General features: G+C 41.0%; 9 protein-coding genes across 14 annotated transcripts in view; 5 read left to right on the top strand and 4 right to left on the bottom strand.

Moving 5' to 3' along the window:
- Positions 1–4,829, bottom strand: part of LOC133971469 (somatostatin receptor type 5-like) — a 5,039-nt gene extending 210 nt beyond the window's left edge. The window contains exons 1-4 of the mRNA XM_062408830.1: positions 4,517–4,829; positions 2,521–3,247; positions 2,051–2,395; positions 1–1,553 (exon numbers count right to left, since the gene is read on the bottom strand). The exon at positions 1–1,553 is cut by the window's left edge and continues 210 nt beyond it. Of these exons, the coding sequence (XP_062264814.1) occupies positions 1,488–1,553; positions 2,051–2,395; positions 2,521–3,201 (1,092 nt within the window). The 5' untranslated portion in view covers positions 3,202–3,247; positions 4,517–4,829 and the 3' untranslated portion in view covers positions 1–1,487. The remainder of the gene's footprint in view (positions 1,554–2,050; positions 2,396–2,520; positions 3,248–4,516) is intronic.
- A 7,462-nt stretch (positions 4,830–12,291) lies between these two features.
- LOC133971264 (myeloid-associated differentiation marker homolog) lies at positions 12,292–13,550 on the bottom strand. Its single transcript, XM_062408550.1, has one exon. The coding sequence runs from the start codon at positions 13,399–13,401 to the stop codon at positions 12,553–12,555; it is 849 nt and encodes a 282-aa protein (XP_062264534.1). The 5' UTR covers positions 13,402–13,550; the 3' UTR covers positions 12,292–12,552.
- An 884-nt stretch (positions 13,551–14,434) lies between these two features.
- On the bottom strand, positions 14,435–16,314 carry LOC133971232 (myeloid-associated differentiation marker homolog). Its single transcript, XM_062408509.1, has 2 exons — positions 15,896–16,314; positions 14,435–15,546 (listed from the first exon to the last, which is right to left on the bottom strand). Exons 1-2 carry the CDS (start codon positions 16,160–16,162, stop codon positions 14,956–14,958), a joined length of 858 nt encoding a protein of 285 aa, XP_062264493.1. The 5' UTR covers positions 16,163–16,314; the 3' UTR covers positions 14,435–14,955.
- Positions 16,315–17,393: 1,079 nt separating this feature from the next.
- Positions 17,394–23,364, top strand: LOC133971486 (LITAF domain-containing protein-like). 4 transcript variants are annotated; one of them, XM_062408855.1, is made up of 5 exons: positions 17,394–17,471; positions 18,145–18,232; positions 20,077–20,233; positions 21,328–21,472; positions 21,694–23,364. In XM_062408855.1, exons 3-5 carry the CDS (start codon positions 20,092–20,094, stop codon positions 21,797–21,799), a joined length of 393 nt encoding a protein of 130 aa, XP_062264839.1. In that variant the 5' UTR covers positions 17,394–17,471; positions 18,145–18,232; positions 20,077–20,091; the 3' UTR covers positions 21,800–23,364. The 4 variants fall into 4 exon arrangements, with proteins under 4 accessions (XP_062264839.1, XP_062264840.1, XP_062264838.1 ...); XM_062408856.1 differs by having other exon boundaries at positions 17,406–17,471; positions 18,189–18,232; XM_062408854.1 differs by lacking the exon at positions 17,394–17,471 and adding an exon at positions 17,480–17,573.
- A 1,959-nt stretch (positions 23,365–25,323) lies between these two features.
- Positions 25,324–29,442, top strand: LOC133971532 (interferon-induced protein 44-like). The gene is made up of 7 exons (XM_062408933.1): positions 25,324–25,453; positions 26,128–26,209; positions 26,413–26,611; positions 27,080–27,229; positions 27,603–27,774; positions 27,890–27,990; positions 28,096–29,442. The coding sequence occupies exons 4-7, from the start codon at positions 27,143–27,145 to the stop codon at positions 28,255–28,257; spliced, it is 522 nt and encodes a 173-aa protein (XP_062264917.1). The 5' UTR covers positions 25,324–25,453; positions 26,128–26,209; positions 26,413–26,611; positions 27,080–27,142; the 3' UTR covers positions 28,258–29,442.
- A 135-nt stretch (positions 29,443–29,577) lies between these two features.
- On the top strand, positions 29,578–37,053 carry LOC133971533 (LITAF domain-containing protein-like). Its single transcript, XM_062408934.1, has 4 exons — positions 29,578–29,857; positions 35,421–35,580; positions 35,804–35,948; positions 36,165–37,053. Exons 2-4 carry the CDS (start codon positions 35,436–35,438, stop codon positions 36,262–36,264), a joined length of 390 nt encoding a protein of 129 aa, XP_062264918.1. The 5' UTR covers positions 29,578–29,857; positions 35,421–35,435; the 3' UTR covers positions 36,265–37,053.
- LOC133970959 (histone H3-like) lies at positions 30,948–32,006 on the bottom strand. Its single transcript, XM_062408123.1, has 2 exons — positions 31,967–32,006; positions 30,948–31,351 (listed from the first exon to the last, which is right to left on the bottom strand). Exons 1-2 carry the CDS (start codon positions 32,004–32,006, stop codon positions 30,948–30,950), a joined length of 444 nt encoding a protein of 147 aa, XP_062264107.1.
- Positions 37,054–37,554: 501 nt separating the features above from the next.
- On the top strand, positions 37,555–41,736 carry LOC133971529 (interferon-induced protein 44-like). 3 transcript variants are annotated; one of them, XM_062408929.1, is made up of 8 exons: positions 37,555–37,616; positions 38,162–38,192; positions 38,927–38,993; positions 39,144–39,342; positions 39,761–39,910; positions 40,274–40,445; positions 40,561–40,661; positions 40,766–41,736. In XM_062408929.1, the coding sequence occupies exons 3-8, from the start codon at positions 38,929–38,931 to the stop codon at positions 40,940–40,942; spliced, it is 864 nt and encodes a 287-aa protein (XP_062264913.1). In that variant the 5' UTR covers positions 37,555–37,616; positions 38,162–38,192; positions 38,927–38,928; the 3' UTR covers positions 40,943–41,736. The 3 variants fall into 3 exon arrangements, with proteins under 3 accessions (XP_062264913.1, XP_062264915.1, XP_062264912.1); XM_062408931.1 differs by having other exon boundaries at positions 37,555–37,633; positions 39,184–39,342; XM_062408928.1 differs by having other exon boundaries at positions 37,561–37,633.
- Positions 41,737–50,002: 8,266 nt separating this feature from the next.
- Positions 50,003–54,227, top strand: LOC133971526 (interferon-induced protein 44-like). Its single transcript, XM_062408923.1, has 9 exons — positions 50,003–50,073; positions 50,526–50,556; positions 51,281–51,292; positions 51,403–51,490; positions 51,688–51,886; positions 52,308–52,457; positions 52,789–52,960; positions 53,073–53,173; positions 53,282–54,227. Exons 3-9 carry the CDS (start codon positions 51,283–51,285, stop codon positions 53,441–53,443), a joined length of 882 nt encoding a protein of 293 aa, XP_062264907.1. The 5' UTR covers positions 50,003–50,073; positions 50,526–50,556; positions 51,281–51,282; the 3' UTR covers positions 53,444–54,227.
- Positions 54,228–69,128: the final 14,901 nt, after the last annotated feature.

The raw sequence follows: 69,128 nt of genomic DNA, 5'->3' as shown, positions 1-69,128 counted from the left end.
AAATCTGAAAAACAAGACAGAGACAACGGCAAGTGTAAAGCTGCCAACGTTCTGATTCTATTTGAAATATTGATAAAGTGGCTCAATCTGAAACATAAACCTGATATAATGTTCATAAATCACAGCAACGATACAAGATGAATGCACAATAAATGATCTGTGTTTCATGTCAGCAGCCTGACATTTTTCTGCGTTGGATTAAAGCAACATGAGCAGATGTTTATTATTCATAATTGCATAACTATGTTAAGAGCATCATGAGTCCGCAGTCTGTTCAAAATGATATACACAGTGGTTCAGATAGAAACACCTCGTATCTCTATTTTCAGCTTTTCGAATGACCTCAAATGTTGTCTTTTCTTGGCTCAAGTTACAACTATGGAGACGCAACAGTGTTGTCCAGCACATTCTCAATGATAAGAGTATGAAACGTCAGCCTTAACAGTCCAGTCAGGCCCAGATAACTGGTGAGTGAGGACAAGACATGTTGCACAAGATGGAAAAACAATCCCTCCACCAGTGTTAGTGGTCAGCAATGTGAGAGAGCAGGAGATATTACCAACAGACACAACCAGCAAAATAAGATTTGTTATGACACTCAACACATTTCAACCAACTTTACAATAACCTGCGGAACATTGATCTCTCTGGTTGTAGCAGGTCAAATGAAATAATAAACATTTTCAAATCAAAGTAGATCAGACAAATGGAACTCTCACTAAAATGTGATCAAATACAAAAATGAATGAATGCCTGTTTCACAATAAAAGTCTGGTTATACCTAAAGCTTTTTGAGAATGAACAGGAATTTATGACTTTTGATATCATACATCAATACAGACACTTTGAGGCCTACAATGCAGTCAATAAAGTAACAGTACAAACACACACACTGCAGGGATTGTGACTGCGTCCATATTTAGTATGTTAGAAAGGTGGGTGCTGATCAGCACAGCGTTTTTAATATTTCTTTGCTGTAGCTCAACAACATGTTTGTTTGCCTCTTCCACTAACACCTCCAATTCCATGGCATTAAATTTCGCTTTGTGCTTGCGGCCACTCTGCTCTCCTTAAAAGGCCATTGGCGGAAACCAGTTATGCACGCAAAACACTATATAACTGCCTCCTCAATGTTTGCACCTGTTATCAGTTACGCAATTATTGTTAGTAGATCACTCGCACAACGGCCATCAACCAAACGTGAGATCTGTTATAATTCAAACGCAATTTAGCACTTTTTATTTGGGATCTTTGTAGATCAGGCCCATAGAGTACAAACAAAAATGCTTAGTGATGAACGCTGTAAGAAGTTTTCTCTCCAGGGTTTCTCCTCTGGTCCTTTTCAAGAAATGTCCCAGTCAAAGAGGAAGGGTTAGGGTTAGGGTTAGCATTAAAGACTGGACATACAGAATAATAAAATATCCAGGGGTAAACTGTCTGAGCTCCATGTGGAAGTTACCACACCGGTACATGGCGGGTTGCAGCGTTCACTGACCATTCACTACTGTTTTTGAGGAGAAAGGCTCCGCGTCACGGCAGTCAACAACCTCCATCTGGACAGTCGGAGGAAACACAAAAAGACATTGTAGGACATTACAAAGACAGAAGGAGAAACCTTATCAGAAATGGTCTTTGTAACACTTATCACTTCATTATTATTAAATTGATTATGTAAGAAAAGTAAGGTGATCATCAGAAAATCTAATTTATTTGCTTGGTTTACTGGGCCATCAGGTAAATCAGATGGTTCACCGGAGAGGATGAAGATCCAGAGAAATAGTTCAGTTTCTCAAATCATTATTGGGACATCATCTCTAATCTTTGAATTTTTATGACATACTGGATGGATCATATGAAAATGTATTGAGGAGAAAATATTGGGAAAGTTTTGAGGGGGGGCACACTTTAGTTGAGCTGCTGTTTGAACAACTTAGCGTTCAGTATTGGATGAAATATAAATGTTTAAACCTATGCATATTATACATTTTCTATTTTTCCATTTTCTACATTTTTATGTATTTTATTAGATTATAAAAACATTGTGGTTTACCTTGGTTGCGGTCTGTCTGCCTCTCATCTGGTTCGTGGTGCTGACGCCATTGGGTTTGTAGGAGCAGAGCACTTTCTGGAAGCTCTGCTTGAAGTTGTCGGAGAGGAAGCCGTAGAGGATTGGATTGGCGCAGGAGTTGACGTAGGTGAGGATGACCAGGAAGAAGTAGACTGTGGCGTTGGAATTGGTCTCAGGGATGATATAAACCAGGTTGACAAGATTGGCAGTAAAGAAGGGCAGCCAGCAAAGAACAAACACCAACACGATGACCACCACCATACGCGTCACCTTGCGCTCCGACCTCCGCCGCCTAGTCAGGCCTGCACGCACACCTGCAGACCTCACCTGAAACACAGATGGTGGATTGGAAAGGCTTTGTGAGACCATGAGAGCAGAACACCGCTGGAAACATATAACAACTCCAATAGACACAATCAAAAGCAGGAGCCCTGGTTTATCTGACCAATTACCTTGATGACAATGATCAGGTAGCAGAGGCTGATGACAAGGAGCGGACCAAAGAAGCCCAGGATGGATGTGTAGAGAATGAAGACAATGGACCACAAATCTGTTGGATCAGGCCAGGTCACGTTGCAGGTGTCAAAATTCTCCTGTACATGCGAGTAAATAGTGACTGGCAGCACGATCAGGAAGGCCACAACCCACACCATGCCATTGAATACCTTGGCCACCTTTGGCTTTCGCCATTTGGAGCTGCGAATAGGATAAACCACGGCCAGGTAGCGATCAATGCTCATTACCGTTAGGCAAAAGGTGGAGCTAAACTGGCTCATGGCATCAGCAGTCATGTACACCTTGCAGAAGAAATCCCCAAATGGCCAATAGGAAAGTGCACTATTAGTCCCAAGGAAGGGAATTCCCAAGATGTAGAGTTCGTCCGCCAAGGCTAAATTGAGGATGTACATGTTTGTTACAGTTTTCATCTTGGCGTAGCGGACCACCACATAGATGACCAGTGTGTTACCCAGAAAACCCACGACGAAGACGATTGGGTAGATGACAGCGGTGACCACGCCGAAGGGCATTGGTGCCTGCGTCTCTGAAGAATTGTTGTTGGTGTAGTTGGGGTAGAGCTTGGAGGAGGTCCCTGTGACGTTCTCAGATGTCGACGTCCAGTTGAAACCATCCATGTTGAAGGAGGGATCACTAATCCGCTTCGATTACAGTAGGAAGTAGCTTATAAGAGAAAAGACAGACACAAGCTACAATTAAAATGTGGGATATATTACAACACATGGCCGCACTCTTGGCACGATGGCCATTTTTACCAGGAGAGAAGAAAACCGCTCAATTGAACTGTCTGGGCAAGGGTTCAACATTAATATCTCTGAATGGGTAGCAGCCCTTCAGAAGAAGACATTAGTTGAGCAGATCTCAAATATGTAACTAAAAAAAACCTTGGAGTGCTGGAGTGCAATGCAAGCAAACGTACATGGGGACAAAACATATTTCGTAAAGGTTAATGACTTTGTAATTCCCTTCTGTATACAAGTGGAGACAAATTCTTCACTGGGGTTCAAATGTTGTGAGTTACTCTTATTATTTGTTTCCAAGTCGGGTCCATGTGTGGTGGAGATTGAGAGCAGAGTTCTACAGAGAAGCTTCTGTTGAAAGATGAAGTCGAGCCCCACAGTGCGTAAAGATTCAACAGGAAGTGAAGAGTAACACAAAGACTTTGCAACTACAAATTAATTGTTAACTTTAGTCGAGGTGACTTTCATGTGCCCGGATCTGTGTCCTTCTGCACCCATTTAGATATTTCCAAATCATTAATTTACTTGTTTATTGTAATAAAAATAAACGTTTGGAAAACAGTTTGAGGATGGGATTTTATCTTTTCATTGAAGTGTAATTACTTTCTACAGTTCGAGCTCAAATAAAAAAAGATATACGTTTCAGCCAAAGGGTTTTAAGGGGGGGGGGGGGGGGGGGGGGGGGGCGTGCAGCGCATGTCCTTAGCTTGTGCTTGACCTGAAATAGTCATGACCATCTAATAACTGTCAGGTGTCACACATTTCAACCCGAGGCTCATCAAACGTGTTGCACAAATAAACGGTGTGACGCTCAGATCCACTGAACCGCGCTCCAAAACACGGGATTGACGCGCAGCCCGCAGCGTGTTGTTGGGAAAACAAACACTCCGAGTCCCCTTCAAACTGCATCGGGCTTGACATTTCTCTCTAACAAAACGATAACAGCTATTGCCCTTAAACGTGGGAACCAATTAAAAAATGCCCGGGACATTTAATGTGAGGTTAATACATACAACTGTAAGCAGAGTCCTCTGTTAGAGAATAAACCACTAAAATAAATATGATGACAAACACATTTGAAATATTTCACGCCCACATCTTTATCCAACACATCAGGAGATTAACTATTATTTGATAAACACATTTCTTTCCTCGTGAATGCTGTGAGATTCTTTGCCGGGATGCCACCTACCTGTGCGCTCCCGTGCGTCTTATCCACTCCGCTATGCGCTGCTGTGATGCGCGTCTCCTGAAGTATTCATACGTTGCGTGAGGTTGAAATCAAGTTGCGTCGCTCCTGTCCCCTCAGAATCCAGCTCACACTTGACTTTTCATGTTGACGCATTTTCTTGATGACAGCACGATTACCACTCCATCACCAGCGGAGCATGTATGGCACGGTATGTCAGATTCTCAAGGATTTACCCCTCACAGTTCAAATTCTGAAGGGAATCCTCTCTGCATGGTGAAACTCAGCTCCTTCCAAGTTAACCTCAGGGTCTGTATGTGCCTCCACGCACTGCCAGTATTTATATGGAGAACGTCACCGAAGCAGCCTCTGTATGTCCCACCCATTCACCTCAGAGCCCAAACCACTGTACTGCGTAAAAGCTCACACTACAGCCATCTTTCCCTTTCTATTCAGCTCCTGTGCAGCAGAGACTTTAGCTGAAGTCTTCCGGTCAATCATGAAAAAGATACTGACTTTAACTTTCCTTGCTGTGTGTGAGAGACAAAGAGGATAGACAGAGGAGAAATAGAGAAATGCCCATATTCAACCTTGGGAATGAACCACCTTAGTATTGGTCCCGGGGGACACAGTCAGAGAGAGAGAGATATTAGGATGAACTGGGAAAAATGTTGGTGAGAGGATGAGATTGAGGGATTTGATGGAAATTGTCTGGGAAAGCTGACGACTTTTAAGCAATTAGCTCCAAGTTGGGTCATGACATCCAGGTCAGTGCCATTTTAACACCAGGGTGTCACACACAAATGCTTTAGTTATATGGTTTTCAAACCAATCTGTTAAACAGGTATAGTAGAGATTTGTGTGTGCATGTATGTGCGTCTGTGAAATGCATGCACCAACATCTGTACCTGTGTGTGTGTGTGTGTGTCTGTGTGTGTGTCTGTGTTTACATAACAGTGCATACTATATTCCTGCATCAAAGGGGTTGATAAGGGGCAGCGGGAGGTTGATGACGTCTCACACTATGTGGGTCCTGTTTGACTGGTTCCAAGAAGAACAACTGGTCATATTTATGAGACTGGTGAGTGAAAACACCACGAGGGAAGGATAATAAAGTGGTTAATTTACACAGCGTATAATACTAGGCTTCATTTTCAAGGTGGCAAACACAATAAATTGTCTGTAATATGACAGACATGTATCAATAAACGTGAATCTTTTTGTAACTGAGAAGGTCAACAAAGTCAGTTGGCATTATAAAAATAAAAGGTCAAGTGAAGAAGTCAAGACAAGTAATCTGCAGCAAATGTCAAACAGTGGTGAATATCAGTCCCCTAAACATGACTGTTTCTTTTTCATCAAGATCCATGAAAGTATTGCAAAAGACAAATGTCCACGAAAGTGAAAAAATTTGGCCACACAAAAATGTAGCTTGTTCTTTCCTGACCCACACTGTATCCAAATTTTATGTCATCTGTTGCTCAATCTTAGTGACAGGCAGACAGACAGACAGGCAGATGAACATATAACAGCCTTGGTGGGGGTAATTTAAAAGCTATGCATTTAAAAGGTCCAAACTTGAAAAGCACTCAGACCCCACAGCTCCACCAAGTCAAAATAAATTTCTCAACAGTTCTCAACTTCTCAACAGAAAATGACAGGGGAAAAGAGGGTGTCTCATAATCAGTAAAGTCTCCAATCTGCCTTTTTAAATTTCCAGATACAGCCACTCACTTTTATTACATTATACAGCAGTGATCTAATTGCATTGTTAGTCTCATCTGAACTAATCTATAGAGCTAAGTACTCCCACACTGCGTGCACAAGCCATCAATGATGCATGACAATCTACTTACACTTTCACATGAAAAGTAATCACCAATACACATTCATAGTAGTGGAATGAGAATGGATGTCGGTACGGTTGTCTTCTTGAATTTGATTTAATTTCACTTCTCTATCTCCAAGATGTTAAAAAATATCTGAGATAATCAGCCCAGATTCCTTCTCCAAACTTTCTCTCCCTTGCTCACATGAATCACACCGGCTTCAGGCAGTTTTCATCCAGCTTTCGCCTTTCCATATAAAGCTTCCTCTGGGTGTATGTGCAGGGAGATTATGTGGAGACGGTGTCAAGAATTCTTGCAAGGATTGATCGAGCACAGATGTGCAAGTCTTAGTGGCCCAGAGGAGCTGTCGAGTGGAGACTTAAAGTTTTTTGTGTGCTTGAGTGTGGAGCTAAGGGGCTGATAGGAGGTGTAGGAAAGAAGAAGGTGATGTAGGTGAGGTCCAAGGGGGCGTTTCTGTGGCTCACACTACGGCTGAGGTCAGGGAACGAAATAAACTTCTAAAAAACCAAGTGTGTCTCTTGTGAAGCTGTTTTAATAGTCAAAAGTGACTGCATATGAAATTAGATGCTAGGTCCATATTGGAGCCAAAGGGGAAGTGCCTGAAGAGTGTTCTGTCTGTGAGAAAATGACTTCTAACTTGGTTTATAACGTCATAAACATCAGAGTTTATAGCCTCAATCACTAGTTTCATATTATGTTTATTGCAGCATGATGTTCCGTTTATAAACCATGGTCCCATTTAGTGTTAAATAGACGTTAAAACACAATTCACATTGTGGTTACCATGTTTGACAGCAATGTCATAATGATTGATTTTATTAAATAAAAAGTATTTTTTTGTATGTTTATATTTATGTCGTTTTTGTTTCAACATGATAGAAAACACTTAATAAAATGTGACCATTCACATTGAACTTATTTTATGAAGTTAGATGGAATTTTAATGTTACTTAAATACACAAAGTTACCGTTTTAGGCTTCGTTATCTTTTAGAATGTCCTCAAGCTCTCAGACAGGCTCCTCCCCCTGCTCCTCCAAATATGGTCACTTCCAGTTTAAAAACAACAAATTGACAAAGGCAGGCTCCAACCTCAAAATATGGAGACAATAACTCAAACATCAATGATTCCGTTGCTGAATGCATTTGAGTGTTTGCAGGTTTTCGTTTTCATTCGGCTCAAAAGTTATTACACCCCCTCTCACAAAGCCCCTTTGATCTTCTTCTTTGTTCTTCTTCCATCATAATTAGGACATTATGACATGTCATGACACTATGTGGGCGAATGAAGAATAGATTTTCCCCAAAAAGACACTTCATTAAGCATCATTCTTTTTTTATGGAAGTGACAGCCTGTATTTACCCCCCCGCCTGCAGAAGGGGTGGATCAGCACAAACTAAAACAATCTCAAAATAACTGCTTTTCAAGTCAATTGTGTGTATGTGAGAGAAAAGTCTCTGACGTATCCAGAAAGTGCAGTATGATGGAACTTGTGTTGTTATGTAAAGAAACCCTTAATGTACCATAACCCCAAACCTTTAGTAGTCATCTGCTCTGAAATCTTCTGTAAAAGAAGAAGTCGTGACCACAAGCATTTGTCTTTTAATTAAAAAACGTTATTTACTGGTTGCTAGGATAGGAAACAATCAGGAGCAGCAGGAGAGCTGACCATTAGATGATCTCCATCACGTGACGTAGCTTGATGGTTTATGGTTTGCGCTTCAGACCTGTGTTTCACAGTTCTTTAAAGCTGTCTGGACAGATTGTCCAGTTTGGGGTTCTGCGTATGAGTTATACAGGTGAACAGGTGAACAGATCTTTGTGCAGCAGAGGTGGCGATGCGTCAGGGTTCTGCAGACAGTGGCCTGCAGTCTGTCTTTACTTTCCTCTGCTTGATTCCTGCAGGTCACTCTACTAGTCTCAGAAAGAAAGCTGCAGTCAGCTTCACTACAGGCCAAACAGAGAAGCAGGTTAGAACTCTATCATTGTAGTCAATTAAAAACAGCACCAGCTAATATAGTGTTCCACTTTAAAATCAATGTAGCGCTTAAAAAACCCCGTAAACTACACAATAATAAGACTTTACATGCGTTTCAAGGTGTGTGCATTTTTTCCACTGTCACACTTTTGAAGTTGCCCCCCAAAAATTGGCGGTGATTCATTTTCACAATGTCCAGCAAGGGGTTGAGCGTCTGTGATTGCTGCACAGTTGAGTCAAAGGCCACTAATCAGAGGAGAAGTTTAATGGAAGATAATGACCACGAAATAGGAAACAGAGTAGGTGTGAACATGAGTGACTCATACAGCGCTACCCTTTTACAGCTACAGTCATCTGCTGGACTCACCTCAGTGGATCCCATCAGCGGCTCAGGCAAGGGTGTTTAAAAACTGCTTGGGCTCCAGGGACATGTATAGTGTCATCCACTACTACATGCACATACGAGCAACATGTGTAAATGCATGGATAAAAAATCATACTGGCTGATATCACCCCGGACAATTAGATATTTAATTTAAAATGCAACTTAGCTCAAGCTGTTTTGACATGTTGCCACTGCGTAGGATAATTCTACCGTGGTCGGTCTGAGTGGAAATTAAATTCAAAGATCATTTTAGTTTCTTCACCATGAGCCTGATTTAATGGGACGGGAGAGGCGATTTGTCTTGTCACTTATTGTACCAAAGGGCACCTGCATTATTTTTGGACAATAAGGATGAAGTGTTTTTTATTTTTTTCTTCATCGCAGAAACCTGAGGTGACTCTTAAAATGAGTAAGAGGATTTTTTTTTCTGTTTTGGTTTGTAAGGACAAAATCTATCTGATGTTTATTGTTGATGAGACAACACAGAGTCATTAATTCAGGTTTTGTGTTTGCATAAATCCGCCATCATTATCAGAATATTGGTATTAATGAAGGAAGAAAGGTTTGGTACCTTTATCGCATACTTGAAATAGCTGGAAATATCCTCAATCCTCTGCGTCCTGGGTTTTTAGCTGAGTCACCGTGGGTGGAGCATCGGTTTTAAAAGTTTGGCGTGTGTGTGTGTGTGTGTGTGGGGGGGGGTACTGTATACCCTGTGTATCGGGTTGAATGTACTTATTGTAAGTCACCTTACAGGAGGGAAAGGAATATATAATGTTATATATCAAATAATAATAATAGCATTATCTAATGATAAAAATAACACTAGAAATGTTTCATTAGCTCTACAGATAGTATTAAACGATTGTCATAGTCAACCAGCACTACCACTGTTCAGAGAGCAGACGTTAGATGATTGTCATTGATTGGATGAACATACAGCTTCTCTTCCAGTACATCACATTTCCCATTGTTAGTCTTGTAGGTCCTTTACGGACTGGGAATTAGCAAAGTCTTTAGAAAATCTAACTAGTGGTTATATAGAGCTATTAAAGGGGACATGTTAATGTGGGTATCTAGCATGTCTACCGTCCCAAAAACTCTGGAAAAAAACAACTCCTGCGATTTGTTGTGGTACCTCTATGTCAGCAACTATACGATAGAGTGCGTCGAATGGGAATACGACTAGAATTGACGTCACAGTCGGTCTACATGGCATAGCCCCCCCCCCTGGAGGCGAAGATCTGGTGGAGGAGGAGACCGGGTTACGTTACGAGCCACAGCACCCTCCTCAGCTCGAGGCGGCGGGGGTTAGCTGGGAAGCTAGCCGAGGGGGGACGCTTACCAGCCAGTGAGCGGAGTAAGAGGCGGAGATCTGGCCGAAAAGCAGAGCCTGCGGTCGGGGTAAGTCAAGAGCCCAAGCCCCCTTCTCAGCTCGGGCTCGCTGGGTGATGTCGTTGAGTTCCTGGCTCCATGTCAGCGGGTTGCTTCTGGTGGACCTGTTGGTGTTTGTTTACGGTTAGCTGCAGCCGCCTGACTGATCTCACCACGGACAGGGTAGCGTTGACTGTGCGTGTCTCGTGTCGCAGTGAGTGTCTTCAACTAGAAAAGCTGTTGTTTTGTTTTCGGTAATTGACGGTGACATGTAAGCTAGGTGGCGTTAGCCTCATAGCAATCAGTGCCCGGCTTGCCGGCCGGCGTTGGTGGCAGCGGCAGCGGCAGCCGGCTACTTGGTGGCGGGTTGGATCCCAGCTGTACCCGGGCGGCTCACTGCAGGGCTTGCGGTGCTCCCTCTGACTTCACACACCTGACAGCTGGACACGTCTCACCGGCTCAGGGTTCCCCACGTCTGCAGGGTATGTCTCATTTTCATCTTTGACCCCCCGGTCTCCGGCTGCATTGTACCCGTGCTTAGGTGCTCGCTTAGCGGACAGCCTCTCCTGTGATGCCCAGGTGGCGAAGCGGAGGAGGAGGAGGGGGGGAGAGAGCTGCGCCTTATAACTCTTGTGGCCCGTACAGATTTGCTCCACGCACCCCGAGTTGCACGAACTGGTGACGGTCACTGTCTGTGTCTGTGTGTCCGTCTGTGTTTGTGTGTGTTTGTGAGTGTGTGTGTGTGTATGTGTTTGTGTGTCGGGGCGGGGAAGTAAGAGGGGGGGTGGGTTGTTGGTGAGAGGGGGGTCGGGCGGTGAGGGGGGTCACTCAAAACAGGTCAATCTGAGGAAGGCTGTTTTAGACAGGGTAAAAAGGTTTTAAATGATCCTTGTGGTATTTTGACCAAAAAATGTTACAGACATTTCATTAAGACCCCAAGGGGCCATTTCAACTGTGGTGAAATGGGTATTATATGTCCCCTTTAAATAACCATGTTTATAAAGAGAGAGTGTCAACTAGAATTGCAGTTGTACCCTTCTGCTAACATTGTGCAGTTTAAGTAAACGTTCATTTTTATTCCAGAATCATAGAAAGAGAGATATTTGTTGTCCCTTCTGCAAATCCAAGTCAGAGCCAACGCTGACAGCTGCACTTTCCTGCCTTGTGTGACAGACTTCTGATGTGCTCTGTCTCTTTGACGGCACTGACATGAGAAGAAAAGCAGAGGTTCCACGCTTCAGTTACTCTCTTCACTCACACAGATTGGTTTTACCGGGTGGCACAATAGCTGCAGGATTACAGATGAGACTTGAGTGACGCACTTTTAATTGTGCCATTGGTTAAGAAAAAAGAAGAAAAAAAAAGAGCCCTGCACACATGGAGAGAAGCCAGTCAGGAAAAAAAGAAACCTAAAACCTTGCAACAAATCCAGCTCCAAATGCGGGAGCCGCTTGTTGATTTAATTTTTTGACTTTTCTCACGCTTCCTTCCAACATCTGGAAACCTCATACTGCCTCTGTCCTCGCTCTCCCTTTCCGTCTCTCTCACTTTCATCAACTTCCCCCGCCCTTGTTTATTCCCTCTCTTGTTCCCTCTCTTCTCTTCCTATCTCATCTTTCGTTGGCTCCACTGTTTGCCTTTGTCCCTTGTTATGTCCCACATCCAATTATCTGTCGTCAGCAAGGATGCAACCATTTGGGAGGACATTCGTGAAAACGAAAATTGACCAACAAATCAATGACTGTGGTCACATGATCTGCAGTACACTGATCAAATCTCTGACTAAAACACAGGGGTGGACACCAGTTTTTCATGACAAATAAAATAGCCTGAAAAAACACTTTGCTTCTTTTTGTATGTTATTAGCTGATTAACGTTAAATGTTAGAGAGATTTTGTTTATTCATTTTGGACTGAGCCAGGCTTCCTTCTTACCCCTGTCCCTGTGCTTGTTCTGAGCATACATCCTGCTGTCTGAAGCTTCATATTTCTGGATCACATGAGATGCATTTTAAATTCTCAGCACTTGAGCAAAAATATATATAAATATTCCTTCAGTCAGAAACTTGCAAAAGCCATGAATGAAATGAAGAGAAGCACAAAGTCTAACTCAGTGTCATAAACCAAAATGAGCGCTCAGTATTATTACCTTCACTGCTTGACCTCGATGCAAATCAGGATCCAAAGTTCCATCAGGTATTTTTTTATTTTTATGACAGTGATACCGTTCAATCATTTACTAACTAACACTATACAAATATTGGTTATGCGGCATTCAAATGCATTTAGTTTACATTTTTGATGAACAGGGTTCTCGGAATATTCATTGAAGTCAGCGTTTGCATCATTTCTCAAAGAACAAGAACATTACTTATAAGTTTACAAAATGGCCTTTTCACTATGATTCAGAAACCTTCTGTTTTCAGTTGATGTTTGATCTGACGAGCAGCAGCTTCACTCGTTGCTAGTAAAGAACACAAGGCGTATGGAGTAGGCAGTGTCCAGGGTGTAAACAATGAAGTTGAAGATCGCCATAAAGGTGACCACCACCAGTTTATCCCAGTGACAAAGGTGGCCACAGTTGCCAGGTCTCTTATTGTTTTGGAGGCTGTACACCGGCCAGATCACCATCGCTGTCGCGTACATCACTGCTGCCAAAATGTTGAAGACGACCACCAGCTTGTCAAATGGGATTGGAAAAAAAGAGGTCACTTGTCCAAGGGTGAGCAGGATTATGATGATGGAAAAGATGAAACACAAGGAGTACACAGCCACGCACCACTGCAGCGGCGGGGAGTTCACGTACTGTTGGCTCTCCAGGGACGTGTAGATGAGACAGGCGATGAAGGTCTCCAGAAGCTTCATTATGCCGGCCAACGTTGAGAGAAAGCCAATGTTCTCTCCGCACGGGCGAAGGCGTGTCAGGACCACCTCGCCGGCATACACCCCAAAACAGACCCAGGACACCACAGACGCACCGATCTGACGGTAGCAGGTCGCGCAGGTGAAAAATGTGGGGTAAATGATGGAGGTGGCCAGGAACATGAGGCTGGCCAGCATAGCAAAGGCAGCGGTGAAGTCATCCCAGGCGAAAGGTAGCTTCTTGCTTACAGTGGTGAACTCCAGGACGAGGATGAGAAGGGTGAAGAAGAAGCAGAAGCACCACGTGAACATGCACCAGGCCCAGTAAGAAGACGATTCTATTCCCCCCGTTGCTGCCAAGATAATCGACATACAAGCGAGGATGGCTGCCAGTGTTCGCAAGATGCCCACCGGCTGGGTGAGCGACCGCAAATCCACCATGGCTGGACAGGATGATCCGCCTTCACATAAAAGATTCTAAATTCAGTTAATTCTTCACAGTGCATCAAGGCAGCAGGGTCGGTTTCGAGACCAGATCCTGTCGTAGAAATCCATGTAGGCAAACGCCCTCGAGCAGGTCTCTTCCTAGAAACTGAAACTTCAGTGTGGTGGCGTGTCCTGGGCTTATCTCTGCGGTTTATGACCCCTGTTTCATGTCACTGATTGGATGGTGGTTTTGTGTTACGTTCACTTCATGACACATACACACTGGACTCTGATCTTCATCCAAGTTCAGAGCAATCTACAACAACAAGGTGTGTGTACATCACATATTCAAGAAACTGGCTCTGATCCTGTCCTCAAGTTCACTTGATTTATTATTTCTGGGAAGGACTAATGTCAGTGTTTGGAGGAGTGATTGCTCTCAGGCCTTATCTAGATTAAAAGACACTTCCGGTGGAATGAAAACTTTATTAACTTTAACAAACTACTTTTAAAAGCTGTCTTCCCAGACTAGGTGATGTGGATTTTGAGCTTTGTGATCACAATGAACACAAGTTTAAATGAAATTGATGTAATGCAAAAGATTCTCACACACCCCAAAAGAAATAATGCATTAAAATAAAATAATAATAATAATGGTTAGAACTAAGATTTTCGATTTCATTTTCTATTCTTCAGATCTGTTTGTAAAACGTTTTTAGAAAAATAAAATGAATAATTCACATTTTTTGAACAAATTATTCAAAAAATTTGAGGCAAAAAAGCTTCTTCATTTTGGTCCATTTCTGTTTTTATTACCTTTTTTCTCTGGTTCTTTTATTCATATATATTTCTAATTAATATACAGTGTGTAATATATTTATCGTCAAATCAGGCTTTAAATTAGGTATCTTTAAAATAGTTTCATTTCAAAATCCAATGATATTCAATCATTGATAAGAGATTTTTAAAACCTTTTTGCTTGAAAAATAGATGAGGTAAATAATTCTATATAAAAAAGTTGCATCATCATTTCTTCTTTGGAGTGTTTTATTTACAGTCAATCGTTACAGCTCTGTGTGAACATTTTTTCAATGAGAGTTTGCAGTGGAAGGTGTGTCTCTCTCCCTCCCTTTCACTCTCTTGTTATCCATTATGGGAAACTGGGAGTGGAGATAGAAACCTGTGCTGCTGTGTGGGTCCGAGCATGAAAAGCATCACACACCCATACAAACATGCTTTGAGAGGGAGCAGAATAAATATTAAACAGGTTATTCATCCATTTAACAATTGCCTCACACTTCTGTAAATATTTTATTCATATTTCAAATGATTCAGTTGAAAAGAACACACAATGAGAAAGTATCAATTCTGTAGCAAAATGGGAAGATTAATTAGTAAAGATAATTATCATAATTTGATGAAAAGAGATTAGTTACATTATCTCCTGCTGAGGGTGAAATTAAATATGTCATACAAAAATTCTATGTTTCTATGAACATTCTATGTTTGAGATTGAAGTTTGTAAACAATTAAAATGGAGAACATTTGTAAATGAGGAATATCAGCCATCTATGTTCTTCTGACGAAGAACACAAGTCTAAAGGAATAAACCGTATCCACGATGTAAGCAATGAGGTTGACACAGGTCATGAAAGAGATGACCACTAAATTATTCCATGTACACAATCTATTTTTGGAGCAGGAAATGGGTCTGGGGTTGTTCTTGAAGCTGTACAGCGGCCAGATTACCACAGCCGTCATGTACATCAACACCGCTAACACATTGCAGGCTGTCAGAACTTTGTCAAACGGCGCAGGGAAGAGCGTCAGGAGGCGGCAGATGGTGAACACGATGATGAGGATGGCAAAAATAAAGCAGATGGAGTACACGGCAACGCACCACTGGAGTCCAGGAAACCTGGAGAACTGGTTGTAGTCCAAGCAGATGAAGATGATGCAGGCCACAAAGGCCTCAAGAACCTTGAGGAGGCCCGGCACCGTGGATAGAAATCCGCTGATCTCGCCGGGTTTGGCCCGGGTCAACCCGACCTCGATGGCGTACAAGATGAAGGCCAGACAGGAAGTGACTGTGGCGCCAATTTGTTTACCGCAGGTCGGGCAAGTGAAGAACGAGGGGTAGATGATGGAAGCTGCCAGCACCTGACAGACACAATGAGAGTTGTAGTGGTAGTAGTTGTGCAGTAGTCACAAATAAAGTATGGAAGATGGATACGTTTGTCATCTATATCGCATTACCTTTCAGCACTAACATTTATTATAATATTTTTTAATAACAGTCATTTATAACATTTTCATGTCATTTGTACAGAATTTAGAAAAAAAGAATTCAAATAGTACATTTCTGCGAAATAACATTTTTCTTTTTACAGTGCCGGCTCTATCTATATCATAAATGACACTAATGTCCAGTGAGCGTGGCTGTAGTCGATCCATTTACTTCAACAAAAACAGACAAAGACAAATAACAGAAGTGGAAAATGGAACACACCATTAGAGTAGCCAACATGGCAAAAGCAGTGGTGAAGTCGTCCCAGGAGATGGGCAGCTTTGCGCTGAGGGTGAAGAACTCCAGGAAGATTATGAGGATGGTGACACAGAAGCAGAAGCACCAGGTGAACATGCACCACGTCCAGAAGGAGTCTGTGTTGTGGCCTAGCGACGCCACCAGGCTGAAGGAGATGCAGGTCAGGATCACCTCGAATATCCGCACAATGCCCACGGGCGCCGCCAGTGTTGTGAAGTCCAGCATAACCATGGTGCCTGTAACCCTGTGCTCAGTTAACTGAATTAATCTCTCACCTCTTAACTAGTGGGTCTTTGCAGATGTAATATTTGTCCTATTTTTGAATAACCCGTCCTCCCTCGCTCCTCATCTTGTGAGTTCTGCCTGAATTTGACGGACACAGAGAGTGAGGTTGCTCTGGCCGCTCCCTCGTCGCTGCCTTATAAGACCTTCTTCCTCAAATGTCCACCAACCATATCATAAATGCACGTGTGTTACCGGGTTATATGGAGTGTTTATAAAGGGTGCAGTTGTTTGCACTTTACCTCCATTTGCTTATCAGTTGCACGAACAACAAATGCATACATTTATACAGAAACTGCACCTTATTACACAGAACACAGGTCTCCCGCGTCACCCTCTTAGTCATCCATTGTGTTTGCTTACTTAGCTGCATGCCCACCCATCGACAGTTGAAACCTGTTAATGTGTTACCAGAGGTGTAAGAGGAATTAGTCAAAAGAGGAAAGCGACAGGAGGGCACGCAATAAAGAGATCAGGTGATTTTTTTCTTTCACTTACTAAAAGCAGGTGTGAGTCAATGGAAAATAAACTAAATCAAAGATTTAACCTAAAGGTTTTGGACTTAAGGTACTTTAAAGGGTAAATGTGTAGAATGTAGTGATATCTACTGGTGACGTTGCATCTTGCAGCTGAACCCCCCTCACCTCAACCTGCGGCTGCATGTGAAATAGTGATCACATTTACGAAACAGAAACACTAACAGCAGACAAACACAGTGATGTGCATCGAAACACAACTTAAGCTGCTAAAATTTCATGGTCATACAAATACTTCTTCATTGGTATCACACTGTGTGCCATTAAATGATCCAGAAGAAATTGAGCTAAAGAAACAGCTGTCTGAGTGAGAGGATGTGGATGCATGTGTTTGCTCTCTGAGTTACAATAATGTCTAATGTTGGAATTATTCTGACCTCTTGTGGCCATGCAGTAAAAAATAGACTACATCCTCTGGATTCGAATTCAGAAACTACAACTGAAAGTCGTGTTTGGGAGAGAAGGAATGACTGTGCAGCTACCGTCACATTAAAATAGTTAATAAAGTTAGTATAAAGGGTTAGTGTTGTGAGAGTGTGTAGACTGGTTCAAAACTGAGACACAAACATTCACTACTTTGTCAAAACCTCTTATCTTCTTGTTTCCCTTTCAGCCACTGCAACACACTTCTGCTTTTTTCCCACCACTTCTGCTTGAGTCCAGTTCCTGGGCTTCATACCGATGGAAAACACTGTCAAACTGTAAACCACTGCAAGTCACTTGTGAGTACCATAGACTGTTTATATAAAGGTGAGTACACACAGAGAGGCGGCCGACTGTCTGCGTGGATGGTAAAAACTATGTGGATGATGCACACTTTGCAGGTGAGCATGTGGCAACTTAAACAAAGCGATACAATGCAGCAAGGGAGAACCACACCAAGTTAGAGATCTGTTGTTATTATGGGAAGTGACAACGTTTCTTTTGGTTCATAAGGAAAATGTGGCAGCACATATTAGAATATGTAGGGCGACCACAGACTAGAAGATTATGGGAAATGCTGCTATGACTTGGCGAGATAGGGCATTAGCCTTGATGGAGGTTTGCACTCTCGACCGCACTTCTTGAGTTTTCTTTTGCGCTTGTTGTGTTTGATGTTTGTCAAAAGGAATACGCAGAATCTACTGAGTGAAATTGGTAAATAAAAACCACAATCTTTCAACAAAGGAAACTTTGTTCTTAGCAAACCCACAGCTCTTGCCCTCTGAGCTCTGTCTCTATTGCTCTTATTCCTACAATCACTTTAAATTCTCTCCTGACCCACCCAGTCACAGTCATATAAAAAGAGGCGGAGAAACAGGAGGAGGCATTGTACAGCTGTGAAGCTCATTCGTGAGATTATAACCCTTTCTCTGTTCAGTTTTCCAATCATATTTCCTGTATTGTCTTCGCTAGATTTCTTCTCAGGATATTACTCTGCTTGTTCCTGCATCTCTCAGGACCAGACAGCTCCAGGACAGATCTTCTTGTTGAAAAGTCACAGGTAGGTACAATAAAATATACTCTTCATATTTGAAGCCATTGAGTTTGTGTAAAGTCAGATTATCAATATACTTAATTGAGCTTATATTCAGATGTGGTCTAAACATATATTTCTATGTCAAAAGCAGTTTTTATTAAGATGTTAGCGTTTTGCATTTTCCAGCCTCGCTGTCCAAACAAAACAGGGCGAGGCACGAGTACTGTGGTGAAGGAAGATGCATGTGGCTCATGTTGCTCTAATTGATTTAGTATGGATTGATGACGAGACACAGGGACTGACTGGGCCTGTTCACCACGAGCAGACTGGGCAGAATACACTGTGGCACTGCATTCTTCTGTATGATCAAAATACAGACTAAAGAAGCACTGATACACTAATAATACTGGTTGTATCACTGAAGAAGTATCTTCTACTTTTAGAAAACTGTGCCTTCAGGGCTCTGTTGCCCACAAAGGAAATGACTCATAAAATCACTTGCTGTTGTCAACCGCTTACATCCGGCCGGAGCGAAACCATACTTTTCTTCAACGTTACAGATATTGTTCTTAAGTTCAATGTTGATGTATAGGTGCATGTAGTTCACTTTGTATTTCTAGACAGAATACACTGTGGCACTGCATTCTTCTGTATGATCAAAATACAGACTAAAGAAGCACATGTACACTCATGTTGAACTGTGTTTGACATGTGGGACTGATGAAGGCAGGCTGCATCATGGAAAGATTATCTGGGCGGGTATTGTCCTTTGGGATCAGAGTTAATTCCTTTAAACCGGAGCTCTGTTGCCCAACATCTCTCCCAATAAGGAAAAAATTCATCAACCATTAACACACCAAACATCCAGCTTGAGCAATACATATTGAAGTCTATAGTTCAACGTTACTTTCTACTCTAACCCATCACAACATTTAAGAGGCATTCAACTCCACTATATGTATCCGACACCTTATTTAGAGTGAGTATCATCTTCCCTCCATTCATTTATCGATCCATTATCTTTCTGTTGTATCCTTTGTGGGCCACTTGGGGAGCTAGAGACATTCCCAGCTGACATTGATCGACAATTGGGTCACACCCTAGACAATCAAAAACCTAACCTGCAGTCAGCATGTCTTTGCAGCCTGGAAGGTGGCCAGAATACCTGGACAAAGTGCACGTAGACACAGGGAGAACATCGAAGTCCACACAGAAACACCCTGCCCTTACCATAGCTTATATCTAATGAATGCCCCTCATTGTGCAGATTAGAAAGAGGATATGAAGTATGAGGTTTGACGGTGGACTTCACACGGAAATTTAAATTTGGTTCCTCAACAGTGAATTAAAATTTGGGAACTGGTTGTTTACTGTCATCTTCTTCCTTTATTTCTAAGGTAACGATACCTATGAACCTAATACCTCGTTCACAAAAAGAAAAGTATGTGTTATTTAAACCCTGGAAAAAGGGGATTATCTCCTTTCCCATCGTTTGAAGAGGAGTTTGCCTCTCCTCTTTTTTTCCATGTCTGACGGTCACACACGCATTGAGAACTGAGGCGTTCTTTCACCGAGTCATTCATTTATCCGTCATCCATTTAATTTCTCTACCTTTTCCACAGATCACAGTGATGACATGGATGCATAACTTGTTCACTTCAAATGCAGGCATCAAAAGCAGCAATCCTTGTTGTTCATTGGCAGATTACATATTGTAAAGATATGTGGCCATTGATGAATAGGTCTTTGCCAAAGGGAGTGCTAGCAAATCTTCTCGGCTAAAACCAAAAACATTGTTGCTGAGGTGACACTTATTTACTTAATAGCTTGTATTTAATAAGGAATATTCTACAAATTCTCATCTACAGTGAGAACATCTGAAGATGGAAAAAGCATACCCACCAGAGGAATCCTCTCCACCGTACCCTGGACCACCAATGAACTACGGTGGTGTAGCACCTCCGCAAGTAATGTATCCTCAGCCGGGATTCTCACCTGCACCGCCATTTGCGGCCCACCAGACAGGTCTGTGTCTGAGCTGATGCTAATTCTTTTTCGACTTTATTCCTTTAATGTTTGATTTTTTTTTCTTCAATGTGGCACTTATACTCGATTGTACATAATCTCATCAAAAGATGTTCAAATATAGAAGAGTTCAGGAAAAGGGATACAAAATGTAAATGTTACACTATTATGCATGGTTTTGATGTATATTATATTCATGGAAAAAGCTATAATGTTTTGGTAGATGATGTAAGGAAATATATATATTCTGAACCTTCCCTCCCTGTTTTTTGTAAACCGCGTGTTTTCCCGACATTTTTTACCAAGAACATTGTTCCAATCCCAAATTACACAGTAAGCCAATTAGATGGCTCAGTAGTGACTTCACAATACAATCAGCATAGAAAAGCTGATGGAAAAACAGAGCACTCAATACAAACCAGAGCACTATGCCGTTATCAAATTACAGTTGTTGTGCAGCCTCTGCTAGTCTGCAGAGGAGTCAGTGCAGTGGACAGAGTAGCAACAGAAATGACCACAATAGTATCTATCTATCTATCTATCTATCTATCTATCTATCTATCTATCTATCTATCTATCTATCTATCTATCTATCTATCTATCTATCTATCTATCTATCTATCTATCTACAGTACCTGGATCAGTACCAAATACCCCTATAGCCTGTCACATGGCATTTCCCTTTGATTTGTGTACATGCAGCACAGAACCTTTTTACATCTGATATTTTAACATTGCCACAAAGAGGAAAAGCACTGGTGTTAAAAAAACAACAAAAAAACATAAGGTTGATTTCTATTCAGGTGCTTCAGGTTCTGGGAATTGTGTTATTTCATATACTCAAAAGGCCCATTGTGTCAGTGAATGCCTCGCCATGTACCAACCAGAGGTCAGTATTTACTCCAATCACGTTAATCTGACGTGACTGTGCCAGTCAGCCAATGTCACGTTGTGCAATGTGTTTCGCCTGATGTTGGGTTCCATTAAATCGGTGACTCCTAAACATTGGCCGGAACGTGAGAAAGCGTTTACACATGAGAGAAGCTACAGAGGCAAATTCTAAATTTGAACTGTTTTGCATTTCTCCTCCTCAGTCGCTCACGTGGTCGTGACACCTGCACTGCAGGAGGCCCCAGGACAAGCGGTGTGTCCCCACTGCCACCAGACTGTGGTCACCGTCACAGAAGTAAAACCAGGCCTCATGACCTGGGCCATCTGCGGCGGCCTCACCATCTTTGGGTAAGAATTATCTTATGGGTGAACATTTGCTTCACAATAAGTTCCTCTGCAACTTATATCTGATGGAAAAAACTAAAGAGACTCCTTAAACTACAATTCTGAAGTGCATTCAAACACTTGAATGACCAATTTGTCTTGCAACAGATGATCGAAAGTTAGCAAGTATCCTTTTGTATTCTGACATCATCACTTTGGGAATTAAAATGTTGTTTTCCTCTTAGATGTTTTCTTTGCTGCTGCATCCCGTTCTGCATTGATTCCTGCAAAGATGTGGAGCATCGCTGTCCATCATGCAACAAACTCATCTACTTATACAAACGATTATAAAACCGTCCTGACTGTGATCGTGGGACAAGAACTCACGCTACTTTCCCACACATTAGCTTATCAGTGGTTTTAGCTGCTTGACAACATTCCCTTGATAGTGAGGGATACAGTATAATATGAAATGCACTTACTCTGATTGTATGCTGACTGTTTATTTTGCAACAATATATACTTCTTAATGTGAATTGTAATGACTTGTGAAAAGGCATGGTACTTAGGGTGATTTATATATATGTCAAGCAAAATGTGTAAGAGCTGTGTTTTATTATAAATGTCAACCATTTACATCAACAAATATGCCAATAAAAGCAAGCAACAGAAAGGTGTGTGCTGTAGTTTTGAGTTGGTCGCTTGACGTCTTACATTTTCACACATTTAGTGAATAGCGTTGTATTTCTGTAGAGGCAGGCTCTAAACCCTCATAATCATTTGTTTTCAAAGTAATATTCGAGGAGCCCTTATCGTTTGGCAGGACTTGTACGTGATTTGCTCTGCCCTCTTGCTCCTCCCCATGGTCTCACATTCGAGGAACATTAAAAGCATTGGCAAGAATAAAAGCCCTTTCTCAAACCACCCCTCACAACCTCTCCCTACCCACTCCCACTCCATCTGTGTGATGTGCAGGGAGCGTCGGCCACATTAAGTGCCATCCCATACAAATTAGCTGGGAGTGGAGATGGGTTTTTAACCCTCCAACAACGAGTTTGCATTAATGTTGATTTATGGATTGTGTGGTCCACATGCAGCATGCTTCATGGAAATGTTTGTTCTATGCAAATACCCACATTTTCAAGCAGGAAATTAAATATTCACCGTGTCAATCAGTAGTTCAACACAATAAAGTCATACTTATTCCGATTCATGTATCATCACTGTTTTATTCCTGCATGTCACGTGAACAGCTTAATAGTGTCAGACATTTTTTTCATAAAGTCACAAAGTCCTTCAAGTAATTATAACAACAAAACACCAAACACAATAAAAAAAAACAGTATGAAAAAGAGAAAATCACATTCTCTGCTTTTGAGATCAGGGCAGATTATTCCCACGTCTGCTTGTCTTATCAGTGTGACGGTTGTATTCCTAATGTAAATGGTAATGTTCTTGTGATCGAACTGTGACCTCTCATTTTCCTCAGACTCTTCATCGGGCCTTCATGTGTCAAAGTCATATGCTCAGAGGAGGAGCATCACACTCCCTTGGGTTTGGGAGTTGAAGGATCAGAGGCACAGTGTGAATACACCATAAAAATGTAATATAGACCTAAGGTTTTGCAGTGCTCCAAAGTGGAACTTAAGCCTCTCAGGATTTTGTTCCTGGTGGCAGAACAGTACCAGTACTGTGCATTTGTTTTGTTTTTTGTATTAGAGGAAATATACGATAGTGATATGACCAGAACATCCTAAATATCCAAAGAGGAAACTTCTTCTCTGTCAGACTCCTGCTGAAAATAGACTCTGATATAATTTGATAGATTCTCAATCTTTTTCTAAGATATACTATTTTGTTATTCTTTGTTATATTCTCTGTTGTATTTCCTGCTACAATAAATTCACAAAAAGACAGTTCTATCTGAGAATTCTTCTTTTTTATTTCTCTCACCAAGAATTTACACCACAAACTGAGCATGGGATTGGATGGTGCTCCGGACTCTGAGGGAAGGACAGAAGGCGCAACTTAATGGTTGGCTGCAGTAAAATCATAAGTCCCACCTCCTGTGTTAGTAGACCAAATTTAAAAGTCAAAGTGCAGGTCAAACAATTTTTTCTCTAAGGTGGTTTCTAGCATTGTAGGTAGTTCTAATCACAGCCAAGTATGTACAACTGCTCATTGTTCAGGGAAGTTATTTATCTTTACATAAAGTAAAGATTAAAACGTTAATATACACAGCTCAGACTGACTCGGGGTTGGTCGAGCGTGTAGATCGGTCGGCACCAGGCTGCTGCAGCTCAACATGCTAAAGATGGCAGCGTTCAAATCTAGAAGCTGTTTGCTCCGCCCCGATTATATTCTGTGTCTCCCCCTCACCAAAGAATTCAAGTCTCAGTTTTCCCTTCACTCTGTGTCATTGGATTTGTTCCCTCGTGTTTCTCGGTGGATTTGTGACCTGTGTGACAACTAGAGTCACAGTACTCATTGATACGCCAGTACTTCATGAATGTAGCGTAGTGTGTGAGTTCTCCAGTGATTTGCAGTGATTTCTCTGGGATCGCTGACTGAAACTCACTCAGCGATCAGTGTTAACAGGAATCATGTCAGCTAAACGAAGAAATCTTTTTTCTTTGCAAACAAAACCCACATCTCTCTCCCAATAAATTATTTCTTTATAGCTCTTATTACAACACTGGTCAATATTTGAGCAATTCAACAAACACTGTCATACTATGCCGAAAATTATATTCTGACCAATCCAGCTTTAGTGGAATAAGTGGAAGTAAGTGGAATACATGCAATATGGGAGGAGAAAAGAGGAAGAGGCATCATACAACTCTGTCTTACTGGAGGAAACAAATATTGGTTCCTCTTCTTAGTTTTCAATCAGTGTGAGAATCATGCTCTTACAATTTTTCTGTACTGTCATCAATAATTTACTTCTGCTGGGCTGTGACAAAATGTCTCCCTCATTCTCTCCTTGCTGTTTCCCTATCTCCTCATCCGACCCATAACTACCCAGCTGCTTTCCATCTGCAGAAAGCAAGTGGGAACAAGGCCCAATTTACTATCGCAGCATTAATCATGACCATAATCATCTAGTTCTCCAACTAATCAATAATAGATCCACCTTAAATTATGATAGAATACATTAAAAAACGTATATAATTTAACTGTATCGTGAACAATTGGTACACGTCTTGTCTTTCATTACAGGCACTAATGAAAGTCTCCAATGAAGCAAAGAACCAGACAATGAGTTTTTAATAGTTTTCAAATATCGAAACAGAATAGAACGGTCAGCATTAACGTATCGTCACATGCTTTACTATAAACCATGTGAGAGAATGGAATTGAAAGTTGCTCATGTCCTATGAAAGCGAGTATCCAGAGATCAAAACTCAAAGGAAAGGACTTAAGGGGAAACATTTAAGTTACCATAAAGGATCAAGTCATTTTTTTTGTAGTGGGTAAGTTTTCCTCATGCTATTATAACCTTTAGTTTAAGTGTTATTTCAGTGTAGTGTAATGATAACTATGTTGAAACAAATCTATAAATAATGCTTTGTTTATGATAATCATATATGTTCTTTCTGTTTATTAACTTTCTCTTTAAGTAAACTTTCTGTCCATGGTCCTAAAACAGAAGTCAAACTAAAGTCGAAAAGTCGAATACAATAACACAACATTTATTTAAAGATATTATAATGACAAATGAGGTGCCAGATCTAACCTGGAAATTACTAATTAAGAGTTATGATTATGAGTTTCAGATGCTCTATAGGCTTACTATCATTTTAATTAGTTTGGTTTGATTTGGATTAACCTGGGTCCCTGCCAGTGAGTGAGTGGGTGTCTGAACAAAGAAAATGTCTGGACTTTGTTCAGGTCACATTGTTGACTTCAGACTGAAGCTGAAAAAGGAAGTCAAAGTGTTGCCTATAAAAAGCATCGTCTCCTCCTTGTTCCAGAGTCACTCTGTCCAGAGCCACATAAGCAAAGGTAAGGACTTCAATCTGTCTGTTACTACTATTGAACTGAATGGAATACCTTTTATTTGAGTTCATTAATTTTTTTGCCATAGATTTTGATGAAGCACTTTGTAACCTTGTTTATATAAGGGCTATACAAATAAAGTTATGATTAAAGTTATTATTATTACTATAACTGTGACTGGCAAGCTAAAGTTAATTTCTTTACTTCATCAAGTCAATATACAACAAAACACCATGGGGTCATTTTTTATCACATAACAAAATTGGCAGTTATGCTTAAAGGTTCAGTGTATACAATCTAGTGACATCTATTGGTGAAGTTGCATGTTGCAGCTGAACACCCCTTACCTCCGCTTTCAACATGAGAGAAAACCTGTGGCAGCCTTCAGTTACCACAGGTTCAAACTCGTAAGGAGTTGAGTTTGTCCAGTCTGGGCTACTGTAACAAACATGGCTGCTTCCGTAGAGAGGATCTGCTCGTTATTTAAATTTACATAACGAGCGTAAAGAAACAATACTTTGTACAATTTAGATGAAGCACACTGGTGGAAACATTTATAGAATTTTTTAGTTTCACCATAATTTTACACACTGGACCTTTAAGTTAACAATCTGATTGCATCTTCCTCCACTGGGGTGAATTCCTGCATTAACATGTAGTCTGAATGTCCTCCTTTATAGCAATGGGATCAAGTCAGTCTAAAGCTCCTTCAGTGTCACCTCCTCCACCGCTCTTAGAGCAGCCATGGAGGGAGGTGTCAAAGTGAGTATGATCTAACATTCAGTCAGTGTGTTTCCATTGTGTCCTCAGTGTTTGAGCTTTTGCTGCTCAACACATGATCTTAAACATCTCGTTGCGTTGTGTGTGAAAGAAAAAATTTCACAATTGCAATGTTGTGCAATCTTTAATAAAACTAATACAGCACTTTATTGATCTGATTTTTTTTTATTTACTGTAATTTACAGGAAGTACAAGCACAATCTTGACTTTGTGAAATCTTACCAACCTGAAAACAAACAGGTCAAACATCTCAGGATTCTGCTTCATGGACCAGTTGGTGCTGGAAAGTCGAGCTTCATCAACTCTGTCGACAGCGTTTTAAAAGGCTGATCTGCTGGTCGAGCTTTGACTAATGCAAACTATGGGAGTAGCTTCACCAAACAGGTATAAACAACAGGAAAGGATTAAACTCCATTGAGGTTAAAAAACCACAGGAATTCATTTTCAATAGTAGTTCACTGATGAAAATACAGAGCAACTCCTATTAATATTAAAATATCAAAACAGAAGATTTATATCAAATATTTTGTACAAATGTTGTTTTTATGTTTTATAGCAATGAATTATAGTCAGCACAAAATAAAAATAAGAAGCATTACATCTTTCTAAATCTTTCTGTTGATCATCTGAGTGCTTAATGTTTTTTACTTCCTATAGCTTTGCACCCATTTCAGCTTGAGGTTAAGTAGTTCTTGAACTTGATACAAATCACCTGGCCAAACCAGGTTCAAGTTTCTTTGGGTTCTCAGGCAGTTTCTCCAGCCTCCCCACACATTCCTGATCAGCCCACAGACAACTGCTGATATTTACATTGATTCATTTATGTAAATAATTGCACCTTCTGCCTTACAGTACCAGACCTTTGAATTTCACAAAAGTCCAGGGGCCAAATACTCTTTTGTTTTCAATGACATCATGGGCTTTGAGCAAGATTCTGACGGTGGAGTCCCTGTGGAGGACGTCAATCTGGCCCTGAGAGGACACGTGAAAGAAGGTTACAGGGTAAAACCATGTGAACTTTAATAATAATTAAAGTGAAATTTTAACTAAAAAACAGTATTTGTTTTATATTTATCTTAGTTATTAAAATTATTATTGAAAATTGACAAAAGAGTGGTTCATATTTCCTGTAGCATAAAACAAAGTAAATTCTTTTTCATTAATCAAACTTTTCTATTAGCAAATTGCTGAGTTTGGGGCACATGACAGCCACATGTACATCAGTTTAATCTTGTGAGCAATGTCAGGAATGTGTGTCACATTTACAATATGAGCATGCAGGTGTAAATGTGCATGAGACAAACAAATTAGGTGAAACACAAAAAAACGTTAAGTTACATTAAACACTAACTGATTGTATTTGATTGATTTCTAGTTCAACCCTGAACAAGAACTGACGGAGGATGATGATGGCTACAACTCCGATCCCACTTTGGAAGACAAAGTTCACGTTCTGGTGTGTGTTGTTCATGCAGACGCAGTGTCTAGGTTAAGTGATGAGATGGTGAAGAAGATTAGAAAGGTCAGAGAGGCAGCCAGTGAACTGAGTGAGTGCACAACAATTGTTTCTCTGCGTGGACTGATAGTGTCACATTGGATTGTATGAGTCAAAATACCAGGACAAAAATGTTTGAAATACTGATCTGGTTTCTTAATCGACAGGAATTCCCCAACTGGCTATTCTCACCAAAGTTGATGAAGCCTGTCCCGAGGTTAAAAAGGACACAAGCAATATCTATAAGAGCAAGTACCTGAAGGAAAAGGTACATTTTGGAGTTTTTGCACAATTCCATTTTTCTGCATATATGTCATGTTTGTTCATCGCTTTACGATTACTGATCAACATAATTGTTGTTACTTTGACTTAGGTTGAAAGATTCTGCCTGATGCTGGGCCTTCAAATGAACTGCATCTTCCTTGTGAAGAACTACAATGATGAAATTGAGTCAAATGACAAAGTGAACACTACGATAGTGTGTGCACTGAAACAGATGGTTTTGTTTGGAGAAGACTTCCTCAACGACCAGTAAACATGAATTCCCCTGAGGCAAAAAAACAGTAGGCCATTTGTAGGCTAATGAGGAAATTTTCAGCCAATTTTTACTGTTTTTGTCAAGCAGGCAAGATTCAACATAAACCCCTTCATGTAAATATTAACAAATCCCCTATTGCAGTGGTTCCCAAACTTTTTATAGTCCCGTACCCCTTCAAACCTTCAATCTCAAGCTATGTACCCCCCCGTTTTTTTTTCATGTTTGTACCTGCCGCCGCCATTTCATGTCTATTCATAGCTCAGTTTGAAAATGTAATGGGCTTTTTCACTTTGAAAACACAAATCAAATTTTCTCCCTGCGTACCCCCTGAACCACTTCACATACTCCACTTTGGGAACCGATGCCAGACTGCAATTAAACAATTGAAACATAAATCATGGTTTGCATTCAAATTTTAAATAATGCACTCTGCACTCTGCAATGCGAAGATTTAGACATACAAATAAAAAAGTTCTTGTGAAAGAAATAATCATATGAATAAATACAAAACATGTTCAATTACAGTAAAGTTACACAGTTAGAGTTACAGTGGGAACTTTGGGTTTCTCTATAGTTTCTAAGGTCTTGATCTTTTTTATAATCTATAATTGCTTATTTATGATTTGATTCTATAGACAAATAAAATCAAATTGAAGTTACAGTATATGTACTAGTACATATACATAACCATTACAGTATATATGTTTTGAAGGGTCAAATAATCCTGGAGACCTTTATAATCCAGCAATTTTTTGTCTTGAGATAATCCTAAATTAATTTAAGGTAATTTTTATTAATTTCGAAATCTTGTTTGTTAAACATCCGTTACAAAATTACTAAACTTCAACTGTTTCATTCCGTAATGCTGCCTCCTAACCACAAAGGATTTGTAGATCAATGAAGTTGGAAGAAATTAATTTATTAAATACATTTTCAGGTAACAAATGAGTTCCTAATGTCTTTATGTCATTTCTCTCATTGAGACTTTGCACAATAGTAGGACAATGCTCTGTCATTACGTCATTAACTTGTTGTGTCGTCATCTAGTGATCTGGTCAACAACTCAGCTTTAGTGATGGTGCCTTCACTTGCCGCCGGAAAGGAGTGATTCAAAAGCTCTCATGTTTATACTCCCAGTATTTAATACATCACCTGCTCTTACAAATAAATTATACATTCCTTGCTTGATCTCTGCTCCATTTTGTTTATCTTAAAAAAACACATTCAAATCTGACAAACAAATGATTTTGCTAAAGAGATGAACAGACAACTATTATATGTTATGTATAATATAATCATCTCTAAACTGCGCTTTACCTCTCTGGGGACACTTTCTATTCGTTTTCAGTTTGACCAATATTGTGATGTTCTGTTATTTGATGTTATTGCAATACATGTTGATTCATAATATTGTTATAGTTGGCTGTAGCTATACTTAGTTTTCAGTCAGTGTGGCAATCATGCTCTAATTATTTTTCTCTAATGTCCTCATTACATTTCTTCTTCCGGGACCCTCTCAGTTTTACTCTCGTTCTTCCTGAATCAGTCAGGACCAGGCAGCTCCAGAAGAGACCTTCTTGTTTGTGGAAAGTCACAGGTAGGTAAAGCTTATTGAACACATTTGAAGCTATATAACAATGACATGCTGTTGCTATTTTGTTAAAGTTATGATTTTGTGTGAGGGAGGCATAGTCATACACCCAGTTAGAATGACATATTCCAACACTGTGGAACAGATGTTGTCTGGATATATGTGTTTTTATTTCAAAAGCATTTGTACAATAAAATATATCTTATGATATTCATGACATTGTGTTTTCCAGCCTCACTGTTCAAACAAAACAGGGCAAGGCACGAATACTGTGGTGAATGAAAATGCATGTGGCTCATGTTGCTCTAATGGATTTAGGAAGGATTGATGACGACACACAGGGACTGACTGGGCCTATTCACCACGAGCAGACCGAGCAGAATACACTGTGGCACTGCATATTTCTGTATGATTCAAATACAGACTAAAGAAGCACTGATACACTAATAATACTGGTTGTATCACTGAAGAAGTATCTGAGCAGGTCTCGGCTTCTAAACTGTGCTTTCAGGGCTCTGTTGCCCACAAAGGAAATGACTCATAAAATCACTTGCTGTTGTCAACCGCTCACATCCGGCCGGAGCGAAACCTACTTTTCTTCAACGTTACAGATATTGTTCTTAAGTTCAATGTTGATGTATAGGTGCATGTAGTTCACTTTGTATTTCTACATCATGACATTTAACTACACTCCATCATTTTGACACCTTTAGTAAGATTTAAAGTAGCAATAAAACTATAACAGTGCTTTGAAAATATCTGTTACTGCTGTACATTTTGTCACGGTTTGGTATTTTCTATTGTTTAGGTTCTCCCTCTGTTTAAAGTGTTTTTTGTTTATTTAGTAAATCTCTGTTGTGTATGGTTGAGTTATTTCCTGTTTTCACATTCTTACACACTTGTGTTTTTGTTATCTGTTTTATTTTGTAGTCTCTGTTCCTTGTGTGTTTTCTGTCTGCACTTCCTGTTGGTGATTGTCTGTACCAGTCTGTAGTCTGTATATAAGTCTTGTGTTGGGAAGAATACTTTCAAAACGTATTCCGTTACAAGAATACATGCCCAAAAATGTAATCTTTAACGTATTCCGTTACATTAACTAATCTGAGTAACTCTCCACGGGGATGCGGCGGGCCAGCTTGATGTCCTTGGGCATGATGATAACCCTCTTGGTGTGGATGGCGCACAGGTTGGTGTCCTTGAACAGGCTGACCAGGTAAGCCTCGCTGGCCTCCTGCACAGCCATGACACCAGAGCTCTGGAAGCGCAGGTTGGTCTTGAAATCCTGAGCGATTTCTCTCACCAGGTGCTGGATGGGCAGCTTGCGGATCAGCAGCTCTGTAGATTTCTGGTAGCGACGGATCTCTCTCAGAGCCACGGTACCGGGCCGGTAACGGTGAAGCTTCTTCACGCCGCCGGTGGCCAGGACGCCCTTACTAGCAGCCTTGGTGGCCAGCTGCTTCCTGGGGGCTTTGCCTCCAGTGGATTTACGAGCGGCATTTGCTCCATTTCCATTGATTTATTTAGATTGTTGATAAACTCGTGTAACAGAAGTACCGTCATGTATCCATTGATTTCAACGATGTAACTGTATTCTGAATACCATCTATCTAATCAGAATCAGAATCAGAATTCTTTTTATGCCACATATATTTGCATATATTGGATATTGCCATGGTTAGGTTGGTGCACTGTACATAATAACAAAACAACAATATATACAGTGAGACAATATAAACAGTAAGAAACAATAAGTTATGGAGATAAATTAAGAGCGAGGGGGGGGGGGGGCAGAGTCAGTGTGATGCAGGGGGCTTGTTTGTGAGCCCACTGCCATGGGCAGAAAACTGTTCAGTTGGCGTGAGGTTTTAGTCCTGATAGCCAGGAACCTTTTTCGGGATGGAAGTCTCTGAAAAAGGTGGTGACCGGGATGGGAAGGATCAGCAACGATCTTGCCTGCTCTTTTACTGGTCCTGGAGTGGAACAGATCTATGAGAGCCGGCAGGTCACAGCTGATGACCTTCACGGCTGACCGAATGATCCGATGCAGTCAGCCCTTGTCCTTGGCAGTGGAGGCAGCAAACCAGACGGTAATTGATGCGGTGAGGATGGACTCACAAATGGCTGTATAAAACTCAACCATCCCTTTCCGCGGCATGTTGATTTTTTTCATTTGCCGCAAGAAGAACATCCAATGCCTGGCCATCTTGATGGTGGATGTGATGTTTTTCGCCCATCTCAGGTCCTGTGCGATGATTGTGCCCAGGAATCTGAAAGACTGGGGAGTCACACAGGGAGAGGGGGCGGTTTGGGCTGGGCTCCTCCTGAAGTCTGCTACCATCTCTACAGTTTTTAAAGCGTTCAGCTCCAGGTAGTTCTGGCTGCACCAGGAAGCCAGGCTGTCAACTTCCTTTCTGTAGGCGGCCTCGTCCCCATTGGAGATTAATCCAATTAGGGTTGTGTCGTCGGCAAACTTCACGAGTTTGACAGAGGGGTGGCTGGAGGTGCAGTTGTTGGTGTAGAGAGAGAAGAGTAGAGGGGAGAGCACACAACCCTGTGGGGCTCCAGTGCTAATGGTCCGGGTGTCAGAGACAAGCTTGCCTAGCCCTACCCGCTGCTTCCTGTCAGTCAGGAAGTCAGTGATCCACCTTCAGGTGGGCTCAGGCACGCACAGCTGGGTTAACTTGACTCTGAGAAGAGTTGGGACGCAGTGGCGGTTCCACATGGAATTGCGCCCCGGGCGAGACCCTCTCCGAGCGCAACACAGTATAAGTTACAAGTTGCCATTGAAATAGGCCATCACTTCTCAAAATAACGTCATGAATTTAATGCTGTATCTAGACCCACATACATAAATCGATTTTGTCCTGTATTGGATGATGTGCGATGCAGGAGGATGTGCGCCACAGGATGATGTGCGCCCAAGGATGATGTGCGCAGCAGGATGATGTCGCCGCAGGAGGATGTGCGCTGTAGGATGATGTGCGCGGCACGATGATGTGCGGTGATGATGATATGGGCCGCAGGATGATGTGCGTTGATGATGATATGCTCCGCAGGATGATGTGCGCTGCACGATGATGTGAGGTGATGATATGGCCAAAGGATGATGTGCGCCGCAGGATGATGTGCGCAGCAGGATGATGTTCGGTGATGATGTGCAGTGTAGGATAATGTGCGCCGCCCGATGATTGCGCTGCAGGATGATGCCGCAGGATGATGTGCGGCGCAAGATGATGCGGGGTGATGATGTTATGCGCCACAGAATGATGTGCACTGCACAATGATGTGCGGTGATGATGTGCGCCACAGGATGATGTCTGCCGCAAGATGATGTGCGCCGCACTGATGCGCGGTGATGATGTGCGCCGCAGGATGATGCCTCAGGATGATGTGCGCCGCTCGATGATATGCGGTGATGATGTGCGCAGCAAGATGATGTGCACTGCAGGATGATGAGCGCCGCACGATGAGGTGTGCTGCAGGATGAGGTGCGCTGCAGGATGATGTGCACCGCAGGATGATGTGCGCCGCACGACTATGTGCGGTGATGATGATATGCGCCGCTTGATGATATGCTGTGATGATGTGCGCAGCAGGATGATGTCTGCCGCAAGATGATGTGCGCCACACAATTATGTGCTGTGATGATGATGATGGAGTTATTTTGAGAAGTGATGGCCTACTTCAATGTGCGGCGCACATCATCAACGCACATCAATGTGCGGGGCACATCATCCTGCAGCGCACATCATCCTGTGGCGCACATCATCTTGCGGTGCACATCATTCTGCTCCGCACATCATCACCGCACATCATCATGCGGCGCATATCATCATGCCGCAGACATCATCCTGCGGCATATCATCATCACCGCACATCATTGTGTGGCGCACATCATCACTGCACATCATCGTACAGCGCACATCATCCTGGGGCGCCGCATGATGATGTAAAAAGTTGAACCCTTTCAAGGCCCTGAAAACTAAACTAAACTTAAGAACTTTTAGGACGGCCAATAGCTACTTTCCTTACTGAGGAGTTGGCAACACTGTGCAGGACTCTTGCGTAAGGTTACTAGGAGACTGACCGCCTGTGAGTGCGTTGGGACGGCGGGGGGCTCACGACAGCACCCGCTGCTCGTTGAGGACAGTAACTGCAGAACATACGTGCTTTCACGTCAGTCTCCAAAACACCAGAAAGTCTCCAATATCACCAGATAAAGTCGCTAGATTTGTCGCTAGTAGCTTTTGACAAAAAAATGTGCCATGCTGTCCGCGACACACACAACACTGTTCAGTAAGCCACTGCAGTGGGGCGGCTCTTCAGAGCTGCGGGTTGCAGACCCCTGTCTACGGCGAAAGAGCGATTTGTTTACTGCTCCACCGTTAAAGAGATGCGGGCGTTAAAACATTGGGCGCGCCACACAATTTGATAATCACTGCTCTATACAGTGGATCCCCCCCCTTGTCCGTTCCATTTGGGAGACCCAGAGGTGAACTGTCCCCTGCGCCCCCTCCCCTTCCCCTTTCTCACACAGCATCAAGCAGGGGCGCTGCAGTTGCAGGGGGTGCCAATTTGCCAATAACACACACAGTGAAATGATAGATAATAGAAAACCGCTTCGCGGGCCAGATACGTTTTTTGTATCGTGCCGCCCCCCACGTGACATGAGAAGGTGCCGCCCCGGGCGGCTGCCAGGTTCGCCCGTGCCCAAAACCGCCACTGTTGGGGCAATGTAAACTGAAGCTTCTCTCTGCTGGGGGACCGGCTCATGTCGGGTCAATAACTTTTAACTAATGTTACCACAGAAAACGGGAGCGCAGACATGTCCAGCATCTCCGTCAGGAGAACAAGCCGTACATCAAACCGTATTATTCATCTGATGTGTGAGTGAAATCTCTCCATAGTCTCAGGTCGTGTTCACTGATCGGGGATAATCTGTTGGCCTTTTAGCTCAGTTGAAGCCGAGCAGGCAACAGGCTGGGAGCTGGAGTCGCGTTTCGCATTACTCGAGTCGAGTTGCTAGGCAGATTTCGTGGAACGCATCTGAAAGTGCCCCCCCATCTCCCAATGTTAACTTTGGCCTGTGTGGTTTACACCTCATTGTTGTTTCCATGGCAACAGTCTTAAGTTTGGGCTGTTGCCCCCGGAGCAGAGACGGACGGCAAGAGAGAGGCTTATCACAGAGCAAGCACACAGACAGCAACACACACAAATCAAATGACTCCAAAACAAGACTATAATGCTTGTGAGTCAAGTTTATTCAAACACACATTCACGCTACTTTGCATATAAAATAAAATAAAATATATTTTGCCTAAAAGTACAGATGTATTGAGCTTTATGCACAACAGCGCCATCTGGATCTGGTGGGGCAGTTCCCCACATGGCCCCTAATGCCAAAAAAACATTTACAAAATATTGTGTGAACAATGTTTAGTGATGTTTGACGTTGCTGAGAGGTATCGCAAATTAAGAATTTCATTGAACTGTGAGGCAGAATGTGTTTCCTGTACATGTTATAAAATTGGAATTGAATACATTCATACTCCAATTTCCTGTCATCCAGTCAGGAAATCTAGCAATGGAGGAGGGAAACCCACAACAGGTCTCAGCTCCACCATACTCTGGACAACCCATGAACTACGGGGGTATGGTACATCTGCAAGAAATGCACCCTCATCCGGGATTCTCACCGGGTTCACCTCCACCTGTTGTTAATCAAGGAGGTCTGTGTCTGAGGTTGCTGCTTAAGAAGATGTTGTTAATTTTCCTTCTTCATTTCATACCTTTTGAAAAAGCTCAACTGTTTGTTTAGTGTGTAAGGAACTTATATACACTACTATACTGCTTTATACATTATTAAGTTTAGCAAGTTATATGTGAGTTGATGTATGCAAATGCTTTTATGTTTTTGATTATTTCACCGCACTGTGCATTTCTCATCCCCAGTCACTCATGTGGACGTGACAACTGCACTGCAGGATGTGCCAGGACAAATGCTGTGTCCTTATTGCTACCAGACTGTGGTCACCACCACGGAGCACAAAGCAGGCCACCTGACGTGGGCCGTCTGCTGCGGCCTCACCATCTTTGGGTAAATTGATCGTTTTGATTAAAACTTGTTGCACATAGTTTCATTGGTTGGTAACCTATGGAAAACATAGAGAGAAATATTAAAATTTAATCTGAAATGATGTCATTTATCTCGGGATAATAAATTGTAAAGATACAAAAGGTCCTGTTTTAGAAGTTATTGTTGTAGGGAGAAAATGGTTGTCCTAAGTCCTAACTCCCTTCGTTTTCCTCATAGATGTATTCTATGCAGCTGCATCCCGTTCTGCATTGATTCCTGCAAAGATGTGGAGCATCGCTGTCCATCCTGCCACAGAGTCATTTACTTATACAAGTGAATGTGAAACTATCCTGACTGTGAATAAGAGATGGACTCAGAACCTACTCATGCAGTCGCTTATTAGTGATTTGACTTGCTCTACAACGTTGATCTATTACGAATCAAAAATGGCCATGATTATTTTTGGCCAATTATTTCTATCCAGTAATGTATACAGTAAATGTTTGTCTTTTAAACAAAAGACTTAAAACTCTTAGTTTCTAAGCTATCTTCCACGCTGTTTGCAGCATTGCAGATTTACACTGTTGTTATTTTATATTGTTTTTATATCATTTGCTTTGGAAAAAAGAAAAGTTAAAATCTTTCTTTTATGGTGCTAGTTTTATTTTAAGAGGATAATTTGCAAGGCAACAAAGTGAAATCAAAACTGTCTTTTTGATGTTTCAGTGCAACAAGGCTAAGTTTTTAATTAAAAATAATGACGTGGAAAATAAAAGATCAAGCATTGAAGGAATCGGGACTCCTGGTTTCAGTCCAACAATGTTACATGCAGAAACTACTTGAGGTGATGTTGAAGTAATACAAAATGATTAATAACAACTTTGCAATAATTATATAATTGTTAGAATAATTAACTTTTTGTTTTGTTTTGGTTATAGTTCAGTTAACTGTCATAACCATGAAACACACAATTTGGATCTTCCTGTGTCCACCACCAGGGTGTGCTATATCCTTGGTGCAGGCAGAGACTGTACATAGTTTTTTCAGGTTGCGGAAAAAGAAAATGAAAGTGTTAGTTCCCAGTGTACACAAGGAAACATGTTACTTTCTATTCTTAGCTCATGCTTTAAGCAGTGAGATCTCGATCTTTCTTGACAAAGTGTTTCCTATTAAAGAAATTTCTCCTGTTATTGTTTGCAGAGTCTCTCCCTCATGAGGCTTATGAGGACTTACATCTGACTCTTACTACAACTGTGACTGTCAAGCTAAAGCTGATTTCTCACTTTGATATAACAATCAATGCATCAAGTGAATGAAAAGCATGTGTAAATCTAATTTACTAATTGATTATATTCTCAAAAGTGTGTGTACAAATATATCCTCACATGATTGGTTACGATTATGTTAATCTGCTTTGGTCACCTCTAAATGGCTTTGGTTCATATTGCACACCTTAACCCCCCCACCCATGAAAAATAAAAATAAACCTAGACACTAAATTGAAACAGAAAACAAGAACCCATCCACCATGCAGAAGGCCAGTGAGCCAGCATTAAAGTATCTGATGTCACGTGCTTTCAGATAAACCATGAGAGAGAATGAAAGTGAAAGTTGCTCATTTCCTATAAAAGGGAGTGTGCAGAGCCACAAGCTCAAAGGAAAGAACAGAAGTTCCCATAAAGGATCAAGGTATTTATTTCTATGGGGTAAGTTCTCCTCATGCTTTTATAACCTCAAGTGTAAGTGTTATTTTGGTGTAGTGCAATGATTATTATGTTGAAACAAACCCATAAATTATACTTAGTTTATGATGATGATATATGTTCTGTCTGTTTATCAACTTCCGCTCTAAGTAACCTTTCTGTCCATGGTCCTAAAACAGAAGCCACACTAAAGTCAAAGAAAAACAAAACAGTAGCAGAAAAGACAATTTTGAATAGAATTACACAACATTTATTTAAAGATATTATAATGACAAATGAGGTGCCAGATCCAACCTGGAAATTATTGATTAAGAGTTATGATTATGAGTTTCAGATGCTCGATAGGGTTACAATCATTTTAATTAGTTTGGTTTGATTTGGATTAACCTGGGTCCCTGCCAGCGTGTGAGTGGGTGTCTGAACAAAGAAAAGGTCTGGACTTTGTTCAGGTCACATTGTTGACTTCAGACTGAACCTGAAAAAGAAAGTCAAAGTGTTGCTTTTAAAATCATCTTCTCCTCCTTGTTCCAGAGTCACTCTGTCCTGTGCCACATAAGCAAAGGTAAGGACTTCAATCTGTCTGTTACTACTATTGAACTGAATAGTATACCTTTTATTTAAGTTCAGTCATGTTTTTTGTGAACCCCTTTGTAACCTTGTTTATAGAAGTGCTATACATATAAAGATTTGATTCAAGTTATTATTATTACTTTTAGTGTGACTGTCAAGCTAAAGCTAATTTCTTTACTTCATCAAGTCAATATACAACAAAACCCCATGGGGTCATTTTTAACATAAAAAATGCATTACATGCTGGTGGTAATAAGTAGTTCAATAGGAATTTGACAAGAAGAATTCTTATTCATATTATTCAGTTATGCTTAAAGGTTCAAGGTGTAGAATCTAGTGATATCTAGTGGTGAACTTGCATGTTGCAGCTGAATACCCCTAACTCACCCTCCCCTTCCAAACATGAAATAAAACCTGGCGCAGTCTTCAGCTACAACAGGTTCAAACTCAAAATTAGTTTAGTTTGTCCAGTCTAGGCTACTGTAATAGGCAGAAGCATTTAAATATCAAAGGCCCTTTCAAGGGTAAAGAAACAATAATCTGGACAATTTATTTGATGCACCCAAGTGAAAACATCACTAGGATTGTTTTACAATGAGTTTCTGCCACTAGATCCCTTTCACCATCATCTTACACACTGGACCTTTAAGTTTCAATATGAATGCATCTTCCTCCACTTTGGTGAATTCCTGCATTAACATGAAGTCTGACTGTCCTACTTTACAGCAATGGGATCAAGTGAGTCTAAAGCTCCTTCACTACTGTTAGAGCAGCCATGGAGAAAGGTGTCAGAGTGAGTATGATCTAAAATTCAGTCAGTGTGTCTCCATTGTGTTTCATTGTGTGTTTTACAAAAAAAGAACACAATTGCAATGTTGTGCAATCATTAATAAAAGTAATACAGCACTTTATTCTGATTGTTTTTATTTTTTGTTATTTATAGGGAGTATCAGAGCAATCTTGTGTTTGTGAATTCTTACCAGCCTGTAAACAGACAAGTCAAACATCTCAGGATTCTGCTTCATGGACCAGTTGGTGCTGGAAAGTCGAGCTTCATCAACTCTGTCAACAGCGTTTTAAAAGGCAGACCTTCCGTTCGAGCTCAGACAGATGCAATCTCTGGGAGCAGCTACACCAAACAGGTATGAACAACAGGAAAGGATAAAACTCAATTGAGGTTAACAAACCACAAGAATTAATTTTCAATAGTAATTCACTGATGAAAATAGAGAGAATACTCTACTCATATTAAAACAGCAGCTTTCTATCAAATGTTTTGTACAAATGTTGTCTCTATGTTTCATAGCAATAAATTCTAGTCAGCACAAATAAATTAAATGAAACATTAAATATTTCTAAATCTGTCTGTTGATCATCTGAGTACTTAATGTTTTTTTACTTCTTATAGCTTTGTAACCATTTAAATTTCAGGTTAATGTGTGAACTAGAGGCCAAGAGTTTTAATCTGTGGATGTTCATACAAATCACCTTTCTCCAGCCTCCCCACACATTACTGATCGGCCCACAGACAACTGCTGATATTTACGTTCTGCCTTACAGTACCGGACCTTCAAGTTTCACAAAAATTCAGGGGCCACTTACTCTTTTGTTTTCAATGACATCATGGGCTTTGAGGAAGGATCTGACACTGGAGTCCTTGTGGAAGACCTCAAACTGGCCCTGAGAGGACACGTGAAAGACAGTTACAAGGTACAACACTGTGAACTTTGATATTAATTAAAGTCTAATTTTAACCAAAAAGACAATATTTGTTTTATATTTAACTTAGTTATCAAATTATTATTGAAATATGACAAACTTGATGAGCACATTTCCTGTCTCATAAAACAAAGTTAATTGCTCTTACATTTCTTTTTCAAATATCACAATTTTCTATTGGCAAATTGCTGAGTTTGGGGCACATGGCAGCCACATGTACATCAGTACAACATCAGGAACGTGTTTCACATTAACAATATGAGTGAATGTGCACGAGACAAACAAATAAGGTCAAACAAAGGGAAACTTTAAGTTACATTAAATATTATCTGATTGTATTTGATTCATTTCTAGTTCAACCAGAAAAAAGTATTGCTGGAGGGTGATGATGGTTACAACTCCGATCCCATTTTGGAAGACAAAGTTCACGTTCTGGTGTGTGTTGTTCCTGCGGACGCAGTGTCTAGGTTAAGTGATGAGATGGTGAAGAAGATTAGAGAGGTCAGACTCGCAGCCAGTGAACTGGGTGAGTGCACAACAACTGTTTCTCTGCGTGGACTGATAGTGTCACATTGGATTGTATGAGTCAAAATACTAGTAAACCAATGTTTCAGATACTGATCAGGTTTCTTTGTCTACAGGAATTCCCCAACTGGCTATTATCACCAAAGTTGATGAAGCCTGTCCCGAGGTTAAAAAGGACACAATCAATATCTACAAGAGCAAGTACCTGAAGGAGCAGGTACATTTTGGAGCTTTTGCACAATGTAATTTTTCAGCATAAATGTCTTGTTTGTTCATCGCTGTACGATTACTGATCAACATAAATGTTGTTACTTGAATTAGGTTGACAGATTCCACCAGCTGCTGGGCCTTTCAATGAACTGCATCTTCCTTGTGCAGAACAACAATCAGGAAATTGAGTCAAATGACAAAATTAACCCTGCAATACTGTGCGCACTGAAACAGATGCTTTGGTATGGAGAAGACTTCCTCAACGACCAGGAACATGAATTCCCCTGAGGCAAAAACACAGTAGGCCATTTGTCGGGGAATGAGGAAATATTCAGCCAATTTTTATTGTCTTGCAGGTAATATTCAACATCAACCCCCTGCATGTAAAAATTCACATATCCCCTACTGCAAATAGATGATTGAAGCATTATCATGGTTTGCATAAAAAGTTCAAATAATGTGCATGCAAAATAATCAAATGAATAAATACGCAACATGTCCAGTTACAGTAAAGTTACAGTAAAGTTACAGTTACAGTGGGTAATCTATAATTGATTATTTTGGATTTGATGCCATAGACAAATACAATCAAATTGAAGTGAATATATATGAAATAGTACATATACATATACATAACAGTATCTATGCTTTGAAGGGTAAAATAATCCTGCAGATGTTTATAATCCAGCATTTTTTTTGTTTTAGGATAATCTTTAGTCCATTTAAGGTCATTTTTTTATTAATTTCCATAAAAATCTGTTACTCAACATCAACTGTTTCATTGCCAATTCTTCCTCCTAACCACAATGGATTTGTTGATCAATGAAGTTGGAACATATTAACTATTAATCAATTCATTTTCATGTAGTAAATGAGGTCCTACTGTCTTTATATCATTTCTCTCATTGAGACTTTGCAATATAGCTGGACAATGCTCTGTCATTACGTCGTTAGCTTGGTGTGACGTCATCACGTGATCTGGTTAACAACTCAGCTGTTGTGATGGTGTGATGTCCTCGTGTTTATACTCCCAGTATTTTATATTTTTCACCTGCTCTAACAAATAAATTCTACATTCCTTGCTTGGTCTGTGCTTCATTTAGTTTATATTAAAAGCACACATGAAATCACACAAACAAATGATAAGTAATGAAGTATAAATATAAAGAATATACTAAAAAATGTAAATCTTTGCTGAAAAGACGCAGCTTTACAGATATCCCTTTCTCTACTTAGTTTTCAATCAGTGTGGCATCATGCTCTAATAATGTTTCTGTACTGTCCTCAATAAATGTCTTCTTCCGGGACTCTCTCTCAGTTTTACTCTTGTTCTTCCTGCATCAGTCAGGACCAGGCAGCTCCAGAAGAGACCTTCTTGTTAGTGGAAAGTCACAGGTAGGTACAGTGAAGCTTATTGAACACATTTGAAGATAACGATAACATGCTGTTGCTATTTTGTTAACGTAATTAGTTAGTTTGAGGGAGGTATATCACCCAGTTCAAATTATATATTCCACCACTGTGGAATAGATGTTGTCTGGATATATATATATATATATGTTTTTGTGTAAAAAGCATTTATCTATAGAATATATCTTATGATATTCATGACGTTGTAATTTCCAGCATCGCAGTTCAAACAAAACAGAGCGAGGCATGAGTACTGTGGTGAATGAAAATGCATGTGGCTCATGTTGCTCTAATGGATTTACGATGGATTGATGATGAGACACAGGGACTGACTGGGCCGGTTCACCACGAGCAGACCGAGCAGAATACACTGTGGCACATGTGTCTAATTGCCCCTGCCTTCCCTGCGTCTGTATAAGTGTCTGTGCTTCCCTTTGTCCTGGTCGGTTCGTCGTCCAAAATGTTTGTTGTGATCTCCTGTGCTTCATCTCCTGTGCTTTTTGTTTTGCCTTGGCTCCTGAGTATTGATGGCGAGATGAAGCTTCATGAAGCATTAACGCTTTCCATCGAAGTGGTTCACTCATGGGCTGAAGGTTCATTGTGCTTAATTTGCTCTACTGCGCCACCAAGTGGACAATAAATGTAAAACTGGCAGAGGGATTCTAATGACACCATGGCTTTGGTGTGTGAAGCTTTAAATTGAATAAATTAATAAATGATGTTTTGATGCCAATATAAATGATTATTATAAATATGGTGTCTGTCTTTATGATACAATGGTGGGGTCAAAAGGGAAACAAATTGGACAGAGGATTGTGATGTGACTGCACGTAAAATGTATGCATATAACATTTTATACATTTTTATTTAAAAATTACAACTTTTCCACAGTGCTGGGTGTCAGGCGGTTTATTGTTATTGCAAAGAAACGAGCAATAAAGTCCCAAGTCCACAAAATGTGTGTGTGTGCGTGTGCGTGTGTGTGCGTATCACGTTTCACTGCCCCTTTTATTTCGAATCAGACGCCAAACCCACGAAATGATTCCTGACTCAGCCACGTGGTACGGCCGGCTCGCGAGGCTTCAAACGTCACCACATATGTCATCAACACAAGCCTCGATACGCGCTTCACAAAAACCTTCCTGGATACTCGACACACGCTTCAAAGCCTCGCCACGGGAGGACACATCATTACTCCTGAGCTCCCGTCCTCTACATCCTCGAATACATTCATACTTGTTCATTTAATAATGATTTTTGCCAATTTCCTCTCATCAAGTCAGGAAAATCATTGCCTGGATGCCAGACGAACTTAGCCCCGCCAACAACATTTGAGGTCGGGAAGTTCGGTCTGGAGTCGCTCCGTTGGGGAGAAATTATGCCCGGTTCAAAATCATCCGGACCAATCAGATTGTCAGGGCGGGCTTTATACGATGATGGACAGATGATCAACGTTAACGTCATCAACCACGTCATCAAAGTGCCCTTGGGTTGAATTCGTTTTCAACAAACATGCCTGCCGCTGGAGAGCTGAGATGTGTAGATGCTGCCATTGAGTCTGTTTCAGAAGACATCGACAGTGCATTCATTTTGAAAGAGGAACAGAGAACGTGGAGGCGACGCCAAAGCACCGCGCTAATCCCTATCGCGCCGGCGCTTGGCTGTTCACACCGGACACTGAAGCGACGCTAAACCGCGGGGCAGCGCTAATAATATCACCCGTTGATCCAGTAGATTAAAAGCATATACTTACTTGTTGCTCCAACATTAAGCAACAGCGTCCCAACATGTGTCCTCCTTGGTGTTGTCTTTATACAACATGTTCCGAGGATCATACAACTCACTGCACGTCTCCACTTCAATTATTAATTTAATGTCATCCATGTTGAAGAACTTCTCCGCTGTTTGCTCCGTTAAATGCCGGGTGTGGAGGGTAAATTATGTATTCTCCACTTAAGCCTATGTGGAGAATACGTAGTCCCCTCTCTCTCTCTTTTTATCTGTATCACTGCTTGTGTGGCTGTAGTTGATGGGCAGAGGGGGACATTTAATAATGTCATTGGTCAAATTAAAACTCCAGGAAAACAGAAGGGGACTTCAAAGTATGGGATGCATATTTGATCATTTATATCATATCAAATATGTCATCAATATCGTTTAAAATCGTTTTCCAGTGTGTTTCCTGGTGCGATGCGCACGAGTCAATCGCAAAAAATAGTCTCGACGCTGAAACAATCGCTGCACGGCTTTGTGCCTGTCACACCGGAGGCTGAAGCACCGCGCTGCGCCAAGGCTGCCTCGCGGTGCTTCAGCCTCCGGTGTGACCGGCACAAAGTTTTAACATGGGAGTGGATGGGAGTCAGCTGTTATTTAAGGCTTGGCGCTGCGCTGAAGCGTCCGGTGTGAACCCGGCGCTAGTAAATGACGTTGTTTAGCATACGTCACATACTACGTTGCTCTGATTGGTTGTAGGTCTATCCAATTGAGCGAAGAGGAATTTTATTTCCTGGTCAGTTGAAACACGACCCATAATCACAGCCCAATGGAGCGGTCTAAGACTCACATTCTGACTAGAATTGTGAGTCTGACAACCACGGCAACAGCCCAGGGGTCTCATTTATAACCGTTGCGTACGCACAAAAGGGGGCCTGAAACGTGCCTACGCCACTTCCCACGCAAACGTTGCGATTTATAAAAAGAAACTTGACGGGAAAATGTGCGTATTTCCACGCGTACAAACGTTTTGGAGACAGGAAAGTGGCAAATCAGACATGAGGTCTTGAACTAAAGCTAGACCAAAATATGATCATGTTTTATTTCCCCTTTGATCAATCATGATTGAATCTCTTTCTCCGTCGTACTCCTGTTTCTCCACTTTCTCCGTCTCACTCCTCTGCTTCTCTCCCTTTCTCCGTCTCACTCCTGTTTCTCCACTTTCTCCGTCTCACTCTTCTGTTTCTCTCATTTTCTCCTTCTCACTCCTGTTTGTCTCAGTTTCTCCGTCTCACTCCTCTGCTTCTCTTCCTTTCTCTGACTCACTCCTGTTTGTTTCAGCTTCTCCGTGTCAGTCCTCTGTTTCGCGCCCATTCTCCGTCTCACTCCTGTTTCTCTCATTTTCACCGTGTCACTCCTGTTTCTCCACTTTCTCCGTCTCACTCGTCTGTTTCTCTCATTTTCTCCATCTCACTCCTCTGTTTCTCTCCCTTTCTCCGGTTCAGTCGTCTGAATCTCTCCCTTGGTTTTCTATCATTATTTTCCTTCTACCATCTTTTCATGTGTAACGTACCTCTAGCGGCTGTGGCTTTTCACGCAGTTGTGTCAATGGACTTGTTTTAATTTATGGTTCTCCAAGGGTTGCGCGTGTTGCAAAGCAATTCACCGGCAGAAAAAAAGCTACGCCGGTTAAAAATAGAATCGCCCCGTCAGGTTTAAAATGATAACCTTCTGTTTTGGCTGTAGGTCCGACTCCGTACGGGACGGCTTCTGGGTCCGGACACGGACCGCAGTCCGCCTGTTAGTGACCCCTGTTCTATAAAGTCACTAACCGGCTGCTTAGCGTGAACAAGCTCTGATCTCACTGCGTGTGTCACTCGGAGCGACTGAGTGGGGACGGATATGGGTACAGGGAGCGGGTCATTTGCGGCACATGCGTTAACATGTGTCTATACATATATATATGTAGACATTTACACATGAGATAAGAGCATAAAGTAACATGTACAACTATATTTCTAGTCTGCTTATTTAGCCTTTTATAATGTTTAAAATAACATGTTTATAACAGTAATGGAATTTTACCATATTAGTTCCTGGTCCAAGAATGGCCATTTCTACAGGTGGTGAGTCATTCCATACTGATGAGTTTGTAAGCTTTAGAGTTCGAGAGTATAAATAAGATGTGACAAGGGTGTTGGTCAGTTCTTCTACACAACAGGTTGAAGACCCCTCCTCAGCCTTCAAGCAAAAGAACGGAGAAAGCGGACACTTTCTCTGTTTCTACAGAGAAAATCTAAGACTCGGAAAATGTGCACTGAGGAGAAATTCTTAAAAACAACAAACACTTCATCCGACCTGCAAACATGGGAGGATATTTGAACTTTGTACTGACCCTGTACACTTGGATCTAACAACTTTCACTTTAAGGTTACACAACCTGAAAAACCTGTATACAGTCTATGCCTGCACAACCAACCCCTCAGAGGTATTCATGTTTCCAGGTGGTTGAGGAATTCTTCTCCATACAAAAGCCTCTGTTTCAGTGCACACAGTGTCACAGCGTTCATTTTGTCATTTGACTCAGTTTCCTCCCTGTAATTCTTCACAAGGAAGATGCAGTTCATTGAAAGGCCCAGCAGCTGGTGGAATCTTTCAACCTAAGTCAAAGCAACAACATTTACGCTGATCAGTAATCGTACAGCGATGAACAAACATGACTTATATGCTGAAAATGACATTGTGCAATAACCCCAAAATGTACCTTTTCCTTCAGGTATGTAGTAGAAAATTAACTAAACATGGTTGACAAACTATTTTGTATTTGGATAGTAAGTTTTTGCAGCCTTGTAAGAGACTTTTATGACTTGTATTTACATACACCAAATGTTTAAGACTTGAGCTGTTTTATGGTCGGAACTGTTAATGACGTGAATAAGGTGAGACCTTTTACGACTTAATTACCCATCAAAGGAAGGAGTGTATGACTTCTTATCACCTAAGGAAACACATGTGAATCAGCTGCTAATGTTTAGATTCCTCTCCTTCCCCCACCATGGAGCCTGTCTGGATTGGCTCAGAGGGACAGCCCTAAGTCCTCATATATAAGATCTGTGTTTTTGACTGTTCTGCATCCTCACTCTGAGATCCTTGTGGTCTCCCTGTGTTGATCCTTTCTGCAGAAAGCCCCTTATTAAATACACGTAGATAACTTTGTTGTTTCCAGCCTCTTGTATCTCCAGATTTCCATCACAGGTACTAGCTCTTATAGATATTGCTTGTGTCCTTTTTAATCTCGGGAAAGGCTTCATCAACTTTGGTGAGAATAGCCAGTTGGGGAATTCCTGTCGATAAAACCTGATCATTATTTCAAACATTTGTTACCTTTTTTTTTCAACTCATGCATTCCAATGTGACACTACCATACCACCACTGTGCTGCTTGACGAAGCTACTCCCGTTTTACAAATGTCAAACCTTTATTCCCAAAAAATCCCCCACCCTTAGCTGCATTCAGGTTCTGCATGGAGAGAATCCAAGGTGTGTCTCGACAAAATAGCTTTCAGTTCCTGGACTATTTTTAGAGTTGTTTTTATAGAAACCTAATATTCAGTTTCCTTGTAAGAAACTTGTGAGACTTGTTTCTCGTAAGAGGTGCCTGCTAATTAAAGGGATTATTCAGAAAAACACCGAGCCACAGCAGCAAGATCCCAGCCAGTGTCTCACCTTCAAGTGAAAGAGTTCCTGCAGTGTCCCCCATTCACTACAGTTACTGGAGGGTGAATGAACCTGCTGCCTGTGGCTCCTCACCCCCTCATCAGCTTCCCGGTGCTTCGCTGCCGGTGCCGATTGATCAACATGGGCGTGGAAAGGAGGCGCACAGCTTTTCGAGGCGCTTTGTGGTGCTTCTGCCTCCGTTGTGTCTCCAGGTGATGGTGTGATGTTATGTATGTTAGCCTTACACAGGCACGTGCACAGATAGACCCCTAGTGATGCTCAAGCACCAGCCCTTTTGCCCTGGATGAGAAAAGTGCCCCTTCTGTTGGAGCCCAATTTTTTCTTCATTAACCAATATATAAGAATAAAATGACTCTCTTTCATCAATTCCCCCCAAATGTGTTTTGATATCTGACGGGGCATTTATTTATTTATTATTTTTTAGAGTTCTTGTGAGAACAACTCTGTCAGAAAACAGTAAAAAAAAATGTGTGTGGAGGAGAACACTGGCCAGCTCATCTTTCCAACATTTGTGAAGATGCTAAGGATCTATGCAACATTGCCAGTGACAACAGCTTTAGTGGAAAGATCCTCTTCAAAACTGAAGATAATAAAGAACAGGCTCAGGAGTCTCTGTGGGGTAAGGAAGACTCTCCGACCTTCTCCTGCTTGCCATTGAGCAAGCCATCGAAATAAATCATATTTTTTAATTTTTTAAGATATTATTTGATTATACAATATGGCCTTGTTTTTTTCTGTTTTGCCTGTTATTCATTTATTTATTCAATTTGATAATTTGAGTTAGTTTGTTAACGAAAATAAATATATAAGTTGAAAATGTCCTACTGTGTCTTTTTTTATTTATTATTATTTAAAATTTCATAAACAAATTTGGCGATGGGTGCCCTTTTTTTTTTATTTGAGCACCTGCCCCCCAAAATGTCTGTGCAAGTGCCTGGGCTTACATATCTATCACGTCTCTTGGCATTTTGCGCCCTAGGAAACCGCCTATGTCGCATGTGCCAGGAGCCCTCCCTGCGACCAGGCCTATTACTGGTCTCATTCTGGCACATTTGACGATCTCTGGCTGTAAAGACAGCTGAAAGTCACTCTGTAAAAAAACAGCCATATATTTACATCGGTTACAACAGGATGTTTCTGAATGGTAAGTTACACCGTCCTCATGTCTGTCAGAGTTTTAGCAGGACAGTCGGCCAATGTCGGAGTAACGACCCGAGCTACAATACAGAGTTTCACAATGGAGTTTCAACACAGAGTAACGAGTAACATCTAGGTTACTTCGTACTTAGCACAGCGACATGGCACGTCATTAGAAATAAAGCGTATCTGCTGGTCCCAAACAGTAATGATCCTAAGAGGAATGTGCAACGACCCATTCTCTTCCTTGCATCCCACGTTGCTGTGTTTCTTCAGTGTTGTTTGTTGAGTTTAGCCTGTGGAGCCTTTACATTCTTAGCTCATTCTTTAAGCAGTGCGATCTCGATCTTTCTCAACAAAGTGTTTCCCATTAAAGCAATTTCTCCTGTTATTGTTTGCAGAGTCTCTCCCTCATGAGGCTTATGAGGACTTACATCTGTCTCTACTACAACTCTGACTGTCAAGCTAAAGCTGATTTCTCACTTTGACATAACGATCATTGCATCAAGTGAATGAAAAGCATTATAAGTGTGTGTACAAATGTATCCTCCCCTGATTGGTTACGATTGGGTTAATCTGCTTTGGTCACCTCTATTTGCCTTTGGTTCATTATTCACACCTTAACCCCCCCACACATCCACACACACACACACACACACACACACACACACACACACACACACACACACAAACACACACATGGCTGTCCATTGACCTTTAGAGAGGCAGGTGCCCAAACTTCAAAAAGGAGCCACATGGAAAAAGGCTCATCTGCCAACAATGCTACAAGTTGCTGCTGCTGGAGGGCTGAATTGATCTGGGACTCTAGAGAGAAAAGAAAACATGGGAGAAATATTCACTGATTAAACAAGTTCTCATGCACTCTTTCTCTGGGCTGTCGCACAATGTCTCCCTCATTCTCTCCTTGCTGTTTCCCCATCTCCTCATTCGACCCATCACTTCCCAGCTGCTTTCAATCTGCAGAAAAATAGGGAACAAGGTACAATTTACTATCGCAAAATTAAGCATGACCATAATCATCTACTTGTGCAAATAATCAATAAAAAACCCACCTTAAAGTATGATAGATTACAGTAATTATTGTTGCTGTCTAACAATTTTACTGCATTTTGAACAATTGTTACATGTCTTGTCTTTCATTACAGGCAGAACAATGAAAATTAAACATAAACCTAGACACTAATATTGAAACAGAAAACAAGGTCCCATCCACCATGCAGAGGCAAGTGAGTCAGCATTAAAGTATCTGAAGTCACGTGCTTTCCGAGAAACCATGTGAGAGGATGAAAGTGAAAGCTGCTCATGTCCTATAAAAGGGAGTGTCCAGAGCCACAAACTAAAAGGAAAGGACTGAAGGGGAAACATTTAAGTTCCCATAAGAGAGTTATTTTCTTCTATCAGGTAAGTTCACCTCATGCTATTATAACCTCAAGTGTAAGTGTTATTTCAGTGTAGTGCAATGATTAATATGTTTTAACGAACCAATAAATAATACTTTGTTTATGATGATGATATATTTTCTGTCTGCTTATCAACCGTCTCTTTAAGTAAACTTTCTGTCCTTGGTCCTAAAACGGGAGCCACACTAAAGTCAAAGAAACGCAAAACAGTGGCAGAACAGACAATTTTGAACAGAAGTACACAACATTTATTTAGAGATATTATAATGACAAATGAGGTACCAGATCCAACCTGGAAATTATTGAATGAGAGTTATGATTATGAGTTTCAGATGCTCGATAGGGTTACGATCATTTTAATTAGTTTGGTTTGATTTGGTTTGACCTTGGTCCCTGCCTTAAAAAGAAAGTGAAAGTGTTGCCTATAAAATCATCTTCTCCTCCTTGTTCCAGAGTCACTCTGTCCAGAGCCACATAAGCAAAGGTAAGGACTTCAATCTGTCTGTTACTACTATTGAACTGAATGGAATACCTTTTATTTTAGGTCATACATTTTTTGTCATGGACTTTTGTGAAGCCCTTTGTAACCTTGTTTATAGAAGAGCTATACAAATAAAGTCATGATTAAAGTTTTTTTGTTACTGTGACTGTGACTGTCAAGCTTAAGCTTATTTATTTACCTCATCAAGACAATAAACAGCAAAACTCCATGTGGTCATTTTTATCACGTAACCAGTATATGCTACTGGTAATAAGTAGTTCAACAGGATTTGACAAGAGGAATTCTTACTCATGTAAAATAAGATTTTTGTATTGTTGTATTAGCAGTTATGCTAAAAGGTTCAGGGTGTAGAATGTAGTGACCACTAGTTGTGAACTTGCATGTTGCAGCTGAACACCTGTTACCTCCCCTTTCATCATGAAATAAAACCTGTGGCAGCCTTCAGTTACCACAGGTTCAAACTCATAGGGAGTTTAGTTTGTCCAGTCTGGGCTACTGTAAAAAACATGGCTGCCTCCGTAGAGAGGACCTGCTCCTTATGTAAATTTAAAGTATTTAAATTGAAAGGAACCATTTAAGGGTAAATATACAATAACCTTTTACCATCATCTTACACACTGGACCTTTAAGTTACAATCTGATTGCATCTTCCTCCTCTGCGGTGAAATCCTGCATTAACATGTAATCTGACTCTTCTACTTTACAGCAATGGGAGGAGGTAAGTCCTGTTACATGTTCAGCTACTTGTAATACGATCCTAATATCCTGAATAAACAAATGAACAATCACAAAAAACATTCTCAATAATCAAAGTTTGGTTCTTTTAAGGTAATTCTACGCCATCGCCGCCGCCGTCGCCGAGGCCGGTGACACCCCCTGCACCACTCTTAGAGCAGCCATGGAGGGAGGTGTCAGAGTGAGTATGATCTAACATTCAGTCAGTGTGTTTCCATTTTGTCCTCAGAATTTGTGCTTCTGCTGCTCAACACATGACTTAAACATCTCGTTGTGTGTGTGAAAAAAAAAAGATCACAATTGCAATATTGTGCAATCATTAATAAGAGTAATACAGCACTTTATTCTGATTGTTAAAAGATTTTCTGTAATTTACAGGAAGTACAGGGAAAATCTTGACTTTGTGAAAGATTACCAGCCTGAAAACGAACAGGTCAAACATCTCAGGATTCTGCTTCATGGACCAGTTGGTGCTGGGAAGTCGAGCTTCATCAACTCTGTCGACACTGTTTTAAGAGGCAGATCTGCTGGTCGAGCTCCGACAGATGCAGTCTCTGGGAGCAGCTACACCAAACAGGTATGAACAACAGGAAAGGATAAAACTCCATTGAGGGTAACAAACCACAGGAATTCATTTTCAATAGTAGTTCACTGATTTAAATACAGAGAAACTTCTACTAATATTAAAATGTAAAAACAGAAGATTAATATTGAATGTTTTGTACAAATGTTGTCTTTATGTCTGAGAGCAATACATTCTAGTGAGCACAAAATAAATGAAATGAAACATTAAATCTTTCCGAGTCTGTATGTTGATCATCTGAGTACATTTAAATTTCAGGTTAATGTATGAACTAGAGGCCCAGAGTTTTAATCTGTGGATGTTCAAACAAATCACCTTTCTCCAGCCTCTCCACAAATTACTGATCGGCCAACAGACAACTGGTGATATTTACTTTGATTCATTCATGTAAATAATTGCACCTCCTGCCTTACAGTACAAGACCTTCGACTTTCGCAAAAGTCCAGGGGTCAAATACGCTTTTGTTTTCAATGACATCATGGGCCTTGAGCAAGATTCTGACAGTGGAATCAATGTGAATGACCTCAAACTGGCCCTGAGAGGACACGTGAAAGACGGTTACAAGGTACAACACTGTGAACTTTGACATTATTTAAAGTCTAATTTTAACAAACCAAAAACATTGTTTGTTTTATATTTATCTTAGTAATCAAAATGATAACTGAAATTTGACAACGTGATGTGCACATTTCCTGTCTCATCAAACAAAGTAAATTGTTCTTACACTTCTTTTTCAAATATTAAACTTTTCTATCGGCAAATTGCTGAGTTTAGGGCACATGGCAGCCACATGTACATCAGTTAAATCTTGTAAACAAGACAAACAAATGAGGTCAACCACAGAAAAAGAAGAATAAGTAAATTATTATCTGAATATATTTTTAATTGATTTCTAGTTCAACCCTGACCAAGTACTGATGAGGGGTGATGATGGCTACAACTCTGATCCCACTTTGGAAGACAAAGTTCACGTTCTGGTGGGTGTTGTTCCTGCTGACGCAGTGTCTAGGTTAAGTGATGAGATGGTGAAGAAGATTAGAAAGGTCAGAGAGGCAGCCAGTGAACTGGGTGAGTGCAAAACAACTATTTCTCTGCGAGGACTGATAGTGTAACATTGGATTGTATGAGTCAAAATACCAGGACACAAATGTTTGAAATACTGATTTTTCTTTATCGACAGGAATTCCCCAACTGGCTATTATCACCAAAGTTGATGACGCCTGTCCCGAGATTAAAAAGGACACAAGCAATATCTACAAGAGCAAGTACCTGAAGGAAAAGGTACATTTTGGAGTTTTTGCATAATTCCATTTATCTGCATATATGTAATTTTGTTTGTTCATCGCTGTACGATTACTGATCAACATAAATGTTGTTACTTTGACTTAGGTTGAACAATTTCACCAGCTGCTGGGCCTTCCAAAGAACTGCATATTCCTTGTGAAGAACTACAATGAGGAAACTGAGTCAAATGACAAAATTAACCCTGCGATAGTGTGCGCACTGAAACAGATGCTTTTGTATGGAGAAGACTACCTCAACGACCAGTAAACATGAATTCCCCTGAGGCAAAAACACAGTAGGCGATTTGTAGGGGAATGAGGAAATATTAAGCCAATTTTTATTGTCTTTGGCAAGCTTGAAGCATGAAATATGGAATAAAAATGCATAAAAATTACAATAATAATAATAATAAAATATATAATTTCTCTCATTGAGACTTTGCATGATAGCAGGACAATGCTCTGTCATTACGTCATTAGCTTGATGTGACATCATCGCTTGATCTGGTCAACAACTCAGCTGTTGTGATGGTGCCTTCACATGCTTCAGGAAATGAGTCATTCAAAAGCTCTCGTGTTTATTGTTGACTCCCAGTATTTAATACTCACCTGCTCTAACAAATTAATTCTGCATTCCTTGCTTGGTCTGTGCTTCATTTTGTTTATCTTAAAAAAACACATTAAATTGATTTTGCTTAAGAGGCAAACAGACTAATATTATATATTATGTATAATTTAATCATTTCTATTCTGCGCTTTACCTCTCTGGGGACACTTTGTATTTTTTTCAGTTTGACCAATATTGTGATGTACTGTTATTTGATGATCTTGCAATACATGTTGATTAATACTATTGTTATTTTTGGCTTTGTATCATGTATCATTGAGTTCCTGTTGGTGGGAAGTAATGAAGTACAAATATAAAGAATTAAATCTTTGCTGAAAGACGAGGCTTTACAGACATCCCTTTCTCTACTTAGTTTTCAATCAGTGTGGCATCATGCTCTAATAATGTTTCTGTACTGTCCTCAATAAATGTCTTCTTCCGGGACTCTCTCAGTTTTACTCTCCTTCTTCTTGCATCAGTCAGGACCAGGCAGCTCCAGTAGAGACCTTCTTGTTAGTGGAAAGTCACAGGTAGGTACAGTAAAGCTTATTGAACACATTTGAAGCTATATAACGATGATATGCTGTTGCTATTTTGTTAAAGTTTTTAGTTAGTTTGAGGCAGGCGTAGTCATTCAACCAGGTCAAATGATATATTCCACCACTGTGAAATAGATGTTGTCTGGATATATGCTCTAATGGATTTAGGATGGATTGATGACGAGACACAGGGACGGACTGGGCCTGTTCACCACGAGCAGACTCAGTAGAATTGACTGTGGCAATGCATTCTTCTGTATGATCCAAATACAGACTAAAGAAGCACTGATACTCTAATAATACTGGTTCACTGAAGAAGTATCTGTGCAGGTCTCGGCTTCTACTGTCAGAACAATGTGCCTTCAGGGCTCTGTTGCCCCCAAAGGAAATGACTCAAAGAAAATCACTTGCTGTTGTCAACCGCTCACATCCGGCCAGAACGAGACCTACTTTTCTTCAACGTTACAGATATCGTTCTTAAGTTCAATGTTGATGTATAGGTGCATGTAGTTCACTTTGTATTTCTACATCAGTGATTCTCAAATGGGGGTACGCGTACCCCTGGGGGTACTTGAAGGTACTCCAGGGGGTACTTGAGATATTTTTTTTATATATTTAAAATTAGCATCCATTCAAAAATCTTTGAAAAATTGTTATTTAACAAATATTCAATAAAATATAAGTGTAAGTTCATGAACTAAATTGTATATTCAGTAGGCTCTGAGACTCTGTTTTTTAATTATCCTACAAAAACAGAGTCTCCCCCATACCGATGGTTTGACCCAACCTGGCACACGCCACCTGTCATCGCCTGTCATCACCTGCCTTGAAAACTTCAACAATGGAGTCGAGTTGAAGTGCAGCAGCAATGCTGCTGAAACACGGAGGGACAAGTACCAAAGATGGCGAAACCAGAGCAGAGAGCCTTCCCTAAACAACACCGTGAGAGTTTGTGCCTCTTCGGAGGGGCGCTAAAACGTACACGTTTTCCGTTGTGAAGTTAATGATTCATAACAAGAAGTCCGCGTCCCTACCGGTACCCTTTCAAAATAAAAGCATGTAATACAAAAGCGAAAACGAAATTGTATGACCTTAAAGCGAGCAAATATTTCACAATAAAATAACAAAAAGACACTTCAATTATATTAACAATAACATAGATTGGGTTATTTACACTTTTTGTTTTTTCTGTGGGGAGAGATTAGCCAACAGTGGCATTAAGCCACCACATCTTCAGCGGTATCTCCAGACAAAACATGAAATTCATGTTGGTAAGCCACCTGAGTTTTTTAAGAGGAAACTTTCTGAATTCAGGTCATCTCAAGACACGATGCGAAAAGCCTCCCCAAAGCAAACGGAAACAAGCTACCTGTCAGTATTCTTTTCGATCTTTAAAGAATATATTTTAAGATGATAAATATTAAAAAAATATGTTTTGAGCTAATCTTTTATTTAAAACTAAGTTAATGATTTATTTTTTGTGACGAAGTGTTTAGCTATAATTAAGTTCATGAGTTCAGTTTGAGAACATATCTTTATTATGATCCCAAAAGAGGTCACTTTAAGTTGATAATTATTTTGAGGTGCACAAATCTTTATTTATATTGAGATAATAATTAAAGTCTTTAGTTATTTTTATATCTTTTTATTTTGAAATAGTTCAAGAGAGACCACTACAAATGAGCAATGTTATGGACATTGATGGAGTTTTAAATTTGAATGTGTCTAGTTACAAGGCTTAATAAATCACATTACATCTTTCTTTCAACCAAAAATGCTTTGCGCTGGTTAGAGGGTACTCGGCAGAATTTTTTCTTCGAAGGGGGTACGTCACTGAAAAAAAGGTTGAGAACCACTGTTCTACATCATGACAATTAACTACACTCCATCAATTTGACACCTTTGGTAAGATTCAAAGTAGCAATAAAACTATAACAGTGCTTTGAAAATACCTGTTACTGCTGTAAATTTTGTCACGGTTTGGTATTTTCTATTGTTAAGGTTCTCCCTCTGTTTGAAGTGTTCTCTGTTTATTTAGTAAATCTCTGTTGTGTATGTTTGAGTTATTTCCTGTTTTCACTGTTTTATTTTGTAGTCTCTGTTCCTTGTGCGTTTTCTGTCTTCACTTCCTTTTGGTGATTGTCTGCGCCAGTCCTCATGTGTTTCACCTGTGTCTAATTGCCCCTGCCTTCCCTGTGTCTGTATATAAGTCCCTGTCAGTGTTGGGAAGGATACTTTCAAAACGTAATCCGTTACAAGAACACATGCCTAAAAATGTCATCTGTAACATATTCCGTTACATGAACTAATCTGAGTAACGTATTTGGAATACTTGAATTACTTCCACACTATATTGCATTTTATAAGTGTAGGAATGCGGTGTTGTTATAGTCAGTTGAGCAGGGGGCTTGGTTGTGAGCCCCACTACCATGGGGAAAAAACTGTTCTGTTGGCGTGAGGTTTTAGTCCTGATAGCCAGGAACCTTTTTCCGGATGGAAGTCTCTGAAAAAGGTGGTGACTGGGATGGGAAGGATCCGCAATGATCTTGGCTGCTCTCTTACTGGTCCTGGAGTGGAACAAGTCTATGAGAGCCGGCAGGTCACAGCCGATGACCTTCTTGGCTGACAGATTGATCCGCTGCAGTCTGCCCTTGTCTTTGGCAGTGGAGGCAGCAAACCAGACGGTAATTGATGAGGTGAGGATGGACTCAATGATGGCTGTTATAAACTCAACCATCACTTTCCATGGCATGTTTAATATTTTCAGTTGCCGCATGAAGAACATCCTCTGCTTGGCCTTCTTGATGGTGGAGGTGATGTTCTCGGCCCATCTCAGGTCCTGTGCGATGATCATCCCCTGGAATCTGAAAGACTGGGGAGTTGCACAGGGAGAGGGGGCGGTTTGGGCTGGGCTCCTCCTGAAGTCTGCTACCATCTCTACAGTTTTTAAAGCGTTCAGCTCCAGGTGGTTCTGGCTGCACCAGGAAGCCAGGCTGTCAACTTCCTTTCTGTAGGTGGCCTCGTCCCCATTGGAGATTAATCAAATTAGGGTTGTGTCGTCGCCAAACTTCAGAGTTTGACAGAGGGGTGGCTGGAGGTGCAGCTGTTGTCCACTAAATCCACGGAAGAGGCGAGAAAGATGGGACATAAATCAGATGGTGTTGTGTCCCTGATGTTAAGAAGCTTGTCCATTGTGAAAATAATCTGAGTTGGGTCGCAATGAACAGAATGAAATACTAAAAACAATCACAGAAGTGCGCACCAACACATGAGGCAGCCGTTCGTGGCGCCGTCTTTCTTCGTGCTAACGAAATTCTAACTAAAGGAATAAAGCTACTCATAATTTGTATTCTAAATACGTAACACCGGTACATGTATCTTCCGTTACTCCCCAACACTGGTCTCTGTGCTTCCCTTTGTCCTGGTCGGTACGTCGTCGAAATGTTTATTGGCATCTCCTGTGCTTCCTCTCCTGTGCTTTTTGATTTGTCTTGGCTCCTGAGCTCCCGTCCTCTGCATCTTCATGGAAGCCTCCAGTGTTTTCCCCCGTGTGCTTTTGGTTGTTTTTTCCTGATAAACATACCTATTAAAAGGACACCTTTGTTTAAAACTCTGCATCCTGGGTTCATCTGCTTCAACACTTTTCTGTCACATTCATCCAAAACCAGTGGTGATTTTAGGCTGAAATTTCTGGTGGGGCAATTTTGTATGACGTCATGTTAGACATCCTAGTGGAACATTCAACACAAATACACAGATATGTAAAGTCATACATGTGCCAGGTTAACTCCTTAACAGACTTACATGGTCAAAATAAAAGTTTATTACTTCAAAGTTCATCAGATTATAATCAATTCAGTTAAGGAAATAGGTGGTGGGTAATATTAACAATGTAAAAAACTGAATGTAGCAAGACAATTTTAGTTTTCACTGATACACCTTACCTCACATCAACATCAATACTCTGAATAAAGAGCTTTAGGAGATGTAATGCTACTTTAAACAGCTGCTCTTAAAATGCAGATGTGACTTTAAATACTCACGTTTAAGTTGATCACTGTAAATGTGTTTCTGCAGAATAATAATCTGTGTAACGTAGTCAAGTCAAATGAGTTGGCGAGTGAAACAACTTTACATACCATTAGATATCTAACGTGGTGGAGCTTATTCTCCAATAACTCTGTACGGTCCCGTTAGCATCGCTGGTTTCTTGCCTGCAGGCTAGCAGAGCTAAGCTAACAAGCCAGGTACAGAGATGTCGTTACCTGCGAATCACTTCTAACACATAAATAAAATACTAAACTTGATTACCACAGAAACGGGAGCGCAGACATGTCTAGCTTCTCCGTCAGGAGAACAAGCCGTACATCAAACCGTATTATTCATCTGATGTGTGAGTGAAATCTCTCCACAGTCTCAGGTCGTGTTCAATGACCGGGGATAATCTGTTAGATCAGGTGAAGCCGAGCAGGAAACAGGCTCGGAGCTGGAGTCGCGTTTCGCATTACTCGAGTCGAGGCAGATTTCGTGGAAAACATCCGAAAGTGCCCCCCCACCCAATGTTAACTTTGTCCTGTGTGGTTCAGGCTCATTGGTGTTTCCATGGCAACAGTCTTAAGTTTGGGCCTTTGTCCCCAGAGCAGAGATGGACGGCAAGAGAGAAGCTCATTTCAAAGAGCAAGCACACAGATCGAAACGCAACGAATCAAATGACTCCAAAACAAGACTATAATGATTGTGAACCAAGTTTATTCACACACACATTCACGCTACTTTGCATATAAAATAAAATAAAAAATATTTTGCCACAAAGTACAGTTGTATTGAACGTTATGCACAAAGGCGCCATCTGGTTTTGGTGGGGCAGTGTCCAACGTGCCCCTAATATAGAAACGCCACTGCCAAAAACCCATTGACAAAGTGCTGTGTGAACAATGTTAAGTGGGGTTTGACGTGGCTGAGAGGTTTCGCAAAATTAAGAATTTCATTGAACTATGAGGCAGAATGTGTTTCCTGTACATGTCATACAATTTGAATTAAATACATTCATACTCCAACTTCCTCTCATCCAGTCAGGAAATCAAGCTATAGAGGAGGGAAACCCACAACAGGTCTCAGCTCCACCATACCCTGGACAACCCATGAACTACGGGGGTATGGTACATCCGCAAGAAATGTACCCTCAGCCGGGATTCTCACCGGCTGCACCTCCACCTGTTGTTTATCAAGGAGGTCTGTGTCTGAGGTCGATGCTTAAGAAGATGTTGTTACTTTTCCTTCTTCATTTTCCTTCTTCCTCATCTGTTTGTATAGTGTGTAAGCCACTTATATACTAAACTGCTTTATACATTATTTCACGGAATCATGGCTGATCGAAGCTACACCGGACTGCACCGGACCGCACAGCTGACCGGCTTTCAACTGTTACGCACTGACCGCGACCCGATCCTCATAGCAATGCAAAAGGCGGAGGGATTTGTTTTTATATAAACCATGGCTGGTGCAGCGACGTGAAAGTAATTTTACAGTCCTGTTCTCCGGACCTGGAAACTTTTGTCATCACCTGCAGACCGTTCTCCTCTCCCCGTGAATTCACCTCTTTTATCCTGGCCGGTGTTTACATCCCCCCACAAGCTGACGTGCGTGAGGCTCAACGACAACTCGCTGAGCAGATACTAGGAATGGAGAGAAGGAGAGAGAAAACCTATTCCCCCGTTATTGTTCTTGGGGACTGTAATAAGGGGAACTTATCTCAGGAACTCCCAAATTATAAACAGTTTATAAAATGCCCTACCAGGGGGGAGAACACCCTAGACCACTGCTACAGCACCATCAGCAAGGCTTATCATGCAGTTTTCCGCGCTACCCTGGGTCTATCCGACCACGCTCTCATTCACCTGATCCCGGCTTACAGACAGAAACTCAAACTTTCTAAACCTGCTGTGCTGAGATCTAAGAACTGGAGCAGCAGAGAAGATGTGGAGGAGCTGCGTGACTGCCTTGACAACACTGACTGGGAAATGTTTAAAACTGCTTCTAACACCCTGGACGAATACACAGATGCTGTTACGTCCTACATCAGCTTCTGTGAAGAAAGATGTATTCTGACACGCACCAGGGTGAGCTACAACAACGACAAGCTCTGGTTCACAGCAAAACTCAAACAGCTTCTTTTGGAGAAGGAGGTGGCCTTCAAGAGTGGGGAGATGGATGGTTTCAGACTGGCTAAATACTTGTTTAGCAAGGAGAATAAGGAGGCCAAACGACAGTATTCAAAGAAGCTGGAACAGCAGTTTGCAGCCAACGACTCAGTCTGGAAGGGCCTTCGAGTGATCATCGGCTGCAAGACCAAATCCCCCCTACTCTGTGGAGATTTCCAACTCGCGAACGACCTCAATGAGTTTTACTGCAGATTCGAAAGACAATGGACCAGTTCAAACCCAACTCCTCACTCTCAACCTCCCCCCACAGCTATCATACCTCTTCTTCCCAGCCTGGACAAAGACACTAGACCCCCCCACAAAATGGCCCCAGACTGCCCCACCCCCCCCCATCACACCTCTCTCAATTCGACACAGCTGAGCGGGCCTGAGCCCACCTGACCGACAGGAAGCAACGCATGAGGCTGGGGAAGCTTTGTCTCTGACACCCGGACCATCAGCACTGGAGCCCCACAAGGTTGTGTGCTCTCTCCTCTCCTCTTCTCCCTCTAGACCAGGGGTAGGCAACCTTTACTATCGAAAGAGCCATTTCGCCCCCTCTTCCCCCAAATTAAATCTGTCTGGAGCCGCACAACATATTTGATAACACAGGTTATAAAGTTGTATATATATATATAGTTATATATATATATATAGTTATACAATATATATAAAAACTATAGTTTGTTGCATTTATTAAATAATACAACGACAATAAAAAAAACTGTTGACATTTAACTGCTATTTTTACCTGTTACAAAATAGGAAAACACCAAACTCTTATGAATTGGAGAACAAAATACATGTGTGGGCCTAGTTTGGAATAAATTAGACACAGAACTCAGCTTTTTTTGCTCATCTACAGCTTGGTACTTTTCAGCAGATGCTGTGAGCTTGCTCTGGAAATATCTTTCAACATTACATTTCTTATTGTTTGCTAATTCCTCGCCACATATCAAGCATACATGTAAGACAGCATCGGTGGCAGTGAAAGCAAATTAATCTGTCCATGCAGAATTAAACTCTATTTTCCTCCCAGACTTTTCTTTTCTGGGATTTATCCATGATTAGTTTACAGAGGCCGGGGGTCGGAACTATAGATTAGCGACCTACAGGGAAGAGCGCCGGGACGTAATAGGATGTGACGCATATTTTAGTTGCTGAAATATTAAAACCAAACGTGAGAGCAGGTCAGACTGGAGGGCGACACAGAAACTGCAGATCGGTACAAACCACCTGCAGCTACTGCTCTGATCAAGAAGCTTAGGCGCTGATCTCTGATCAGCTGAGACCAGAGAAACTCGTTGTGTTCACTGTTTCCACTGTTGAGAAGCAGCCGGTCAGTCATTTAGAGGCTGCTACACGTGAACGAGCTCCGATCTCACTGTGTATCTCTGAGCGAGTGAGCTGGGCTCAGGGCGGGGGGCGGAGCCCCCGGCTCTGTGTGTGTGTCGGCTATCTGGGAGCGCGCACACACACACACACACATTCATCCGCTCCTGGTATTTCATGATGGCCTGATACAATGATTATTTAAAAAAATGAACGTGAACGTGACGTTCACTCACGTTCATCATATGAAAGAACTGATTCGTTAAGTTCACCGTTCGCGAAAAATATGCGCAACATGCATAGCACTGTACAGGGAGCCACTGCAGAGGAGCTGAAGAGCCGCATGCGGCTCCGGAGCCGCAGGTTGCCGACCGCTGCTCTAGACCAGACCTGGGCATTGTACGGCCCCCGGGCCGCATCCGGCCCTTTGGCTGTCAGTGAACGGCCCGCGTGAGGTCAAAGGAATATTAGGAATCACACGTAAATAGGTGGACATCATGCAAAGAATACAACAACATTTCTTTTATTTTGAAGGTGAATTTTTTTAACATCTACCTGATGTACATGCTGAATGCCCGCGACCGGATGATGTTTTGGCGAACGGAGTTAAGAAGTGATGGGAGTTAGCTGTTAAAGTCCGCAAAAATGTCAGCCCACGTTAAGACAAGACATATCGATGGGAAAGCCGTGTGTTTAGTTTGTGGAGAAAAGATCGCTGTTTTTAAGGATTAAAATTTGAACCGGCATTACGAGACAAAGCACGGAGAGACTTTTACGGACGAAACGTAACGAGAAGGATCGAGGACATCGCGGGAAATCTCGAGCTTCAGCTGCTAAAGAAAGTAGTCGATTTGGACTTTTTCTCCTTGGCTCTGGATGAGGGCTGTGATGTCTGCGACACAGCCCAGTTACTCATCTTTGTACGTGGGATGACGAAAGACTTTGCGATTAATGAGGAGCTGGCAGCAATGCGGTCAATAAAAGGGACCACTTTTGAAGCGGATGCAAGATAAAGTGAGGGAAATTAATCCACGGTCATGAAAAACCTGGAAAAGTCATGGAATTGTTAAATGTTTATTTCCAGTCCTGGAAAAGTGCTTGAAACAAATGTAATCCCAAAAGTTTTGGAGAAATCATTGAGATTTGTTATATTCATATTTTCTTGTCGTTAATTTACGCTGAGTTTTAATCAATTCATATGCTTTTAAAAGAAATACGCTCAAAATATAAGCAGGGTACTATCTCATACTAATTTAAATGTTCGGTGGGGAAGCAGGTGAGATAATGCACTACGCCAGGGAAGTGTAGATTTAACCATGCTTGGCTACAAATGGAAAAGTACATGCCATGTGTTACAACAGACGTCAATCAATCTATTGTCTCATTCATTTGTGTAATTAAAGGTTTACTGTATGCTTTGAAATTCTCATTGTTAGCTTAAATACTAAATTTAGACTCTTTAGCATGTATACACTGAGATCTCACAAAATGTCTGGTCATGGAAAGTTGGTTAAAAGATATTGAAAGTCATGGAAAAGTCATGGAAATCCATGGGTCAGAATGTGTATGAACCCTGTGTATTATACATCAGGAGGTGTTGTGTAAGTCAGTGCTAAAAATGAATCATGTTACTGATGTTGTAACTAAATTAGTTAACTTTATCAGGGCAAGAGCTGAATCACAGACAATTTAAAGCTGATGTTTGGAATACTGCAAAAAAATTGCATTATTTGTTCACAACTGTTCTTGTAAGTGTTGATTAAAGTGTGATATATTGTTGTCGTTATTACTTTGCCTGCCTCACTTTTTCATGCCTAACCATAACATTTACTCTTATCTGTAGAAGCTCATCAAATTAATATGAGTAGAATTAAGTTCACTTATTGGTCTGGCCCTCCACAAGGGCCGGACTACGTAGTAACCACCGAGCGCTTGGAAGACAAACGATGTCCTTCTGTCAGGTGAGTAGTTTATTGTTTTTAAAGATCGTTACGATCTAGGTTTACAGTCCGAGTGCTGAGACAGCGGATGCGGAGTCCATTGATACACACAATGCTAATCTTCAGCTAATACGCCATTGTTAGCCACATGCTACAGCCCACCGTAGCCTGTGCTGGGAGGTGAATACATGGTTGTTGAAACCAGTTCAAGACGCTTAGCTCATCATTGAGGGACGCTACAATATAAATATAAACATGAATTTGATTTATGAATGCTTTAGATTAATAAGGAGTGTATTTCTCTACCATTACTCCAAAATATCAGATCAATTTGGTTTAATGTATAGTATGCAATATGACAATAATGTTTCCATGTTATGGAGTTTCAATTCATTTTATAAAACAATTCCTATGTTCTGTTTTTTAATCAAGGACGATCCTAGTGAAGGTACAGGAGTTTCATTAACGTCAATAACTTGGACTGAACACTTTGTTTTGCTTGATGAAGAGCAGGAAGGGCAGCCTGGAGAGAAAGAGAAGCCGGGTAGAGCCCACTACCATCATCCACGTACCACGAGGAAGATGAGGGAGAGAAATTATCCTACCATTAAAGAGGTACTTTTAAGTTACATACCAGAAACACCATTTTATATAATATGCCAAATATACATTTTTATAAAATCCCCAAAGTACGCTTGCTGACATACAAGTTAATATCACACTGAAAGAATTTTGATCAATCATGCTTCCCTGCTGTGATTGTTTAACTGGGAAAACAACTTTTTTCACAGGAAGGCAAGTAAATTTAAGGAATACATTTGCAAAGTTTTCCTCTCTTATTTATAATGATGACCCCCATCAAACATAATGTTGGCAATCTTTACACCTTTTAATTTACACTGATTATTTCTGTCTACATGTGTGAATTTGCCTTCATTAGTTTCAGAAAAGAGCGATGATGTATTGGTCAGTGCGCGGCAGTACGAGACTCTGCAAACTAGTCTGTAAGCAAAGTAGATGAAGGCATCGAGGTTGCGGCCTGCCATCATTGTTATTTTGCTTAAGGGACTGAATATGTTTCGTGCAGAAATATAAGCATTTTCCTTATATCTACCAAAACTGCTTGTTTCACAGACTGCAGTTTTGTTTTGATCCGATGTGGTGTGCAAATACAACCGTATCGGCAATGGGTTGTGGGGCATTAACATTTGTAACTCTAATTTTGTTTTGAAAGACTGTGAAAAGAACGTTGAGAACATCACCACTCTACAGGAAGACACAGTCCAGTAATGGGTGTCAGAAGTTCAGTAGTGAACGACAGGTACTGTTAAAAAAATGTGTGTCATTGTTGTACAATGTCCTTTGACTCTGTTTACACAAGGTTAACACAAAAAGGTTATATTGTAAACTGATATTGGTATGAATTCATGTTATTCTCCTCTTCACCAGAAACAAACAATCAAAATTACCTGCAGAACACCCTTGATGGACGCTTCAGCAGCATCGTCAGACTGGTGAGACAGCAAGATGCCAACTTTTTTATGCCAATTTATTTGTGTAACATTCTGTGACCAAATGTATAGATAACTTTTTGTAGATTGTAAATATTCCGGAACAGCAGCACAGTCTTTGGATGACTCCTCTGAAGAGGAAAACATGGCGAGGTACTTCTCCACTGATGAAGAACTGTGAGGGCTGTGATTAGCTACACTCTCTTGCTACAAGGCTACTCTTGCTACTCCCTGGCAGCCTTAGGAAGGCATTAGCTTACTGTTGGGTAGCTGTTAGCTTCAGCATTTTTAGTTTTTAGCGGCCTGTCTGACGTTTATGTTTAAAAAAAAAAAATCAGAGGGAACCATCTTCATAATTTAACACTATGGTTTGTTTGTGTGTCCTTCAGTACAGCAGTACAGGTGTGCCTCAGCTCCATGGTCCCTCCTGCAGCCTCCGCTCCTGATGCCTGATGCTCCTGATGCTAACCTCATGTCTCCATCACACCAAGCAGCAAACCTGGATTGACAGACCTTTCTCCAGTGCCGCCCCCTCCCTCTGAAACCCCCCTCTCCAAAACACTATTTGTGGCGTTTTTAAAGTCTTATTTGCATGAGATTCTCAATCTTTTTCTGAGATGCACTATTTTTTTATTCTTTGTTATATTCTCTGTTATATATATTGCTAAAATAAATTCACAAAAAGACAGTTCGATCTGAGAATTCTTCTTTTTTATTTCTCTCACCAAGAATTTACACCACAAACTGAGCATGGGATTGGACGGTGCTCCGGACTCTGAAGGAAGGACAGACAGCGCCAATTAGTGGTTGGCTGCAGTAAAATCATAAGTCCCACCTCCTCCTGTGTTAGCAGACCAAATTTAAAAGTCAAAGTGAAAGTCAAAAAAAAATTCTCAAGGGTTAAAACGATAAAATCCACAGCTCAGACTGACTCACGATTAGTCGAGCATGTAGATCAGTCGGCACCAGGCTGCTGCAGCTCAACATGCACAAGATGGCAGCGTTCATATCTAGAAGCTGTTTGCTCCGCCCTGATTAAATTCTTTGTCTCCCCCTCACTAAAGAATTCAAGTCTCAGTTTTCCCTTCACTCTGTCATTGGATTTGTTCCCTCGTGTTTCTCTGTGGATTTGTTACCTGTGTGACAACTAGAGTCGCAGTACTCAGTGATGCGCCAGTACTTCATTAATTTATTTTAGTGTGTGAGTTTTCCAGTGATTTGCAGTGATTTCTCTGGGATCGCTGACTGAAACTCACTCAGCGATCAGTGTTAACAGGAATCATGTCAGCTAAACAAAGAAATCTTTGTTCTTTGCAAACAAAACCCAAATCTCTCTCCCACTAAGTTCTTTCTTTATTGCTCTTATTGAAACACTGGTCAATATTTTAGCAACAATTCAACAAACTCTGTCATACTATGCCGATAATTCTATTCTGACCAATCAAGCTTCAGTGGAATAAGTGGAAGTAAGTGGAATACGTGCAATATTGGAAGAGAAAAGAGGAAGAGGCATCATACAACTCTAGTTACTGGAGGAAACAGTAAGACAGAGTTGTCTTCTTCAGTTTTCAATCAGTGTGAGAATCATGCTCGAACGATTTTTCTGTACTGTCATCAATATATTACTTCTGCTGGGCTGTGGCAAAATGTCTCCCTCATTCTCTCCTTGCTGTTTCCCCATCTCCTCATCCAACCCATCACTTCCCAGCTGCTTTCCATGTGCAGAAAGCAAGTGGGAACAAGGCCCAATTTACTATCGCAGCATTAATGCATGACCATAATCATCTAGTTCTCCAACTAATCAATAATAGACACACCTTAAATTATGATAGAATAGATCAATTATTGTTGTTGTCTAAAAATTTAACTGTATTGTGAACATTTTGTACATTTGACAGTAGAATTCACAGTCTGGATGAGGAACTGAATGCTCCGTGTCGTTCCTGCTGCTGCTTCCATCCTGTATTCTACAGGTTAGTAGTGGGTGAAAGTCTCCTACGTTAGCTCCTAAAGCCTCGCTTGATCACCACGGGTGTCATTGAGACGTGTTGACTGGTAAAACTTAGAAACTCCGCTGGGCAGTGAGGAGAGACACTCGCGCACTAGGTGGGCGGGGCTACATTCGCCTGTATAGGTGTTTATTTTACCTCCACGTCGTCTTGCAGGCGCGTCGCGATAGTATATTGTTTACTTTACAGTGTGTAGTTCAGCTCCGACACACACAGACTCTGTAATTCATGTATTCTTATTGTGCCTTATAAAGACCAGTTATAAGCTACTATTCAATAGGTCTATATTGTAAATGTTTATATTTCTTTATGAGTGATAATGTATATTAAGATGTTTGGAGGAAAGAGACACCATAATAATTGAATGTATGTTTTATGCACTTAAAAATGCAGTTACACTCAAAGAAATGCTTTTACTTGAAATTGTGTTTAATTTGAATAAGATACAGTCTGGATGAGGAACTGAAGCTCCGTGTAATTACTGCTGCTGCATTCATGCTGTATTCTACAAATATACTTTGTTGCTGTCCTATCAATTTTGGGACCCATAACATATATCTCCAACCAATACTTTGACATTAAAAAAATTAATCTAACATCAGGGTAAAATGAGGCAAAAATTGAGGTACGAACCTCCTTGGTGTTGTCAGAACATGCTAGCACATTGAGGCTTATGGTTAGAGTTGGTGTGTCCAAGCAACTTCGACGAAGAAAGAAATAATTTTATAATAAGTTTTCGTGTGTGGGGGGGGGTGCCAGGAGTGAAGCTTGCCTAGAGCGCCAAATGTGCTAGGGCCGGCCCTGCACAGAGCTGCCAACTCTCACGCTTTCGCCGTGTGACACACGCTTTTGCATGTTGGTGGTTGACTGAGTCACATACATTTTTTAAAACATCCTCATGTCAGGCCATCTTGAAGTACAAGGAGGGGCGAGTGTGTGTGTGTCTGTGTGTGTGTGTGTGTGTGGTTCCAGATAGTGCACCGTAGCTCCGCCCCCTGCCCCTGCGCACTCGCTCAGAGAGACACAGTGAGATCAGAGCTCAGTGACTGACTGCTTCTTAACTATGGAAACAGTGAAAACACAGAGTTTCTCTCGTCTCAGCTGATCAGAGATCAGCGCAGCAGCTTCTCGATCAGAGCAGAAGCTGCAGTTGGTTTCTACCGAGCTTCAGTATCTATGTTCACCTGCAGTCTGACCTGCTCTCGCTTTTTGTTTTAATATTTCGCCAACTAAAATATATATTTATAAGCTATTAGGCTGCAGCTATATGTTTTTATTTATTTCAAAATAGGGTACTTCTTATTTCATACATTTTCCACAAATATGGGGAGGACTCAAATAGCCCTACACAGTTCTGTGTTTATTTTGTTTCAAAGTAGGCCGACACTTGCCTGTGTATTTTGTTTGTTTGTTATTTTGTTGCTTGTCTGTTTGAGAGGCCTGACTGCTATGTTCACAGCAAACTTGAAAAAAAGAAAATATTAAGCAATGGTTTAACCGCACTATAGGCTCCTTAGAGTCCTTGTTTACCTGAAATGTGCACTTTATAGTTTTATTTTGTAGCGCCCTGTTTGGCAATGTTGTTTTTCAATAAAATAAAACATTTGCATAAATCAAGCCAATACACTTTTCATGTTGATAGCGGATTTAAAAAGAAAAAAAATGATGGGGAAAAAATAAATGAAGGGACATTTAGAATAGATACAAATTTGCGATTAATCGCGATTAATTTTGAGTTAACTATGACATAAATGCGATTAATCGCGATTAAATATTTTAATCTTTTGACAGCACTACTTTTACTGTGACTGTCAA

The sequence above is a fragment of the Platichthys flesus genome, chromosome 16, assembly GCF_949316205.1.
Source record: "Platichthys flesus chromosome 16, fPlaFle2.1, whole genome shotgun sequence".
Taxonomy (NCBI): domain Eukaryota; kingdom Metazoa; phylum Chordata; class Actinopteri; order Pleuronectiformes; family Pleuronectidae; genus Platichthys; species Platichthys flesus.
The sequence above is the reverse complement of the archived record's forward strand: the minus strand, read 5'-3'. Positions and strand labels throughout refer to the sequence as shown.

Excerpts from the sequence above, each read along its gene's own strand:
- LOC133971232 (XM_062408509.1), bottom strand. The coding sequence starts at position 16,162 with ATGGTTATGCTGGACTTCACAACACTGGCGGCGCCCGTGGGCATTGTG. Across the intron at positions 15,547-15,895 it reads CCATGTTGGCTACTCTAATG|GTGCTGGCAGCTTCCATCAT; the intron begins GTGTGTTCCATT and ends TGTGTCTGTCAG.
- LOC133971526 (XM_062408923.1), top strand. Across the intron at positions 51,887-52,307 it reads GGAGCAGCTACACCAAACAG|TACAAGACCTTCGACTTTCG; the intron begins GTATGAACAACA and ends CCTGCCTTACAG. Across the intron at positions 52,961-53,072 it reads AGAGGCAGCCAGTGAACTGG|GAATTCCCCAACTGGCTATT; the intron begins GTGAGTGCAAAA and ends CTTTATCGACAG.
- LOC133971264 (XM_062408550.1), bottom strand. The coding sequence starts at position 13,401 with ATGGTGGATTTGCGGTCGCTCACCCAGCCGGTGGGCATCTTGCGAACA.
- LOC133970959 (XM_062408123.1), bottom strand. The coding sequence starts at position 32,006 with ATGCCGCGGAAAGGGATGGTTGAGTTTTATACAGCCATTT. Across the intron at positions 31,352-31,966 it reads TGAGTTTTATACAGCCATTT|CAAATGCCGCTCGTAAATCC; the intron begins GTGAGTCCATCC and ends ATGGAAATGGAG.
- LOC133971533 (XM_062408934.1), top strand. The coding sequence starts at position 35,436 with ATGGAGGAGGGAAACCCACAACAGGTCTCAGCTCCACCATACTCTGGA. Across the intron at positions 35,581-35,803 it reads ACCTGTTGTTAATCAAGGAG|TCACTCATGTGGACGTGACA; the intron begins GTCTGTGTCTGA and ends TCTCATCCCCAG. Across the intron at positions 35,949-36,164 it reads TGCGGCCTCACCATCTTTGG|ATGTATTCTATGCAGCTGCA; the intron begins GTAAATTGATCG and ends TTTTCCTCATAG.
- LOC133971532 (XM_062408933.1), top strand. The coding sequence starts at position 27,143 with ATGGGCTTTGAGCAAGATTCTGACGGTGGAGTCCCTGTGGAGGACGTC. Across the intron at positions 27,230-27,602 it reads ACGTGAAAGAAGGTTACAGG|TTCAACCCTGAACAAGAACT; the intron begins GTAAAACCATGT and ends ATTGATTTCTAG. Across the intron at positions 27,991-28,095 it reads GCAAGTACCTGAAGGAAAAG|GTTGAAAGATTCTGCCTGAT; the intron begins GTACATTTTGGA and ends ACTTTGACTTAG.
- LOC133971529 (XM_062408929.1), top strand. The coding sequence starts at position 38,929 with ATGGGATCAAGTGAGTCTAAAGCTCCTTCACTACTGTTAGAGCAGCCA. Across the intron at positions 39,343-39,760 it reads GGAGCAGCTACACCAAACAG|TACCGGACCTTCAAGTTTCA; the intron begins GTATGAACAACA and ends TCTGCCTTACAG. Across the intron at positions 39,911-40,273 it reads ACGTGAAAGACAGTTACAAG|TTCAACCAGAAAAAAGTATT; the intron begins GTACAACACTGT and ends ATTCATTTCTAG.
- LOC133971486 (XM_062408855.1), top strand. The coding sequence starts at position 20,092 with ATGGAAAAAGCATACCCACCAGAGGAATCCTCTCCACCGTACCCTGGA. Across the intron at positions 20,234-21,327 it reads ATTTGCGGCCCACCAGACAG|TCGCTCACGTGGTCGTGACA; the intron begins GTCTGTGTCTGA and ends TCTCCTCCTCAG. Across the intron at positions 21,473-21,693 it reads GGCGGCCTCACCATCTTTGG|ATGTTTTCTTTGCTGCTGCA; the intron begins GTAAGAATTATC and ends TTTTCCTCTTAG.